Here is a 72,089-nt window from a genome sequence, read left to right as displayed (position 1 = left end):
CATTCATGAAGAATGACAACACCAAATACATATATAAATCTTTTTCAAATGGAAATAAGCATAATATCCTTTGATTCTTGTGTTATTTGATCTATGATCTCTCTTGGGTTTTGTGGATATGCTTGGAGGAAGGTTCTAGAGTTTCAAAACCAAAATGTTGGAAATTAAGAATAAACAGGGTGGAATCTATTTATACAAAAAGAAATATAATATATCATGGTCCATTTACACGGTCCGTATAAGGTTTATCATGAATATAAATGGACCGTAAATCCCACCATGGTTGCACCCTTCTACCGGAATGGTTATACGGACCATTATATGGGCCGAATAACAAGGTCTAAGTAGTCGTACAACCCAACACGTGGATTTCTCGCGTCGATTCGTTCAACCTCCAATCTTTAATGAAAATATGAACTTATATGAATAATTAATCATCTAAAACCTAGTCTTGAATCCCTTTAAGACATTACTAATTAAATATTATGTTAAGAATGATGAACCTTTCCAAAAATGATTTGCATTTGAACGTATGTTGGAACTTAGTTTGGAATGCATGGAATAGACTTCTTAAAGTATCTTGAAGGTTGGGAGATCAAGTAATCTCCTTTATCTCGAGAGACTTCAGGTTGTTTATCTTAAAAAGCTGGTTTGAAAACGGTTGAAATGAATATCGAAATCTCAGCTCTTAAAATTAGAATCCATGGGTGATTCATAGCCGGAGGATTACTTTGCATAGGTTTTGGCATAAAAGCCGAAGTTTTGCGATAAGGGTGGGAACTCTTCGCGCGATTCGCGTTAGAAGTTATGAACTTTTTCATTATTAACTTATTGGGTATGTTGAACCTTGTAAATTTTGTTCGAGCTCCATAATATTTGGAAAGGTATTTCAAAGGCCTACAATTTTTCATGTTTATGAGTTTTTTCAAATTCCTTTTCACTACCCGAAAGGTGCCATAAGTATGTCTCGTACTTAGAACGAATTTGAAGGTTTTAAGAACTTCACTTTTTTGGTTTGTGTTCAAAACGCCGTTTATATATAATGGATTCATGATTGTAGCTAAAATATGAATTTATACTAGTTTCATAAAATTTGTTCAGATATAAAGCTTGGTGTTTAATTCGATATTACCGATATGGGGATGTTTAAGTATGATAAAGAAATCTTGACTATTACGCGGGAATGCTCTATAATAGATTGTGTTGAACTTGAAACTTGATCCTTCATGAATAAATTCGACTATCATGATATGACTTGATGTACCCCATGCCATGGGATGATGACATGATCCTTGATGCTAAATGATTATGATATGACTTGTGATTATGATTCTGCATGATTTGTTTGTGTTTGGCCTAGTTGATTATGAAGGATAGATACTATGGATCCTAGTTTGTGTTTGTCCTAGCCACTCGGGATGAAGGTAGTTACTATGGATACTAGCCCCCGATGTGGTATTTGCCTAGCCATTCGGGAGGAAGAGTGGTCATCGAGAGTTCATAACTTCAATGTGATTTTACCTAGACATTCGGGAGGAAGAGTGGTCATCGATGGTTACATGCTCCGATGTGGTTTTTCCTAGCTATTCGGGAGGAAGGATAGCCTTCGAGGGTGACAACCTCGATGTGGTCCTTCTATGCTGGTTTAGGGAGCCTTAAGTGGTCATCCCTTCATTTCACTTGTTTGGGCCTGTGTTGTCATGTGTTATACTTTGATTAACCTGTGAGTAGCTTGTTTCGTATCTTGTTGCCTGCGAGTGGCTTATGGATAATAGTGAACTTGTTTGCTTGTGAGTGGCTTATTGAAAACAATGAACTCGTTTTCCTGTGAGTGACTTGTTGAAAATGTTGAACTCGAACTCGAAAGACTGGAATTGTACTTAATGACATAATGAGTTGGAACTGAATTATAGACCGATTTATGGTTTCTCTATTGATGGTTGTGAAGTTGTTGGTTTATTCTTATCTTTGGATTTCCAACTGTTTTTCATTGAAATTATATCGCTGATCTTATAGAAATACATATTTTGTTATATTACTTATTGTCCCCCAGACACTCACCGAGTACGTAGTACTCAGGCATACCATTATTTTTTTTTATGGTTGATACGATTCAAATTAGAAAACACGGAATTAAACAACACAATCAAGATAGATAGAAATTAACGGAGAAATATGAGAGAAAGGTTATAATAACAATCAAATATACATTTAACTATTAGAATAAACCAAGGAATGATAGAAACTTGTACTCATACTTGGATTCACTCATCCAAAGTGGTCAACGGGTTCAAATATAAAAGAAAGAGGAATTCCTAAAAATCCTCACAAAGAGCACTTGCTCAAATTTTCATATATTAACATAATCTAACCCTAATAAAATGACATAGTGCAGTATTTATACTAGGTTAAGAATAAAGACTAATAATAATTATTACAAAAATACCCTTAATGAAATAAGGGTCTTCTTTGGCATGTGGGCTTGTGTTTTTAAAAATAGCCCCTTTGCATAAATGTCCTCTTTTTCCATGCTCCAAGTATTCTTACAAGTGGAGTCTTGTACTTCCATTTTAACATCCCTTCAATCCTCAAATCCTCCTTCCATGCATCTTTAAAGTACTTAAAGCAATATTTTGATACAAGGTCGAATCCGCAAGCTTGATAGCCATTTTGGGGTGTATCATTCCCTCTTTTTTTAAAGAAATTCGTCCTCGATTTTTTGTCTAACATGATAAACTCAACAAAACCCAAAAAAGATCCAAGGACTAGCAAGTGTAATCTCCAAGAGGGGTTAGCAATAACAACACAAGCAAGAGAAGCATCAACAAATTTTTCCCACAATGTACTCTTATGATATAACCAAGCATCTAGAAATTCAACAAAGGGCATGTATGACACAAAAGATGCAAATACTTGGCTATCCACATAATGATGAACAAAGGGTAAATAAATAAAACCAACAATCTTAAGAGAAAAAATTGTGAAGTTCGTGTTGGCTATAGTGATCATAAAGAATAATTCTCCCTCTAATTCAAGTGAAGAATCTACTTTCTTACACATGAATGCATTATACTCAAAATTCCACACTCTACACAACACGCCAATCCATGTCCAAGAAGAATGTATAAAAACTACTCCGGGATCAAACACAAAAGTATCCCCCACACAAGACTCAAAAAAATATTGGAACCACATCTAAGCATAAGTCAAGAATCAATGACATGGAATAATCACAAGAAAAGGTTCTATTTTTAAGCTCATGTATGCCATGCCAAACTTCATATGGATTCTTTTTACTCTTTAAGGTAGAAGCTCTAGCATAGTCCATCCCAAAAGTATATTCAAAATCAGGGATACAGTAACTAAGGAAATTGATATTAGAGCTAATATCTCTTAATTCACTACCCTTAACCCTTAAGTGTCCCTCCTTTAAGAATCCTTCTTCACTCTTGAAGGATTTCCTCTCACATGATTTGCTTTCATTAAACATATCATAAGTTAGCTTGCTAACATCCAAACATGTAGAATCTTCAAACAACTCTTCACAACAACACATTCCCATAATCATGCACTTTTCATAATTTAAAACACTATTTTCATCAAGTGAAAATAAGTCAAAAAGAAAGGTTTCACTTAATATAAACTCATCAATGATGCCCACATTTTCAAGCTCACTTTTGGATTCATCAAAATTAAGCACAAGATTAAGATTAGGACAAATCAAAGGAGTATCATGTTCTAAGCAAGTGTTATCTTCTTTCAAAAGACAAACATTTTCATCATGACATGAACCACCACTTGAATCAAGAATGCCATAATTCAAGAGACCACAAGAATCAATCAATTCATTTTTATTGGAGAGTCATACAAAGAGTCACTATCAATGCCAACATTGTAAGAATAATCTTTAGTTGGGCTTCTCAAATAATCAAGCAAATCAAGTTCTTCCTCAACCAAAGGATCATCCTTTTTCAAGAGAGAAAGGTCCACATCAGCAAAGGGATAGGTAGCACAATCTTCATCCAAACCTTGTTCTTAAGGGAATTCGTAAAGTAATAGAACAAAGAATGAATTTTTATCGTGCTATCTAATTTTTATCATGCTATCTTTCTTTTCAAGCAAAGTACTCTTTCTACTCTTGCCAACACATGACATTGCACTTTTATTCTTCAAACTCAACTCAAAGTTACTTGCACAACTAGAGTTCATGCCTTTACAAGATAAGGAATCAAGACAACTTAATTCACTTGCAAAAAGACAATCATCCTCTATCAAGTTAGCAACAAGAATAGTGTTCTATGAGAAAATGTAGCAATAGGATCATGAATTAAACAATTACTCAAGGAAGCACTTTCAAGCTCACTAACGTTCTTAAATTCCACATCACTAGAAATTGCAAACAAGCTCACTAAATAACTTCATTAGCTACACAATTGAGATCAACTAGTGGATGCTCATAACAATCACTTTGGCTCATAATGCAAGAAGATGAATTATCAAGATTACACAAAGACAAGCCACCACTCACATTCAAGGTGTCAACAATATTACCATTCTCATCACAAGTCAACACGTGACAAGACACAAATTGATCTTGCTAGAAGAATCAATTCGGTCATCAAAAGGATCAACTAGAGTATGAGCACTCTTATCACACAATGTTGCACTATCATTCATATCACAAGTGTCAAACTAGATGGACACAAATTAATCTTCTGAAGGTTGATTCGGTCATGAGGATCAACTAGTGTATGAGCACTTTTATTAATAACATTATAAACACTTGAAGTATTAGGGATAGCTATTTTACCTTGATGCTCGAAAAGGATCTTCTTTTTTACCTTGACCTCCCAATTTCAAGTTCAATGCGACCCAATTGAAGAAATGGTCTTGCCTCCATTTTATCTTTCAAGCGTGGGGAAAATTTAGTTCTTTGACGCTCCCCTTCGGATCCTCCAACAATGATTGCTTCCCAAAATTACTACACAAGAACATCACAAATAGGAGAAGAAAAGATTGAAATTGTTAGAGTTAGAAAAAGTGTGTGGCAACTTTCTCACATCATCCATGCACATTCTCTCTTTTTCCTCTCTTAAGTTGCCACTTTTCTCTCCCTTACGCCTCTCTATCTTTTGTCTCTCATCTTTGGGGGAGTTAGGGTGTACTCCAAGAATGCCCTTTGAAGGGTTAGGATGACCCTTCAAATCAATTCCAAGCCTTGGACTTAGAGATCTATCTTTTAACTTCTTTGACATCTTCGTTTGGATTGGTAACAAGACTTAAGCTCGGTCTTGAGTAGTTCTCAAGCCAACACTTGTTCACTAATTTCATGACTTCTTGAACTTGTAGGACTTCTTGATGTGTCATCGTAGTGAGTACTTATAGAAACGACTTGGGAGAATAAGACACATATTTCTCCCTATTAGGCTCCCACAAGCTTACTCCTTTGTGGTTTTTCGATAGGCAATTCCTTAAGAGACGTTCATTAAAAACTGATAGTATGAACCATGAATCTTCTATGCACATCTTTATAAACATATATACGTTTATACCAAGGAGATCCCAAGCAGAGGTCACAAGTGGTCAACGGAAACACGTAATAAGTTGGCGAATTATAAAAGTATTCTCCTTTACTAATATACACATTATCCACCACTTCATTGATCCGTGTCCCATTGAAAAAATTTGAAGTAGACAATTGATAACAACGTAGCCCCAACCTTTTTACAACCACGGGACTAAAAAGATTTTCCGATATGTTTCTTCCATAATATATCCCCTTTAATTTGGTAGTCGATAGCCATCTCAAAAGAATCCCTTCTTTCACATCAATTCCCCTTACATCTTGAGGATTCTCATTCAACTCATCATAACAATATTCATATAATATTCTACTAGTATGAGAGTTCAAGGAATATACTTCAAAGCTTGAGCCATCCATCTCTCCCATATAACTCCTTGCATATGAAGACATTTTAAAACAAAGAAGAGTGGTTAGTATAAAACAAGAACCTCACAATCACACCCTCACCTTTATATGTGGCACTCAATCAATTTCACTCAATTTCCGCTCGTGTATCACTCAAAGGCCGATGGCTTTTGTGACCTCACTCAATTGATCTCACCACTCAAGCCTTTTCACACAAAGAGCCACATCCTCAATCTCAAGAACCACATTTGTCCTTTGAATGAGCTCCAAGTATCAGTCCGGAGTAGAATTTATGTGACACGAAGAATGGACAAACAAAAGCAGACAAACTAGGAAACAATAAAATTCACAACGAAACAAAAAACGAGAAAAGCACGAAAAGAATTAGCACGAAATAAAATAAAAGCACACAAAAGAAACTAGTTTATCACTAAGTATGAACCAACACTTAAAAGTAAACTAGCTAGAATAATTAAGGAAAGAAAGGGGAAACAAATTAAAAAGGCCCCACTTGAAATTGGACAGAAAATTGGCCAACTTAGAAATGCGGCCAGAAGTGGCTATTTATGCAAAATCTGGCAAAATTTGGCTAGTTCTAAAAATCTAAAATTTTAGATTGTATTCATCTTCTTGGTAAAGCTTCTGCTGTAATTTGATGCCAAACCACTCGGAACCTTCATCAAATCGCCCCAAATCTTACATATGAGCTCCTCTCGACGTTATGATTCTTTTTAGGTATTACCCATTCAAATCGGAGTTCGTTTGCGGTAACCCGAAACTTTGAGCTCGAAGCTTCAATAGAGCTCGTCAATGGCGGACTGCTTTTCTTTGAATTTTTCACCTTTCAGTGGTTATTACATTCTCTAGCTTCGACGTCCTTCTCCAACAGGTTCAATCCAAGAAGTGAATCAAAAAACACTAGCTCCAAGTTTTCTGATCTGGTTCGAACCCGATTTCTTAAAAATTTCAACGATGGAGGTTTTCAAAACTTTATCACTTCCAAGCTTCTCTAATCAATCAATAAAATGAGTTTTAGCTCCAATCTATCATGACAAGTCGATTTCAACAACACGTGGGCAACACCCGTATTTCAATCGCGGCTTTCGGACGGTGAAAAAACCAAAGAATCCACATTCAGTTTTTAAATCTCAAAGTTCACTTAGATTCAGCTCAAGTTCATACCTCAAACAACACTCACTGAAAATCACAAAATCAAATATATTTGTACAGCTCTGAGATCAAAACAGTGAAGAAAAAGATGATTTTTTTTCCATATCTGTAGCTTTCGTTTTTTTGAGAGATCTCTTCTATGGATTTTTATATTTACTCAAATATTGAACCAACACATTGTTAACTCCAAATAGCCAAAAGAAACAATGAAAAAAAATTCAAACTCGTAAAGTCGCATGAACAGTGAAACTCGATGAAAATCAAGTGTATCAAACAGACCCTAGTTACACGAAGAACATAGTACTATTTTTTATAAAAAAAAAAAAAGTCAAACCCAAGACTAGATTTGTTTTCACAAATCTATACTCAATTCTGATACCAAATGATACGATTCAAAATAGAAAAACACGGAATTAAACAACACAAGTAGGATAGATAGAAATTAACGGAGAAATATGAGAGAAATGTTATAACTAACAATCAAATATACATTTAACTATTAGAATAAACTAAGGAAGGATAGAAACTTGAACTCATACCTGGATTCACTCATCCAAAGTAGTCAAAGGGTTCAAACATAAAAGAAAGAGGAATTCCTAAAAATCCTCACAAAGAGCACTTGCTCAAATTTTCATACATCAACATAATATAACCCTAATAAAATGACATAGTATAGTATTTATACTAGGTTAAGAATAAAGACTAATAATGATTATTACAAAAATACCCTTAATGAAATAAGGGTCTTCTTAGTCTTCTTTGGCATGTGGGCTTGTGTTTTTAAAAATAGTCCCTTTGCATAAATGTCCTCTTTTTCCATGGTTTAAGTATTCTTATAAGTGGAGTCTTGTACTTCCATTTTAGCATCACTTCAAGCCTCGAATCCTCCTTCAATGCATCTTCAAAGTACTTCAAGCAATATTTTGATACAAAGTCGAATCCGCAAGCTTGATAGTATGTTAGGTAATGAAAAAGAGCTCTGACTATCTTGCTGCGGATTAAGAGTACTTGCCTTTTCGGACTATTAGTGAGCCCACGCACTTTATCGTGGGTTTTCATTGAGTCAAATATTACTTGTTAGTAGCTTGGGAATGTCTTGAGTTAGTTTATTTTTCTTAGAAGCTCCATAGACAAGTGTCATAATGTGGGTAGTTGTGAAGTCATTATTTGACTCATTTTGCATTTCTACGTTTGATGATAACTTATTTATATTAGATTTCCGCTGATTTTATTTGATAATTATGATCATGATTTATTTAGACATTTATGACTTGTTTAATTAAATAATGAAAGATTATAGGAATGAACTTGATGGTTATTGATCTATAAGGTTCTTCTGATGTTGTTCATGACGCCGGGTGCCGGTCACATCTATGGTGATTTTGGGACATGACAATATCATTCATTCAATACAATATACGATTCAGAAATGTTCTCTCTACTCTTATTCTTCTTCTCCACATAGTTCATCATTGAATGATCAATTAGGGTTCATCCCTATTTTTACTCTCGTGTTCAAATAATCACATGGTATCAGAGCACCCTTAGCTGGATTATCTAGTTGAGTGGTTTAGATTCAAATTAAACATTCAATCGATTTCAATTTAAGTCGAATTTTGTTCAATTATCGCAAAAACTGTTTCATTCCTAGTTTGTGTTACTTCACCCACAAATAGAAAAGAGGGGAGAAATTAAAGAACGGGAAAGGAGAAATATGAATCTTCTATCAACAATGGTGTTGGTCAGGGTGTTAATCCTCAAGAAAATACGCAGAATGGAGTCCCAAATATCCCAAATCTTGGTGTAAACAGTTCGCAGAATCAAAATTAAATGCAAGGACAGAGTATTGATTATAATCACCCACTTTACTTGAGTCCAAGTGATATTAGTGGAATTAGCATCATTACTTTCCGACTTACTGGTATTGAAAATTATGCTATATGGAATAATTCTATGAAAATTGCTTTGTTGGGAAGAAATAAAATGGGAATGACGGATGATTCTTTCAAGAAAGAGACATTTAGTAAAGAAATGGGATAGCAATGGAAAGAGTTAACGCAATTGTGTTATCTTGGGTGATGAACTCTGTGTCAAAGAGTCTGTTAGGAAGAGTTGTATTTGGTTCAAGCATTCATGAATTCTGGGAGGATCTTAGAGAAAGATTTGATAGAGTAGATGGCTCAACAACCTTTAATATCCATAAAGAAATTGCAACACTCGGTCAGGATACAGCTTCTGTATCTGCTTTCTATACTAAACTCAAGAATGTTTGGGTTGAGTTTGACACATTGGTCCAGCACCAGGTTGTACATGTGACAAGTCAAAATATTTTGTAGCATTCACGCAAAGCCTGAAACTGTATCAGTTCTTGATGGGGCTTACTGAGTCTTACCAGCAGGCAAGAAGTCAAATATTGTTGATGAATCCTTTACCAACTGTTAATCAAGCATATGCTATGGTAGTTGGGGATGAAAAGCAAAGAGCTATGTCTGCTAATTCTGGAATGCAAGGTGTGAATTCAATATCCTCAGCAAATAGTTTTGAATCAATTGTTATGTACAACAAGACTAGTGGAAACCGGAAGTTCAAGAAAAATTTCTATATGTTCTGTGAATTTTGGAAATGTAAGGGGCATACTAAAGACTCATATAACAAGTTAGTTGGGTATCCTCTTGATTTTAAGTCGAAGAAGAAAATTTTTAGAGGAAATAATAATGTTGCTTATAGTATAGTCACTAAGACTGGTTCAACTAGTGGTTTAGTATACAAACACCAAATCAAATGGGTTGAACACAAATGTGCATATATATATATATATACGCACATTCGTGTCGCAAGCTCACAAGGAAATGGAAAAATTAATCAGGAATTTGAAAATGTTACTGCTCAACTGCAAAACTGCACTTTCACAAAGACTCAGTATGATCAAATTCTGCAGATGTTAGGACATGGCTCCACTGCTGATGGCAAATCAATGGAAAATTCAGCCAATATGGAAGGTATGGCCTTATTAGTTACATAAAATAGTAAAGTCTGATTATAGATACTAGTGCTACAAACAATATGGTGTCCAAGTTGGGGTATGTTGGTTGAGGGATTATGAGAGTTAGTTTTAACTACGATTAAATGTAAACAAGTTGCTAATGCCAAAATGCTTACTCTTGAGTTAAAATCCTATTGGGGTAGGTCGTAGTTTTTAATCCCTTGAGCAAGGATGTCATGACCCAAACTGGAGGGCCATGACGGGCACCTGACCGTACTAGTCAAGTACCACATCGACATACATATATATATATATATATATATACGGTCGGGCCAATAGGGCCATCATACGACTCTCAATAACTTATAAGGAAAATGCATGCATCAACTTAACCACGCACATAAATCGAAAGATTCATTTGTGAAAAAATACCGAGTATCAAACATACTGTATGAACCGACAAGGCTACCATAACCAACTGCGATGACATACGAAATCTCAAGTCTGGACATCATCTGACTGTACATAACTATCTACAAGCCTCTATTGGAAAACGTAACATAACGTGGCCGGGACAGGGCCCCGCCATATCCATACATGTGTGCGTACATATCTATATATACATAAGATCATGTTGATTCCTGGCATCTCCGAAATAACAGAGTGTACCAACTTCATGCGCTGAGCTGACTTCCTAATAGATGGGTCACAACCTTCGTATCATATCATATCTTACTTACATCTGCAATCTTAAAAGAAAAGGCATGAAACGCAAATTCCACTGCTACTGCGAATTAAGTCGTACGGATAGTGTCCGAGTCCGTAAGATACGAAAATAGCATAAACACAAGAATCATAAAAGAAATATGTGACATGAGAGTCAATCTATATATCTGAATGTATCTCGCCAAATCACACCGAATATCCGAAAGTCAACGTATAACTCTATATGTTAGTAAGTTCCTTTCTAGGGCATATGATATGTATCTTTCTTTCAAAACTCATATACACATATCATTATAGTCCGAGGAACGGATAAGCTCGATCCATAAAACAAGACTTCGCGAAATGTGTAGTCCGATCTATATATCATATCATCCCAACGTCCGGGTATCATCATAATCCGAAACCTCCACTCGTAGTGACGTGCAACATCTACGAGCCTTCCGCCCGACTATAGCGTGGCGCGGTGTGAGAAATATTCATATATATATATATATATATATATATATATATATATATATATATATATATATATATATATATATATATATATATATATATATATATATATATATATATATATATATTTTGAAGGTCTCATAAAGATGCCATCCAATCTTTCGGAGTGACGTAGAGCGAATCGTAGCCTCCGAATATTACAATAGATCTAATATCATCAACATCTCTTACTTCTACTGGATCAATGGTCATGAGATCAATTCAAAGAATCATAAGCATGGAACAATATTATTATCGAAGTCCAAAGAAACAGAAGAAAATTTCTAGCTTTTTTATAATGGAATTATTAGCGGGTAACGTTCTTCCTTCGTTCTTTCTCATATGATTCATGCCAAAAGAATATATATAAGGGATAGCCTTAACATACCCGGAAATCTATCTAAACGTCCGCCGCTTCATCTTCAAGTCTGTAGGTCTACAATCAAGACGATAATATCACGATTAAACCATTTACATCTCTCACTATCTAATTTATGTACGAATGGAACTTAACGAAATTTGGGCAGCATTCCCCCTATAATTCTTACTCCAATCCAACTCTACAACATCCCACAATATACACAACATCACCAACAACAATAGCAACATCAAATAGCAATATAAACAAGTAAGAATCTCTCCAAACATCTAATCAAAAATAGCCCACAAGGCAACCATATCAACAACTAGTTTATGCCTTCATAGCACCATTTCCTTCACCTTAAACTAGGAAATTCTCCCATAAAAAACTTAATTAACATGAGTAGAGAATGAATCATACCTTAAGCTCCAGCAAACTCAATGAAGATTTTAGCTCCAAGCTTCTAAAATCAGCCACACACTTAGGCATCAATACTATAATGCTCTCCTAACTAGTTCCTAACTTTTAAGGTGAAAACTTGGTTTAATTCTTAAATTTGTTTAAGACTTTGAAGAGAGCTTTTGATAAATAATTCGTCGTTAGATAAGTTGTGGCGTAAACTAAGTCGAGCCCCCATCTAATATATGAAGAAATGTTTTAGCCAGATGTCTCAAGGGACAATTTCAATATTCGACAAGCATCGATGTGTGATAGTTTATTGTCGTTTCAAGTCTATTAAGGTCCCCGATTTTCGTGTGGCTAGGCATCAACATTTCCGAGATGATCGTCAACATGTTGACGGGGCGTCAAGTTGCACCATTCACTTTTCCATTCGTAGTCGATTCGTTTAAGCTTTAATCCTTCCGATACTTTAGGTCAAATATTGAATTAGGCATCCATATACAAGTTTTATATATATAGCACGTTCCAATGTCTCATTACTTGGAAAACGTTAAAAATCGCCCAAATCAAGGTCTAGTGTGCTTTGCAATTCGATATGTTGAGGGACTTGTTTTCGAGCACAAGTGCTTTATTCTCTTACTTTGTTTTAGCTTTGTTTCATACCTCGTATTGTAGAAACATAAGAAGTTTGTGCGTGTATTTCAAATTCTGAAAGTAATGTTAGGTTTAAATGGCTATTCTAAACTCAAAACCATCTTGAGTAGGTTGTAATAGGTTCTCGAGTATTGAAACCTTACCTTGTGGCTTAAAGAAATTTTTGGGCTCATGCCATTCAAACAAGCTTACTCGTGTCACAAGATAGTTTAAAAAAATTTCGTGGTTTTTAATTCCTTGAGCAAGGAGTTTTCCACGGTAAAAAAAACGTGCCTTCTTTACTTATCCATTGCGTACAGAAGCGGTACTCAACCGGGTCCCTCCATACATTGTTTGGCGGACGCATAACTTACATCAAAACGCAGTAGCTTTGAGTTGATACATGCAGACCTTTGGGGTCCTTACAAATCTGTGCAAGTTGATGGGAATAAATACTTTTTGACTATTGTGAATGATTTTTCAAGAATGACTTAGATTTTCCTGTTAAAGCAGAAGTCAGATGTGTGTGTTTGTTTAAAGCATTTTCTGGTTTTTATAAGAACACAGTTTGATAAAACAATAAAGATTATGAGGTCTAACAATGGTACATAATTTGTAAATGCAGTAACTGATAATATGTTTAAAGAATTGGGAATTCAACATCAAAGATCTTATGCATACACCCTACAACAAAATGGGGTGGTTGAAAGAAAACACAGACATATTTTAAAAGTCACAAGGGCAATCAGATTTTAGGGAAAGATTCCAATAGAGTTTTGGGGCCATTGTGTACTAGCAGCAGTGTATCTTATAAATAGACTTGAAAGTCATGTCATAAACAACCAATGAACTTATGAGAGATTATATCAAAAGAAACCAATGATAAGCCATCTAAGCATAATAGGTGTTTATGTCTTGCTAAGGTGTTATAAAAAAATGACAAACATCTTCCAAGAGGTAAGACATCAATTCATATAGGGTACTAAAAAATACACCAAGGATATATTCTATATGATCTGTCTAACAAAATTTTCTTTGTAAGCAGGGATGTTATATTTAAGGAAACATTGTTTCCATTTTCTGCTTTAAAAACTGATGAGCAACCTCTTTTTCTCAACACTCTTAATGAGTTTCCTAAGGTATATGATCATGAGATTCAATCAGGAAGCTATAAAGGTGCTATATTTTCTGAGCATACCATATCAAATGATTCTTCTCTAGTGCAGTAGGAGACAGTAGAAGGTGATACACAAAATCCACTAAGTGGTTGAACTGATATTGACCAACCAGAACAACAAATGGCTTTTATACCATAAATAACACCCCCCACCACAAATCATACCGACACAACCAACTATTTCACAAACAGAAAGACAAACACCAGTTCAACCACCATCTCAAATACCAATTCAACCAATTGTACCTCAAATTCAATTACCAAGATCAGGTCCAATTGTGATAGTATCCACCAGAAAATCAGAAAGAGGGAAACAACCCCCTATATGGATGAAAGATTTGTTTCATTAAATATAAACAAAGATGTGCAATATCCTCTATGTAACTATATCAGTTATGAAAAACTAGCTCCCAAAATATCAAGCCTGTGTAGCTGCTATATCAAGTCTGACAGAACCAAAAAACTTTGTTGAGGCTAATAAAGATCCAAAGTGGATAGAAGCAATGCAATTTGAAATTCAGGCACTTAAAAGCAATAATACTTGGGAAGTTGTTGATTTGCCAGCTAGGAAAGTACCAATTGGATGCATGTGGATTTACAAAATAAAATACAAAGCATGAGGAGAAGTTGAGAAATTCAAAGCAAGGCTTGTAGCAAAGGGGTATAGCCAAAAGGAGGGTATAAATTATAAAGGAACATTTTCACTAGATGATTACAGTGAGGACAATTCTGACTTTAGCAGTATCCCAGAATTGGTTCATACACCAAAAGGATGTGTATAATGCATTCTTACAAAGGGATTTACTTGATGAAATTTATATGTCCATGCCACAAGGATTTGGCAATCAGGCGGAGAAGGTGTGTAAGCTTGTCAAATCCCTCTATGGTTTGAAGCAAGCTCCAAAACAGTGGAATACTAAACTCACTTAAAGCATTGGTCAATATGGAATTCAAGCAAAGTCAACGTGACTATTCATTATTCATAAGGAAAATAGTTGATGGTATTGTCATTGTGTTGGTGTATGTTGATGATATGCCGCATTACTGGAAGTAGTCTAACACTAATTGAAGAAACAAAGTTTGCATTGAAGAAAGCATTTAAAATGAAAGATCTGGGAGAGTTAAAATATTTTCTAGGAATAGAGTTTGTAAGATCAAAAAGTGGGATTGTTATGCATCAAAGAAAATATGCCTTAGAGCTTATTTCAGAAGTTGGGGTGTCTATGAAAGAAACCAATAGGAACTCCCATTGATATTAATGTTAAACTCACCTCAAAGAGTTATGATTTTCAGAATTCAAAAACTACAGATGGCGTAAAGCGGTGTGATCCACTAACGGACAAGCAGCTTATCAGAGAATTATTCGGAAGTTACTGCACCTAACAATGACTAGGCCTGACACTACTTTTGGAGTTCAAACATTAGGTCGATTCTATAGGAGCCTAAAACATCTCATATGAATGTAGCTATCACAATTGTGAAATAAAGCCAAGCACAACCAAGGCAAGGAATTCTTTTGTCAAGTAATGCTAACATCACTGTCAATGCCTACTGTGATGCAGATTGGGCGTCATGCCCTCTTACAAGGAAATTAGTAACAAGATTTCTAATAAAGATGGATGACACTCTAGTATCTTGGAAAACAAAAAAACAAACCACTGTTTCCAGGAGCTCAGCAGAGGGTGGGTATAGAAGCCTTGCAACAATAATTTCTAAGATTACATGGTTAATGGGATTACTTAAAGATGTGGAAGCTGAGGTTACTCTACCAGTTAAGATCTATAGTAACAGTAAGGCAGCAATACAAATAGCTGCGAATCTAGTCTATCATGAGAGAACAAAATACATTAAAATTGATTGTCATTTCATAAGAGAAAATATACAACAAGGACTGATTTCAACTCAGTATGTTTCAACTAATGAGCAACCTGCTGATGTTCTCACAAAAGGACTAAGTAAAGTTCAGCATATGTACTTATTGTCCAAGCTAGGTATATTAAACATTTTCTCTCCACCTAGCTTGAAAGGGAGTGTTGATGTATAAAGAATATAGAGGCAAGGGCAGTTTAGTAATCCTGCACTATGCAGTTAGTTAGTTAAGCCTTCAACTGATTAGTTAAGTTAGTTATAGTTAGTTGGTCATTAGAAACTAACTGTCCGTGTGTATAAGAAGATATACACATTGTATATCATTCATTCAATACAATACACAATTCAGAAATGTTCTCTCTACTCTTATTCTTCTTCTCCCATAGTTCATCATTGAATGATCAATTAGGGTTCATCCCTATTTTTACTTTCGTGTTCAAATAATCACAAATTCAAAATCTTATATGATATCGATTGAAGCAGTATAAAAATAATATAAATTTCTTTGGAAATACTTATACAAAGAGTTATGTGACTAGTATCTTCAACAAGCTATGAATATAGATTGAGCCAAATTAAAGAATAAAAAAGAGAACAAGCTACGAACTAAGAAATGGGCTTAGAGAAGAATTAGTGGCTCAACGAGCTTAATTGAGAGACATAGAGGAAAGTCAAACATCTTAATAGGTTGAATCTAGAGAAATATACTCAAAATAATAGAGACGAAACTGTTGTAATAATGGATTCTCCAAAATTTAGCTCTATTAGCATGTGAAAGAATCAACGCATACAATTCAAAGTATAAGGACTGATAAACTCATCTGAATATCTTTATACAACGGATGTGAGACGTATATTCTCTTAACACTATACACATTCACACATTTCTAACTCCGGACATGATATCTACACTAATATAAATGCACTTGTTAGCGGATACTTGATAAACTTGAGGGTCAGTTGTTAAGGAAGTAGTTTACACGAGAACTGTAATAGATCGATTGTTATGTACGAGTTGCAATACCAAAGTCAAACTTAGCTTAATCAATTTGGCATATTTAGAAGTCTAATTTTAGCCTATGAAACGTCAACCTAAAACTATTAACATTCCTCACCGTGCAGTATCTTGATTTTTTAACTAAAGAACTGTTTATATTTATTAAAACAAGATGACTCACTTTAGGGCATTTTGTCATTTTAAGTATTCTTATCCAAGTACTGTTCACTTAAAATAATTTATACTGAGTAAATTTCAAATATGTTATATAGTATTTTCTTATACATAAGCAAAAATCGTACCGATTATTGTGTAGTATGCAGAGTTTTCATGTCAACAATCAAATACTATAAATTAGTAATGTGAAATTTTATTCGACTACTAATTTTTTTCTCATGCGATAAATCAGACAATACCAAAAAGAGAAAATAACAGTTAGGTTTAACAAAGCATGGGACCTAATTGAATATTACTATCGGGTAGGAATGTTAGAGTTGGTTTAGAACTAATAACTTCATTGTAAACTTTAGGTTCCCATCCTTTATTTTTCTGATGTAACTCTTTTAGTTTGACTGTCGAATGAAATTTGTTGTCGTAACAGAAATAACTTTATTCTAAACTGACGTAAACCGGTTGAAATTAATGTGATAAAGGGAGAAATAAAGTGTGACTTTATGAATATTTTCACATTATCCTTTGAGGCCAAAATGGATGAAGCCATTAGTTAGTTGCTTAGGACACGAATACGACCTTTCCCTATGTCTTGCATCACCCCGACCTTTCCCTATGTCTTGCATCACCCCCTGTCCCTTTAGTTAATTTCTACTAATATAAATGGGCTTTTGATCCTTTGCAACTATTCCTTCTTACTCATTCTTTTATCTTATCTAATTACTAGTGGCGCTTTCCCGTGCTAAGCACGGGCCCAATGATCTAACCGTAAAACAAAATTTTTATGGATCATATACTTTCTTAATTTTTAATTTATGCGAATCTATTTCTAAAAAAAATTAACTTTAACCGTTTCTCTTGCCTATAATAAGAAACTTTTATAGCCGTTCAAGTTATAAAGTATTTAAAATTACAAGTTTCAAAAGTTATATGCCTATACAAATGTTACTGAGTTGATTCCTCTCTATTATATTTATCTCCAATTTTCTCAATGCTTGGATGATTGACACTTTTGTTTTAAATTTTAAAGGCTTATATTAAATTGACTTAAACAAACATTCTAACCATAGTTAAGGATTTATCTTAAAAAATTACTCTTCAGGATAACCTTAACTTAAAAAAAAAATAGGAATACATTAATATCATTATTTTCAATTATAATTTTTGACATCTAGATATAAAATTTCTTAATGAAATGAGATCTTGTACGTTAATAATATGATACATTTTTTTCCTATTAATCATAAAGACGACATTATCTCCCAAATTTCTTTTGGCAATTTACCTCTGTAAATTAAAATCATAATATAGTATTACTTATTTGAAGGTTTCTTACTAATTTTATAAGCTTAATTTATCGAAAAGTCCCTGTGGTTTATGAGCAAAAGAAACAAAAGGATGGTTTTAGATGTCAATAAAGAATTTATTTTATAAACAATTTGATAGTGGGATAAAATCATCTGCCCATTCAACCAAAGTTGAATGGTGCTCCTTACGTGTTACATGCTTGCACGATATAAGAATATTAATCAGAAGGTAAGTTAAAAAGAGGCAGAGAAGATGATAAAGTCGGGAAAGTAATAAAAAATAATATAAACTGAAAGTACAATAAAACGGAAATAATGCCGTTAATGGTGGCCAAGATTTGTGGTAGTTGAGATTTTCTTACCAAAGTTAGCAAGTACTTCTTAAGATAAGTCCTCAAATATGGTTAGAATGTTATCTAAGTCAACTTAATCTAACCCTTTGGAGTTTGAAACAGACAAGTGTCACTCATCTAAGCATGCACTTCAGAAAATGAAAAGAAAATATATTGGAAAGGAGCTAAATTCAAATGATATGACATGTTTAAGATCACAAATTTTTTTTTTAAAATATTTCTTTCTTAGACACTGCACATCTGCACCTATTCTTTAGAGGAGTATCTAGAGGATAATCTTTCAAAATTTTCTTGATGCTCAATTTGACCTTCTCCAAACGCATGAATTGTGATACATACCACTATCTCTAAACTAAAATCAATTATTGGTTAATCTATTGTTTGGCAAATGTATTATGAAATCGATGAAGTTAAGTTATTAACTAAAGATAACAATTAAAATAGATGAGATTATATCATGATGTCCGCAATTGTTCTTCCAAATTAAATCATGCAGACATATTCAAAATTTTAAAAAAGTTTGAATTAATTATCTTACTTTAAACTTTTTTTCTTTTCTTTTCCAAAATAGCATACAAGAAACGTCAAAATATTACATGTTATACGCAGTATTGTATTACAAATTTAATAAAGTTATAGATGAATAAACATAACATAGAATTTAAACAAAAAAGTTTAAACTTTTGATAATCCAAAGAAATGTTTGCAGATGTCCTAAAAATGATATACTCCTATTAGAAATCGAAGAAACAATTTTTCCGTACTTTAAGACTGCCTATTTTCTCGGAAAATGCATTTTAAGGAATGACTTTTCCCCCATTTTCTTAGTCGATCCATCTTAGAAGCGTAGGATACTTTATGCGGAAGAATTATTATAAATTTTCTAAAAAATATTACTTTATGATTCTCGAAACATTTTAAATATAGAAATCACAACTCTTATTTATTTCATGTAGTCTCTAAACACGGGTTCAACTGTTATCTATGCTTTCTTCTCTGGACTATAGCAATATTATAATTTCGTTAAAGATACTTCTTAAATATAGATATGTGTACGTAGCGGAAATTCAGGATTTAAAGTTTATGTATTCCTATTAATCTTAAGTTAATCTGTAATAATAACTGACTTCTCAATCAAATGCTTATAACTACTTGGTAAATTTTTGAATACATACATATATACAAGATATGGATAGAGGCTATTGGATTTCAGTAAATTCGTAATGAGCAGATGAAAAGTAAGACATGCAGCAAACTTGTGAAGGCGTAAAAATGGTTTTACACTTTTAAAATTGTAATTCTAAAATTATTCATTATGAAATTATGTTATGTTTAGAGCAAGGATGCTTTATGAACAAAATTCAAGCCTTGTTGGGCCTATGCAACCAAACACTTAAAAAGAAAGCATGATGTGGAAATTGCCAAGTGTCAGTCCTTCTGATTGCACGTCAGCTCCTACAATGGAGTACCTGTCAGCTTATGATATAAAAAGGGATGTACTATGTACTATGATTTTATTTACGAAATTATACAAAGGGATTGGAAAATAAAATGGACAACCAAGGGCAAAATCTAACCAGCAAAAATAGGGGTGTACGTGGGAGCCACTGCAATAGACATCACAAAATTATAAAAAGTAGAAAAGAGCCCATGTAAAATTAATAGCGATGCAGTTGGTTTTTCCGTCAGTTGACAAAAAGATACAATTGTTGAAAGCTCAATTTACAACCATCCTTAGCAACAACTTTAGCTAATTCCCCAATTAGCCTCATGCCAGGCAGGCATGTTGACCCTCAGCTGCCTGGTTATTCCCACTTATATATTAGTAGTAGATAAAACCTCCTCTAATATTTTGCTTCGTCTTTTATTTGTAGTTGTGACACGACATATCACAGTTTTATGTAATATTACAATAATCAATTTTATAAGTGATCACTTCCAAATTTAAAGAAACACTGAAATCAACAAAAATGGGCAAATCAATTTTACGTTATACATCCTATACGTTACGTCACAAACTATTATTTTTTCGACGGAATGAGATAATGAAATAAGGCATCATGATAGGGATTTAGTAGCTCAGTTGGTTGGCTACCTAAACTTTACCTTGTTGGTGAATGTTCGAATCCTCACGTTGTAATTCACTCCCTATTTCTCCTTCCCCTACCCCTATGTAATTAAAAAAAAGATATGTTACCTTCATTTCTTAAAAAAAAGAAAAAAAAAGAAATAAGGCATCATGGGACACTAAATAGAAAATTATATTAAGCCAGGCATTGAATTGTATTGACATGGTACATTGTACACTCAGAGACAAATTCTATTCAGCGAATAGATATGAAACACTATAATTGGATTGTATTTAATAACTAATAAAGTATTTAGTGTTCATGAAAGTTGTAAAATAAAGATTATCCATTATATCCAAAAAGAACTCGAAGACTAAAGAAAAGAGAGTTTCATCTACAAGAAACTGATAGAATTGTTTTAATTTATTTTCTTAATAATAATATTTTACTCAATATTGATTTTCTTTATAGGTGTCAGCTCCATGTTTTGACTTGTTGCACACTTCTAAAGTGATATATGGTCCACCAAGCGTTGTAATTAATAAAGGGGAATTGACATGTATATACCACTGGTAGTAACTGTTGTCAAGGTTTTAATCAAAGATGGGCTCCATGTTTTTTTTTTTTTCTTTCAATTTCAGTTGATGATGACTCAATTATTTTTTTGTGAATGAAATAAATTATTTGAATATATTAATATTAAGAAAAGTACATATATAAGATATACATATACTTATATATATATGGTATAAGAAATGTAATATATATAAGTATATATACTTATATACCTATATATAATATATATGTATATAATATATATTCATATATATGTATATATAATATATATACTAAATAGATGATAACTTAATATATATAATATATTATATATCTATATAATAATATATATTAGTATATTTAATATATATACTATATATATGTATATATAGTACTTTATATATATATATACTTATATATAGGTATAACTTAATATATATACTATATATAATATATACTATATATACTATATATACTTAATATATATACTAAATATAAAATAATATATATACTATATATATACTTATATATATAGTATATATATATATACTTATAATATAATTAATTACTTATAAGGATTACCTTAATAAAATAGGATCTTAATTATTAATTGACACCTCATCCCATAAAACTTGAACCATTTAGATTTAATTTTCCTGATCATGGAAATATCTTCAAAGTCTTCCATCACATATTAATTATTCTTGCCTAATTTTTTTTTCTCTCTCTTCCATGATTAGGAAAATTAACTCAATTAAATTCATATTTGTATATATTTAATATAATAAACAATATATGCCTAATATATACAATAATGTATGTGGTCATATATATATATAAAATACTTTTTATTTACTATACATAAGAAATTATTTTATATATAGTATATAATGGGTAATATACATAAAAATAATATTATATATAGTATATATCTTTAAAATATACGTAATATATAAGTACAAGAATATATATACTTGTTCAAGGAATTGTATAATGTATATCATATGAACAATAGTATACTATTTTATCGATTAAAATGTTAGTTGAGTATATTAGGATGTTTAGAAGAGTAATTAATGTGTTCTGATATGTATTTAATTTGGTTATCACTAATATAGGAAACTCCTTATTATTAGCCTTTTCTTCATAGCAACATATTTTTATTTATGGTATAAAATCATAAATATACCTTAAATATAGCGTATAAATTGTAGATCATGTAATTTAGTTAATAGTTGTTGATTACAAAATATTCTACTTATTTACTTGTATTTATGTAACTTTCCCTAATTTTAACCCAAAAATATTGACAGCATTAACCAACTCTCAATTCCACTGGACTGGTCTTTAATTTTTGTCTTTCAAAATTCAACTCATGCCTATAGAGGCATAAGTTCTTTAAGGATCTTGTTTCCTAAAATATAACTTGAATATTATGATGCTTAATTTATGACACCTTTATATCCGGTAGTAACTGTTGTTCCGATTTCAATTTGAACTTGATGAAAAATTAAAGATCAATCCATTTGACGAAAAAAATTAAAGTCCAACACCAAATAGGGCCAAAATTGCAAATGACCGGTTGGTTTTCCTGGGTTAGTCATGTGCCGATCGAGCCCAATATACTAAAGGTCCATTTTTCATGTAAACTAAGCAGAGTATCTGCAGAGGCCCAATCAGATCCAACATATACAACCCAATGGGTCATTTGCACTTTTGATCCTATTTTGTTCTGGTCTTTTATATTTGTATATATATATATATATATAAAATACTTTTATTTTTAATATTTTATATATCTAACAATTTATAAGTTGAATAAATTACAATTCGTAATATATGCTTTATATATATTTTCAGTAAATTTCAATAGTATACTATTTTTCGATTAAAATGTTAGAGAATATATTAGGATGTTTGAGTAAAGAACGGCTCTATTTAAGGCAATAATTTTTTTTTTTCAAATTAAATGGTAATTTGTATTAATACAAAATATTTTCCATGATTCCTAACGCTAAAATATTGACAATTGGAATAACCAACTTATGAGGTTCTTTAAGTCCATAACATTAACGTGAAAGGCAAAAATTGTCAAATTAAAATCACCAAATCAATTCAAAAGTTTTTGAATTCAAAAAAACTCAACAAAATCACTCCATTCAAAAGTTGTAGTGTGCATATATACAATGGAATATAATGAAATACAGTGAAATACAAGAAACGCAAATCACTGGAGAGTAAAATCAGGCCCTATTTATGGAACAATTTTTTAAAAAAAAAAAAAAATCTGGGATTCAATTTAAAACATCCCATAAATCACGCATAACGGCTATTCTTTTTTTTAAAAAAACGGGATTAATAAACAAATGATTCACGAATACCTCTCAACTTTTATCATAATCAAAACTTTTTTGAATTCAAAAACCACTAAAGATCTAAAACTTCCAAATACAAAAAAAAAATATTGGAATACAATAAAATATGGTTGATTGTTTAAGAAATATAAAGTTGTAGTATGCGTATATACAATGGAATATAATGAAATATATTAGAATTGTTTCATAAATTAGAAATACAAAATGCAGAAATACATTGAAATACAGCGAGATACAAAATCGTGAAAACAAAGTGGAGAAAAAATAGGCAGTATATTTGGAACATTCACTATATTTACTCAAAAAAAAAAAAAAGATATATATATTGAAATACAGCAAAGTAATACTTTGAAAATTAAATATACTGTTTGTTAATACACTGAAATATACTGAAACATTTTATCAAACACTAGGTGGGCATGAAAATCCACAACTCTCATCAATAGTGTTTCTATACCAATAATTTATTCTCTTGCTCCTAGATGGTGCTACACCACCTAAGGAACTATTAACACTGTAATAAAACATGTTTCAGCTCTCCTTTTTCTCTTATTCGACATCTCTATTTCCTTGGTCATCCAAAAAAGAAATCCATTAACAACATTGTTTCTCCATGACCTTCATGTTTTTTCTCTTTCCCTTCACTAATTTCATCAACACTCTCAATATGAGTCATATACCCACTTAAATTTTTTTTGTTAGTTTCTCAAATCTTCATAACGAGAAACTAATATGAGAATTGAAGATGTGATAGAAACTGATTTGAATAATGAGGAAATATGGGAGAGTGAAAAACGGATATGAGAATTGAAGATGTGATAGAAACTGATTTGAATAATGGAAGAATTTGAGAGAATTGGGGAGTTAATTGTTGTATATTTAGGAAGAGAGATAAACATGTAGTGTGTATGTAGGGATATGGGGGCAACACAGTTAATTAGTAAAAAGTGGGATAGCTATGAATTGTAAAATTTGAATAATATAGTTACTAAACTTAAATATTAGAAAGGATAGTTACTATCCATAAATAAGTCTTAGGGGTAGCTACATCAAGTAAATTTTCCTTTATATTTTGGAATTATTGCAGCCCAATATTCATAACTAATCTAGTTTATTGAAATCTTTTTTTGCATGGATTGTCCTTCATTTGGGGTGGTCTTTAATTTTTGTCCTTCAAATTGGTGGTCTTTAAGTTTCGTCCTTCGCCTAATATCCTAAAATTATGGGTTCGAACTCCAGTTCAGTAAAAGCAAAAATAAAAATCGCAAGGTAGAATTTCGCGAGCCTCAAGCAGAATTTGGGCCTTAAGATAGAATTTACATACCATGCAAATTCTGTCTGAAGGACAAAATTTAAAGACCACCATTTTGAGGTATAAAAATTAAAAACCACCCCCAACGAAGGGAAATTGCCCTAACGAAATCCTGCAAATTGCCCTAACGAAATTAGCCCAACAATCCACTTCTACCCTAAATACCCATTCGCCTATCTAGCCTGCAGCCTAAGACCACTTCCGGTTCATCTATTAAATTTTTTCTCTGACAATGGGTACAAATTTGTTTTCAAACGGTAGCTCTTGTTTTCGGGTTCAATAGAACCAAATGTTGGATTTGTTGGATTATTAAATTTTTTCAATGCTTGGGTTTTAGTAAAGACGGCAAAAAGAGTTTTACCTTAAATTTACTTCTTAAAACTTGTCATAACACAACATGCCTTCTTCTTCTTATAGCAACTTAGGCGTCTTCCTGCACAATCAAAAGGTCTTTTTTCTTAAAAAAATTGTTGAATTCAATTTTTAGATATTGGTTTCAATTTAGTGTTTTGGACATTATTATGAGAAAGAATTGATGGTCTTGGACCAGTTCTAGCGGCTGAGCAAAATGAGTTCTTCTGCAATTGGGTTGTAGGAAAACAGAGAAAGAAACTAACAACGTTTTCTTTGATTTTAGGAGCAATAAACCACAGTCATCGGGTTTCAGAGATATGTTTTAGAGAGCAGTTTGGGTACTTCGAAGTGAAGAGTGGACTCAAATTGGGGGTTTAAATTCATTATCTATACACTGTAAATTGATTTGGTTTCATGTGTTTATACAAAGTATATACATTATATATACAAAGTATATTAATATAAATATATAGCTATACTTTGTATACACTATAATTTGTGTTGGTTTCATATGTTTATACAAAGCATATACATTATGTATGCAAAGTATACTAATGTATATATATATATGTCTATATAGTACATATACATTATCTATACACCGATGATACAGTAGTGGGCTAGATTGACTGCAAACTAGATGTATAAGCAGTATATATAAATTATTTCCCCAAATATTCTCCTCTCACGACTAATAACTTTTTTACGGAGCATAAATTTATATTTTCGTATCCTAATATTCCATAAATTATGCCAGATTCTTTAACGAACTTATGCCTCGCTAAACATAAGTTCGATGGAGAAAATTAAAGAGCAACCCAGCTGAAGGGCAAAAATTAAAGACCAGCCCATTTGAAGGGAAACCGTGCAATTTCTTCCAACCCAACCTGTTGAAGAAGAATGTATTCGTTAAATGTTTAGCTTGACGCAGTTGTTAACTTGTTATAAAGATAGCTAATTTCACAAATCATTTGAAGTTTAAAAAGAAAAGAAAAAACATCACTGGATTCATAAACATAATCTGAAAAAGACACTTCGTCAAGTATATAATTTGCTAAAACGATTTTTCATTCAACGGAGTAAATTTTGATCTCACTACAACTTTTCTTTTCCTATTCCACGATCAAGGGGGTCGAGACTCATTCGGCTCCTCCATAAGTGAATCTGATATTTCATCCGTTCCAATTTATATGATAATATTTGTTTTTAATTAGTTTAATAAAGAATGGTAACTTTCTCAATTTTGAAATAATTGAATTTAAATTTTCTAATTTATCCTTAACGAAAAGTTTTTATAGTCACACAAATGTCATGAAATATTTAAGACCACAAGATTCAGAAGTCTTATAACCATATAAATGATATGCCTCATTCCCGAATACAAATTTCAAAAGTCTTTTTTTCTTTCTTAAATTCATATATATCCAAACATTATTACATGATTTTATAAAACGAAAGGAGTATATATGTATTATTTAGAAACTAGTTTACTTCCCTTTCTAGTTTCTACTAATACTAATCTCTGTTTTCTAAAGATCGTGTAGATGTATTGACTAACGAAAAGACAAACAGAAATCTATTTATATAGTTAGTGGTGCACACAAATTAAAAAATTCAATATCATTACCAAACACATACTAAAAAATTTAAATGATTCATTGACAGACGCTAACATGTGATCATACAATAGCTTTATTTTTTATTGCTTTAATGGTCCTACGAGAATCAAGATGACGAAACTTCTTAACTGGCTTGTTACGTACTAAACGTTTGTCAGTTATATGTTCCAGAGTAAGTAGGAAGGAACTCTTTTTTAATACTTAATACTATAAAAAGCTAAGATACAAATATTGAGGCACATGGTACAAGTAAGGAAAACACACATTGTTTTCACAAGATGGAAAAGCGAATTTGTCACATAACATATTCTTGGACTCTACTACTTTTGCAACAACGTAACATATGATGCCTAAATATAACTTGTAACAGAAGTAGTAATGTATTAAGTTATTTGGCCACCGCCCATCTGAATAATTGAATAATTATCTTATCTAAACATTCTCCAATATAAAAAGAAAACGAGTCTAATTTCTTAGCATTAGTGATGTAAAAAAATATTTATACAACCAAATCATTTAAAAGGTGATTGCAGCCTGCAGGTAACTTCACTTAATCAGCATTGGTTGGCATCATATAATAAAAGTAGTAAGTAATGTGTGCTATAACTAGACAAAATAACTCCAATGGTATAAAAAATATTTACACCGTCACTGTCAGTTACGATTTATATATTTTAGGAGATAACAGTAGTGCCATAGTGTTTTTTTCACTTACCCTAATTTGGTTGATTAATAATATAAATGTCTTTCAAGAAAAAGAAGAAATGAAAGAGCGTTTCTTGGGATGGTGCGATTTGTATATTATTGGAGTGCAATTACTCCTAAGTTCTAGATGATCAATAGATATTGATAACTACCCTATTATTAATTTAATTTTTTTACTTAATCATGTTAAACTAATGTGATATAATGTAAATATATGGTGCGATAAATTTTTACCGTGATATACAAAGTGTAAGCCTATTTATCTTTAAAAAACATCTAATGATTATAGAATATTCCACCTATTGTATTAAGAGTATGCGTGGATGCTCATATTCTTTGTGATACTTCAATAAAGGTACATATTCTATCCCATTCTCACCTTCACTGAATCTTCAAGGAGAAATTTAAAATTTGTTGCTCGAAACATCATATTTTAGTATGTGATTGATTTTCATCCTGGCATTAGAGTTTTTAATTTTTTTTTTCTTTTGGAAGCAAAAGAGAGAAATAGGATGCTGATATGGATGCCAAGTAGGCAAAAAGTCGAATACCTAAGCAGAAATCCGATAAACACTAATAAACTCATCAGCAGTGATCACCAAATTGAACCCTCCACACAACTCCCACAATTTACTATTTTTTAATTTCAAAAACATGTAGAGTTATTGTCCTACTTGTCTTTATATGAGCAAGCCGCGTGTCTTTGACATATTAATTCTTCGCGTAGAGGAAGGCATATATTAGACCAGATATATTGCATGCAACGTAAAGTAGTAAAGTTGCTTAACCAAAGTTAGGGGAGCATTCTTGAAGCTACGTAACAGTTTTCTAACCATAACAATATTTCCTTAAATTTCTGTAACCTAATGTCATATGTTTCATGTTCGGCTGGTTTGGTGCAACTTACTTTATTTATACTCGGCTCTAAACGATGCGTTACTGCACATTATTATGAAGATATCGGTATCTCTTTATATGATTTTTCTTAAAAAAATAGAGTTTAAGTTATATACATCAATATAAAAAATTATTACACCCTGAGGTTAACATTTACCTGTAGTAGCACTAGCAGGTAATTTGTCTTATATCTAAAATTACATAACTTATGCGTAAACACCATTTGGTAACTTGATAAAATTAGATTAAAAAAATCTTAAACTGACCATGTATATAACTTAAGCTCTTCCTTAAAAAAAATTATTCATTAACATGTTGTGATTAGCAAAAGGAGCAGGTCATCTTAATACCGATAGATAAAATTACTAGGAGCTAAACCTGCCTAGTATTAAAGGTGAAGTGAAAAAGTACAATGTAGATAAACTAGACATAAGACTTGTCATTACAATCTCCAATCCTCAAATACAAACAATAATAACGGATCATTACAAATTTGCAATAAAACCCTCCCAAAATTACATATAGTATATATGGTTTGAATTGTCCCCACATTCATAAGTTGCTTAATTAACTCAATTTTGTTATGCATGTACCAAATATACAGTTTTAAAGTCGTCCGAAAGTTGTTTCTCGCATAGATATTTCTTTATATGTAAAATATATATATATACTTTTGTTACATAAATCATGCCAAAAGAAGCCAAAAAGGTATAACAACCACCAATTGGATCATATCATCATCTGGAAAAAATAAAGCTGTTTCTAAGAAGCCACGTCCTCTCAACCTCCATATAATTAGCCTATAACCTAGCAAACATATTGCACAAGTTTCCATCCATTCAGATGAAAATGAATGCATATCACAAAAGGGGGTAACGTAAGATATAATCCTTAAAACTGTCTTTCTTTGTAAGTGGGCTTTATATATAAAGGGTGGTTAATTCACTGTTCAAGCAAGAACTAAGACAACCTCGGACTTGGCATTTTTTTGGTAGCTTTCTCTCTTATTTCCTAATTGCTTATAAGGTTTTAGAAAGAAACACTTGCTTGGGTCTCACAATTTATTGATTATTTCATTATGTCCATGCATCGAAGCAACTAATTGCTACGGTTTAATTTCTAGCTAGCTTGAAGGATTGAAGATGATGGCAGGAGATAGAACTTGTACTACTATCAAAGGTTGGTGATTTAGTTTACTTGGATGAACAATAATTTCTATCCATTGATGCGTACGTATATGATTAGGAATCCAAAATCCATTCATCTCTGTATTCGAATATTTACTACGAACGGGGAATTTTTTTAATTCTTTAATTTTTGTTGTTGTGAAAGATGATAAACTCTAATTATAAGCTATTGAAACAGATTATGGTCTTTGTGAAAGCAAACAGGATTTTGAGTATATGAACCTTTTATTTGGGGTTTTTCATCGAGATAAATAGAAATAAGATCCATATTCTAGATTTCTAGTCATATATGTAGGTCTTCTTAATTCTTATGTGCCTTCACTGTGTAAAGGAAGATGATAATACTCACTTTTATGCTTTCAGTTAAATCTTTCAGAAGCTATAATTCCTTCTATGCCTCATAAGAATCGTAATTATGAATTTCTCCAATTTCATGTGTTAAATTTGCACAAGATTCACTATTCTTACCCCGAACAAATATTTGTCTGTATTTCTTCTTCATTTTGTTTTCTTATTACTATTACAAATCAAGTTTAACTTCTATATAGGTGTAAAGAAAATATGCAATATCAAGTCACTTAAATGATAGATACTATGCATAATAAGTGGAACATGTTAATAAATACAAAATAATACAAACAACTTGTTACACCAAGTTAAATCATGTTATTCAATACGTGTGAAAATTATTGAATATAAGTTAAATCCTTGTCAAAATTAAATACTCATGTTATATGCGTGTGAAAAATTACTAACTATTTTCTATTTACTTGTATTTCTCTTGTTAAATCTTGATCTTCAATAATATGGAGCTATTTCGTGTTCCAGATAAGAAGAAAATGACGAGAAATGCAGAAAGAGGTCTAAATGTGAACGAAGAGTACTTTGGAGCATTAAGAACAAAATCTTATGGTGATTTCTTTACAAAAGCTCAATTACTAGTAAATGAACCATCCTCTCCTAATTCTCAATTATATCACAATACATTCTCAGAAATTCTCCTTGAGCCAGGCCAAGACAAAGTAACATCCATTCTTGAATCAGCTATTTTTCCAGCCAAAAAATATGATCTCAAATCCCTTCTTTCAAATTACTTCAATCTAAGTGCAGAAGCATCAAAATTCTGCAGCCACATTCTGAAAAGCATTAACCAAGTCCAATCTGACTATGGTTTTGTCGAACAAGTCCTTGACTCGATCGATAATTGTTCCGATATTGACCAATTTGGTTACCTAGTCCTCGAGCTTCGATCTTTTATCATCCACAACAACCCCTTCTCCAACATCAAAAAACAAGATTTCACACGAATTAACGATGAATATTCGTCGGTGTTGCAACGTTTGAAGTACAAGAAGAAAAGGGTTGCTAGGAAAATCAAATTGATTAAATGTGTCAATAAGACTTCCGGGGTATGTGTAACAGCAGCTTGTGGACTAGTTGCTGTGGCAGCTTTAGTACTAGCAGCACATACTCTTGCTGCAATCGTCATCGGGCCAGCGATTTTAAGCGTACCTATAAAGCCATTAAGGAAAAAAATTATGAGTTTTCAATTCTTGAAATGTGGATTTTTAACGAAAGTTGGAGATCAACTTGATGTTGCAGCAAAAGGTACGTATATTTTGAACAGGGATTTTGACACGATGAGTAGGCTCGTGGCCCGACTTCATGATGAAATTGACCATAACAAGGCAATGATTCAATTGTGTTTGGATAAAAGGGAAGATAGGTTTTCATTGGAAGTGTTGAAGGAGTTGAAGAAGAGTAACATTGGGTTCAAGAAACAAGTTGAGGAGCTTGAAGAACATGTTTATTTATGTCTTTTGACGATTAATCGTGCTAGAGCTTTGGTAATTACGGAAATTGCAAAATCATGTGGGAATAAAAGTCAAGGTAGTAGCCAGTAAGATGGTTGTGCTGCATAGGATGATGATGATATTATTCTTTGATTTAATTCGTAAATACATATAAGTTAGGGAAAGTTTCATAAATGACTAACTTGGAAGGCCTTATTTATGCATTTTAGCTACATTTTACCTATTTACGTGACGTAGCAAACGTATAGCAAAACTCAACACTTGTTACTTATTGTATTCGTATTTCTTTGTATTCATGAATACGATTATTTTGATGTATTCAATTTAAATATATTCAAACTTGTATTCATTGGCTACTTTTATATTGTATTCACTTTATTATATTTAATCGGTTGTATACAAAACACGTAATTTTGCACTAAAAAAGTTAACGAATACACTCAAAAAGCTGAATACAAAAAAAATAAAATTCACTCTATTCATTTGTATACACTTCAAAATTCAATGTATTCATTTGTATACAAGAAATAAAATTAACGAATATACTCGAAATACGAATACAAGAAATAAAAATACATTTAAACACTAAATTGTATGCTAAAAAATTAAGAATACCAACAATTGTATGCTAAAAAATTAATGAATACATTGAAAAAGAAACACGATTTTTCGGATACGACATAGAAATCGATCGGAAAAAAGCCACCGTACGGCCAAACTCGACAAAGCAACATTTGTCGACGGTGAAGATCTCGTGTATATCCGATCGGATTTGGCCAAGATCTGATGGACGAGTCAAAGTTCGCGGAGAAGGATGGAAGGCCAATCATTGAAGATCGATGTATATCCATCGGATCCCGGTCGGATCTTGATCGAATCTAACCATCGAAGTTCGCCGGAGAAGGATGAAAGGCGATCGGTGAAGATCGATGTACATCCGATCAGATCCCAAGATATGACCGGATACCCCGTCACAAAATCGGGGAGAAAGGTCATGGTGGCCGGCGGCAGAGCATTGGGGCGGAGATGGGAGAGAGAGAGAGATGGAAGGGTTGGATTGGAAGTGAATAACGTGATGATGGGGTATTCTACTTTGTATATATATAGCTATAAGTTGTATTTAACATATTATTATTAGCTATGGGATGTAATTATTTTAAAACTATAGCTATTTAACATATATAAATATGTAGTAGGTTAGTTATCTTATGTAGAATTCCCTATAAGTTATTCATGTAAATAACTTCTTGGATGAAAAAAGAGACGTTTCTAGTTTAGGCTTTGATGAGCTATATATTTCATTCTTTTGCATGGAATGTCCTTCAAAGGCACTACTCTTTAATTTTTACACCTCAAATTGTTCATCTTTAATTTTTACCTTTCACCTAAAAATTTATGGGTTTCGGGTTTGAATTCCCGTTCAGTAAAAAAAAAATTTTTAAAAAATTGCAAGGCAGAGTTTTAAATTGGGCAATTCGAGGGGAAAAGGTGGTCTTTAATTTTTGTCCCTCAAATTGGTGGTCTTTAATTTTTGATCTTCACCTAATACATGAGCTTTGGGGTTCGAACCCGGATTAGTCAAAAAAAAAAATTGCGAGGCAGAGTTTTATAGCAAACTTAGGCCTATTCGGGCCAAAGTTAGGCTTGCAGGTGGAATTTTACCTGCTTTAGGCATAATTCTGCCTTGCGAATCCAAGTTCTACCTGGCGAAATTTTTTAAAATTTTTGACTGAGCGGGGGTTCGAACCAGGAACCTAGGAGTCTTAAGCGAAGGGCAAAAATTAAAGACCAATAACTTGAGGGGAAAAAATTAAAGACTAGTGCATTTGAAGGGCACTCCACAAAAAAATGTTTTGGATTCACCAGGCAGAGTTTTGGATTAGAGTATGCCCGAATAGGTCTAATTTTAGGCAAAAGTTAGGCATTAAAGTAGAGGTTTGCCTTAAGGCCTTTGCCTTGATTTTGGGTAAAAGTTTGCCTTAAGACAAACCTCTGCCTTAAGACCTAACTTTTGCCCGAATAGGCCTAGTTTTGCTACAAACTTCTACCTTGCAATTTTTTTTTTTTGATTGAGCCAGGGTTTGAACTCAAAACCTCGTGGTATTAGGTGAAGGATAAAAATTAAAGACCAATAATTTGAGGGCCAAAAATTAAATACTAATGCCTTTGAAGGACAGTCGTGCAAATGACCCATACATTTTTGTTGAGCTCACCGATTCTTCATAGTTATAGGGGCTTCCGGTCCATTAGAAGCATTATTGCTACGGGTCATTCACACAAAGGTCCTTGTTCGGGGGTGGTCTTTAATTTTTGGCCCTCAAATTGCTGGTCTTTAATTCTTTCCTTTCAGCACTTTAAGTGGCCGAAAATATCCCTGACATTCTAGGTTCGAACTCCAGCAGAGTATAAAATTAAAAAAATTCGCAAGGTAGAATTTCGTAGCAAACTAGGCCTATCCGGGCAAAAAATTAAGCCTTGAGGCCTAACTTCTGTAGAATGTTAGCAGAATAAAAAAAATAATAATAAGGCATAGTTTCTATATAGTAGCTATGCCTTAAGGCATAGTTTCTATATACGAGTTATGCCTTAAAGCATAAATTTACTCCTTATCCGGCATAACTTTTACTTTAGGCATAACTTAGAACTACAGAAGTTAGGAACTACACCATAACTAAGTTAGGCCTTATAAGGCTAAATTTTCACGAAACCTTACCTTGCGAAATTGTATTTTTTTTTTACTAAGTCGGGTTCAAATCCAGAACCACAAAATATTTTCGGTCACTTTTTTAAGCGAATGGCAAAAAATTAAAGACCAGCAATTCGAGGGACAAAAACTAAACCAGCGTGTTTGAAGGGCAATCCGCGCAAAAATTGTATTGCTAGTGTCTTGATATGTTGATATGCCAAGGTTCAAAGATATAAGCCTTTAATTTGCCTCTTCTAGGATTTTTTTTTTTTTTTTTTTTAAAACACAACCCAGTGTACAAAGTATTCCGCGTTAGTCGGGTTGGGGGAGATATATACTATAAATTAATGATATTGTACTTACAGGTAACATATTTTGAAGATTATGATTTATGTGTCTGTTGGGTATGGAAAAATATTTTCTAATTTTCTCATGTTCGGCTGGTCAAAATTTTTTAAAAATATTCCCTCTACTAAAATAATAAGTTCCTTAAAGATGAGTAAAATGACTTTCTAGTGGAAGTAGAGAAAATAAGTTCTGCAAGTATCATTCCACATTGATTGTGTCCTTTTGACCCTCCAACGCATCTCATCTTCACCCTCACCTTTGATGAGTCTCCATCCCTACCACCCCATACCCATACCCCTACCCCCACCCCGCACCTCCCATAATATTTGTCTAAATTATATACAAATGCTTTTAAGTTAATATTTTTTTGTTTAGCACCAAACACTGAAATTAAATAAGTAAAAAACCACTTAAAACATTTTCAAAAATTCGTTAGTCTTAGAACACACCCCATATTGCAACTGTTCTTAATATTTTGATTTTAGCTTGGCAGTGGAGGTTATATGGCAAAAGGTTATATCGCAAGTACTGTCATTTGATGTGATGGGATGATAATTTTTCTTTTAGTGTGAAAATTCCCAAGTTTGTAAAAGGCCAAACCTATCGACAAACATGATCATCCAAAGCAACTTCTTTCCTGAACACTTTTAAAGTGGCCACTTGTTCATTTAGACAACGGTGTGTGTTCTATTCCACTTAGACAACTTTTGCGATTATCGGAGCAAAACCAACCCGATCGTCTCTACGTGAATTAAGTGGCCAATCAAATTATGCCAGCTCATTTAAATTGTACCAACTCATTGTGCCAACTCATTTTAATTGTAAATTCACTAATTTGTAAATTCGTGAAATTTTGACCATTAAAATTGGGGCTTTTGGGCTGGTTGGATGTGCAATGAGGGCGCGCCCCCTTTGGTGTTGATTTTGCTCGATAACGGTGCAAAAAGTGTCTAAGTGAAATAGGAATGACCAATTCGAAGTGTTTAAATGGAACAAGGGTCACTTTAGGTGCTCAAGTGAAAGAAGTGGACGACCACATGTGTTTGTCGATGGATTTGGCCTTTGTAAAACAAAAACAAGTAGTACTACTGATTATTAATTGCAACAGCCATATTCATCATATTATTGCTATCCAAGTATCCACATGGAACAAAGCATTCATCATATTATTGCTAACATGGTCAAATGGTTCGGTACTGCCATACAAGGGGACTACGACTTGAGATAATTTGGATGAAAGAGTTGTTGGGTTTTAAAGTATGGTGTGAATGGAAAAATAAGGGGAAATGAAAGTTTGATTTTTTTTTTTTTATATACAGGAACTCTGAAATAAGTCCTTAATTGATTAAAGAGTGAAATTTTTTGTGCATGTACAGAGAAACACTTCTTCTAACTCTTAAAAAGTTGAGAAGAAAGCAAGCCTCGTGACGTCGTTGTTGCCGCTTGACTTCGGTCACCCATTCGAATGCACCTTTTCAAATCTCATTCATTCATGGCTATAAATACAGAGGCATCGCCTCAGTTTTCCGCTTCTATTTTTCGCATTCTTCTTCTGCATATTTTCTCACAAACAAAATATAGTCTTTATGTGGTTCGTTACTGTCTTCAAGTTCTATGAAATTATTGCGTTTGAGGTACCACTACTCCTGCAAAGGTATATCCATTTTGTCCTGGAGGAAATAATCCAACACCTCATGAGATATTGTGAGGAGAATAAATTTCTTAAGAACACATAATGAGTTCTATGGACTCGAAATATTTAATGAATGTTTTTGTATCTTCTTGTTTAACTATTTCTAGTTTATTTCGCAAAGAAGCAGGAATATATGAAGCTGGTAGATAGCAAGGATGATGAAGAGAAGCGGACGAACAGGGAAAAGTATAAGATGGCGAGAAAGGAGGCGAAGTTGGCAGTTTCGGCAGCTAAAACGGCAGCCTTTGAATGCCTTTATGTAGAACTAGAGGACAGAGATGGGGACACGAAGCTATTTAAGTTCTCCAAGGCGAGAGAGAGGAAGGCACGCGACTTGGATCAAGTGAAGTGCATCAAGGACGAGGATGTCCAAGTGTTAGTACAGGAAGCCCGTATTAGACAGAGATGGCAGTCATACTTTCATGAACTCTTGAACGAAGGAGCGAACAGAGACATTGTGTTGGGAGACTTGGAGCACTCTGATAGGCGTCGCGACTTTGGTTATTGAGATAAAGGTTGAGGAGGATTAAGGGAGGCCATTCGTAGATGCGCAGGGGAAGAGCGACCGGACTTGACGAGATTCCTGGAGAATTTTGGAAGAATGCAGGCCGGGTAGGCTTGGAGTGGCTGACTAGATTGTTTAATGTCATTTTCAAGACAGCGAAGATGCCAGAAGAATGAAGATGAAGTACAATGATTCCCGTGTACAAGAACAAGGGAGACATTCAAAGCTGCAACAACTATAGAGGTATCAAGCTGCTAAGTCACATTATGAAAGTGTGAGAAAGGGTGGTGGAAATGAGGGTGAGGAGAGCTGTGTCTATTTCAAAGAACCAGTTTGGATTCATGCCGGGACGCTCGACTACGAAGCCATTCATATTGTAAGGAGATTGGTGGAGAAGATAGGAAGCGGAAGAGGGACTTGCGCGTGGTATTCATTGACTGAAGAGCTGCGACAAGGTGCAAAGTCTGGTGGAGATGCTTGGAGGCTAAAGGTGTACACGTGGTGTACATTAGAGCGATAAAGGACATGTATGATGGAGCTAAGAAGGTAAGGACGGTAGGAGGGGACTCGGAAGCAACCCCGTTCGATGGGGTGCGTCGAGGGACGACTCTTCTGCGCGTTTCTATTCGCCTTGGTGATGGATGAATTGACGCGACAAATACAAGGTGAGGTGCCTTGGTGTATGTTGTTCGCAGAGATGACATAGTCTTGATTAACGAGACTGTGACGGAGTTAACGATAAGGCTGAAGGGCTGGAGGCAGAGACGTTGGAGTCTAAAGTTAATTGAGTAGGACGAGAGCGGAGATACTTGAGTGCGGGTTCGGTGGCGTACGCGTGAGGTTGATGAGGAAGTAAGGCTTGGTACCCGAGGACCGTTTCAAAAGAAAGGAAGTTTCAAGTATCTTGGGTCTATTATACGAGGAGATGGGGATATCGACGATGATGTTTCACATCGTATTGGTGCGGGGTGAATGAAATGGAGACTCGCCTACGTGAGTCTTTGTGTGATAAGAAAGTGCCTCCAAAACTTAAGCGAAGTTCTACAAAGTGGTGGTTAGACCAAACTTTATTGTATGGAGCGGAGTGTTGGCCGGTCGAAAATGTCACGTTCGGAAGATGAAAGTCGCGGAAATGCGAATCTTCGGTGGATGTGTGGACACACTAGGAGGGATAGAATTAGGAATGAAGATATCAGAGACAAGGTGGGAGTGGCGTCGGTGGAGGACAAGATGCGGGAAGCGAGGCCGAGATGGTTTGGGCGTGTGAAGAGAAGAGACACGGATGCACGAGTGCGAGGAGGTGTGAGAGGTTGGTATGGATGGTTTCGGGAGAGGTAAGGGAGGCCGAAGAAGTATTGGGAGAGGTGATTAGACGGGGATATGGCACGGTTTCAGCTCACGAGGACATGACCTTAGATAGGAGGTTGTGGAGGACTTAGATTAGGATAGAAGGTGGCTTACCCTTCACCATAGTAGTTGCGGCTTTGCTCATTTGTTTATTGCCTTTTGGTTTATGCATTTGATTCTTGCTTATATTTGTTAGAGTTGTACTTTGATTATTTTATTTACCTATAGTAGTTAATCTTTTCTTTCCAGATCGTTCTACCATGACTTTCACGCTTTTTGGTATTCGTGTTATCATATTGTTTTCGATATCTTCCCTATCACCTTTTGTCTTGTTTTCTCTTGTCTTCCTCACTTTTCCTCTCTTGGTAATGATGTCTTTCGGAAGCAATTAACGCCTCTCTTTCAATTGGGGATTAGATCTAACGTTCTCCTTCCCCGATGGTGGGGGATTATCTTCGGGCTTCTTGTTGTTGTTGTTGTTGTTGTTGTTGATTTACTGTTTTAGGCACAATCTAATAACAAGGGTCAAAACTCGTCTTTATTTAAATATTTATTTAAAAAAAAAAAAACTTTTGTTAAACGTAGAAAAGAACCGGCTACATGGTGATAAAAAAACCCTTTATCAGAAAGGCTTATGGTGAGAATGGATACAACTAGTGAGTAATTACTTCTACCATGATGAAATGTTAGCCAACAATTGTTAGAACTATTGTTTACGGTGCCCACTTGCTTTTAAATTTGTGTATTCTAAATAGTTAACTCGTACGCCTAAAATCACAAATAGCTAATTAACGTTCTATAACATCTATATCGAAATATATTCTTAACAGAATACAGCGAAAAAAAGCTTATAGAGCATATAGTATTACATTTGATTTTAATATTTTCTGTAAAAATTGATTTGCAATCGATCTGGTTGTCTAATTTGTAAGTAAACCATACTGCACCCAAATTTCCCTAGCCCCATAGATCACATGCACTTCATACTTTCTCCTGCAATCGTGTTAAAGCAAAATGAAAAAAGCATCAAAGACATTAAAAAGGCCAGATAATAATCCATCAACAGCTCATAATGACTACATTTTATCTGTACAAAAGAAAAGATAAAAAAAAGATTAAATCTTACCGGAAAAATTGCTCCCCGAGTACATGCCCTACACATTCTTTTGTCCATTTGTCTCCTCTTTTTCAGCAAACACTACAAAAAAGTTTAAAAAAGACTTTCTTGGAATACCATTGGCTGACTAATAAGGGTGTGTTTGGTATGATGGAAGATGTTTTATGTTTTCCTACCAAAAATGTTTTCCTCAAAATAGAAGAGGATTTTTTCTTAAAAATTTTGAGGAAAAATATATTCCGAATCAATAAAAACACACCAATGCATTCATAACTCACCCTCGCATTACCCATCCACCCCCACCCCACTTACCCCATACTCCACCCTCGCCCACCCTACCTATCCAACTACCCTACCCTCAGCCCCAACCCTATACCCTAGGGCCTAACCCCCTGCCTGCCCCACCTCCCACCCTTCCTACGCCCAACATCAGAAGTTGCACTCAGAATTCAAAAACCTCGTATAGTTTGCTTTGAATATGAATGCTCTTAAAATGACATTTTTCAAAATGAATAGGAAAATAACTTATTTTTCAAGAAAATATTATCTTGCAAAACATTTTGTGTAAAACACTATCCGTCATACCAAACACACCCTAAATTTCAAATAGATAACGCTTTTCCAAAATAAGAAAAACAAAAACTGAAAATCTAACCCTCTAACCTTTTGGCCATTGACCAAAAACAGAGCCTTATACTTAGGATATTCTGTCATCAACTAATCATACTCCTACTAAGATATAGTAATATTCAGATTTTCACAATCCTTATGGCTTTCAAGATTCTGACAACTGCCAGCTAGCTACTGAAAGGTCCAAAATATAAATGTGAATATAATTAATTGAATTCCATAAAATCGCTGTCAAACATGCGTGTTATAATTGGTTTACTACTAAAAACAATTCTCTTTTTTTTTTTTAACCAGCTTATAATTGTTTTATTTACTTACTATACTAGTACTGGTAATAAAAACGTTTCCTTTTCCACTTTTTTTTACCTTTCTTTACATTAGAATTAAGAAAAGAATAGAGAACTCAAAAGACTTTTTTCATCAGCTTTCAAGAATTGAAATTTTAGGATGCTTAATCAAGTGTTCTTCTACAACCTTTTTTCAATAAAACCATACTCCATCTTTTTTTAGCTTCCCTCCAAAAGGTTTTCATCCATAATTGCTGGTAATTTTTGTCCCTAGTTGTTAATTTCAAAGTTCTAATAAGTCATAAGAGGAGAAGTAAAAGTACTAAGATGTTCTTTTCTTGGAAATTTTATGTTAGACACCTGGTAGTTGAGTATTCATTTTCTTTAATTCTTGAATCATCAAAAGAATTTGCCAGATTCCAGTCTTTTTAGCAAAAAAGTATCTTTCCTTTTCACTTTTTAATTTATCTGTTGTTGGTTGGTAGTTTTTTCTAGTTCTCTGTAGATAATAAATAGGGCATGTATTGTGTGAGTTTCCTGTAGCTATTTATTACTAGTACTATTGTTGCCTGTTGAATTTTGTATTGATATTAAACTTGGCATAACAAACATTCTAGGCATGCTGTTGACTGTTTGGTTGTGTTTTTTTTCTTTTCTGATTGGTCTTTGCAGATGACAGATTAGTACTATTTCACATTGACTATCTAAGTGCTTGTGGTGTAATTTGGAAAATTACAGCCTTAAACCTTGTGGAATTCTTCAGTTCCTAGCATCAAGATTTGTTTTTTCATTGTGGGGTTGTTGAATTTTGCTGAATCTTGAGTTCTGGAGTTCATTTGAATTTGAGTTGTCTTGTGTTGGATTGAAATTTCAGTGGTTCTGGAGTTCATCAGATGAAATGGATAATAATGGGCCTAATGGCATTACTAAAACCTGCAAAGATTTAGAAGATTCAACAAATGATGTTGGTTTATCCATTGAGTCGGATAAAAAAGAGTTGACCGGAGTAGAGGATCAGAGGACGAGTAATTTAGAAGTACCTAGTAATGCTGATGAACGGTCTGATGCTGGTTTTTCCGATGAATTAGATGGATGGAGGACAAGTTCTTCGTCTCATTCGGATGATTGTTTGACTCCAGTAATGAAAAATCAGAGAACACATCCACTGCAGTCTCCTTTAGTTTTGGAGAGTCCCGAGTCAAATGATCAGAGTACTAATGCTCCACTTCGTCCTCGGAGAGGTTAGTGCTTTTCAGCTTCCTAAGCTTTTCTCGTTATGTTTGATAAAATAATGAGCTTGAGAAAACCTGCAATCAAGATTCTTCCTTGTGCATTTAGTTTAGTCTTCTCTTAGACTAATAAATTTAGAATAGGAGTCATGGTCCTTGGCAAAATGTCATTGGCAAGGATGTAAATGAAAGTTAGAGGGGAAAAGTATGAGCGAACGCCAAGTGACTGGGATATTAGGACTTAAGAATGATCCTGTGGGCTTTTTTCTTTTTCTTTTCTTTTTGGTCTTTTGTTTCGTAATGCTGTTCACCAGGGGTGTAATTTGGTATTTTCTTGATGTCCCTTGAGTAGTTTCTGTTTTCTGTATTTTAAGTAATGACGACCTTTCCATATGTATCTTTCATCATTTCCCAATGGATAGTTGTTGAAAATCTTGAATTAAACATATTTTTTGCAACTTTCGCATGACAAGTTTGTTTTAAATGGTGTGATTAAAAACCTGCTAGACTTTTACATTCTTTTCCCTCATTAATAATCTCTGCTCAATGTGAAAATGTTTAGATTGATTATTGATGGTCATGATAACCAAGCCTATATAAAAGAAAGTACTAGTCACTGCCTTATTTCTCAGCTTTGTGCCATCTAAGGGAGAAACATGGTCATTGATGGTCATGATGACCAATGTCCATCAAGCTCATATTTATAGATAACGAAAGTGAACGTCCTTTTGTGAACCTCTCATGGCATAGTATTCCTTTATTTTTCCTTACTTCTTTCGTTTTGATAAGTACCCTCGTGGCATAATGAGTTGTTAAGCATCATTTATATCTACCTAGCATTACACACCAAGCTGGGGTGTTGTATTCCCTTCATGTGCGAAAGTAGTGAAATTCTTTCTTGATAGATGCATAAGCTTAGGTGATCTTTGATGACATCCCTAGGGTTCCAGAAGTATCAGGAAGCTGCAATATGCTCGCCAATCTCATGAAGGTGTATTAGAAAGTTAATTTAATCTCAGTTGTCTGTTATTCTCTGTGGGATGAGTATGCTAATATTATTCTTGTTTGATTGATAGTAAAATTATTATTTGTGTTGTATCTTTATTCTATCTGATAAAAAATGAAACCATATTTGTGTACTGATTCTACTTGGGATGGCAAAATGGTCTAGGAAACTTTCTTATTTATGATGTTAAGCATCATTGTTGTCCTCTAGCTAACAATTTGATAAATGGAACTAATTATTTGCTGTCCACCAAAACTAGGGCTGGTTCATCTTCTTTATTAAGCCTTCTCATTACTTCTCGTCATCTATGTCAACCTACTAGAAGGAGTTCAAAATAATCCTATCTAGATAACCATGTAAGCTTAGTTGCGAATCTCTGACTATTAAGGCTTTTCCTATATTACTCAGCAAGTATTGTAGATTTTCCTGTCGTTGACCTAAAATAAATAAATAGAAGTGTTCTGGCTCCAAGTTTTTAAGTTTTCTTTAAGATGGTCACAAATTCAAAAATGAGCCGGTTGGTTGATGCTTGAGGATGCAACTCAAAGTGGTAGCCTGACCTGACGAGAAGAGTGCCAGAAATCGTCGCTTGGACTCAAACAAAATGTGTCAGCCTTGTCCAACAAGGTAGTTGGTACTCAAAAGGGATCGATTGCAATGAAACAATGGAAGGAAAACTTGTTCCAAATGGACTCTGAAAGGGTTTGAAGGGGTTAATAGACTAAATTAGTTTCTCCAACTAACAAGGGACTAGTTTATAGGTTGGGTCCTCGTGAGTAGTCTATAGGATTGGTTTCAAAGTAGGTAAAAGTTCCGAGTTTAAGTGTCACTAGAATCCATCAACAAAATATTTTGTGTGCTTGGCCTAGAGAAGAAACATATCTCCGCATGTGAGGGTGCGTGTTATAGACCTAAACTAAATAAATAAAATGTCCCATGTTTGACATGTTAAGCTTTTAGATGAGGTGGTCATGTAATTCAACACCTTTTTTTCATCCTACTCTTTATGTGATGCGTATTGATACTTTAGGTGCATTAGAATTGTGTTTGGTGCTCTAGCCCACTTTTATCGGATAGAAAAGGCTGCCATCTTCTTGAACATATCTTTTATTGCAAAAGAGTCTAGTGAATGAGAGAATTGTCCTCCACGCAGGCCAAACAATGACTGTTGTTGATCTCAAATTTTGATTTTCAATATCAAACTAGACTGTCTCCATTCTTACCACTAACTAAAAAGGTGTCATTCGATCTCCGAAGTGTTTTTCCTTCCACCGCAGCTCCCTCACTTCATCAGGCCTTCCTTTAAAGGTTGGGAAGCATTCCCTTGTCTGAACCTGGTTGGCTTTCTTTCCAGCCTTAGTAAAATAGAGAGCGGTTTGCTTTGAACATAGGAGCGATTGAAAAAGGATAGTCTTGCGTGTAAGCACAACAAGAAATTGAGGCAAACCTTCAAATTACCTATCTAAGATTAGATGGAATGCCGATTGAAGTTCTGCCTTTTCTCTGTATTAATATATGGGCAGATAAACTCTGCAAGCGCAACCTGACTTGGCTAGCTCGAAACAGTCACTGGGTCCCACCTGTGACCTTAATTTAAAAAAAAAATAAAAAAAAAATTGGCTACCTCTATGGCAAGTTTCACCCCTTCCATAAAAAATATAACTTCCAAAAATAAAACAGAAATAGAACTTCCTCTCAAAAGGAAATGAGCAGTAGGACAAAGAAAAACCAATGCGTCAAAGAAATTAATGACAAACGAAAAGCATCATTTTCGGAGGACAGATTTTGACAAACAAAGATGTCAAACCAAGCTACTAATAAATGGAACCATGATTTAACATCAATGTTTGGAAAAAAATTGTAAACATGAAAAATATCAAATATCCAAAAGCCTCCAGAGTGCTAACTCTAACTTCTTCTTCTCCATACAAGAGGGCAAAATGTTTTTGACTAGCTCACAGTTTTTTTGTGCTTCCCTCAAAGCCAAGGGAATAAACTTTCTAATAGGTTGGTTCTCACATCATCTCCACTTTCCTCCCTCTAAACCAAAAGCTATCTCCTGTATCACAATTAGGATATTCTGCCAGTATGCTGTCACGTTGACAATGATTTCATGTCTAGAGTGGCAAAATACTCATGAATGAAACTTCAGAACCTCTGAGTATTGTTTTTTGAATATTTGGTAATTAGCATATTTTATTGGGTCATCTATAAGCAATTGAAGCAGATCACTTATCTAGCTGCAAGTGATTCTTCGCTTTTTCTTTTCCGTACTGGCTTTAAGAGAGCTTAGACATTTATACCTCTGTTGAAGGGGATAACGCTGACCGTGTGGTTTACTGGTTTAAATGTTTTTCTTTCTCATACAAGGCATTTGCATTTTTTGGTTCAACTTGTAGGTTTGGAGCACTCTATTACTGCACCTGTGACTATTCACAGAAGTCTTTTCCTTGAAGGACAGGATATGGCATTTGCAAGATCTTTGACTGAGAGGAGGGATAGTCCAAGACATAATCTAATATTGGATAGACTTTCTGAACGTGAAAAGGTAAATTTTGGACAAGTTATTAATGTCTCCAGCTTTGAAGCGCCTATGTTCTGATAACCAATTGTGCAGTGCTTGCCTGTGACTTTATATAATAGTCAATATGGCGGAAAAGTTGATAGAATTTCTAGTCTTACAATATGCATGTCAATGTCTTGGAAGTTGTTGCAACTTGTTAGAGTTTAATCTTGTGTCCTTTAAAGTAGTTTTAGCTGGACTTTGTTTTATTTGATTGTAAACTTGAAGCATGGAAAGCTCCTTTTATGTTGGAGAGTGATAAGGAGTAGAAAAAGCTGATATGGGAAGTGAAAAGTGAAGGAACGGTGACATGCTTGTTATCTGAATACATATGATTTAGCTAAACCAGTAAAAAATCCTAGAATGATGCTTAGACCATGTGAAGCTGGCAATTATATTGACTAAGTACTTACTTAAACTTACTGATACAAATTTGGCCATTTGTTTTTTGAGCTAGTTTCTTGCTTTTATCTGATGGAGTTGATATGTATGTTGTAGAGCTCTGCTGAGTCAAGTTGCAATTTAATTAGTGGCTGAAAGAAAAATCACCCTCTTTAATAAAGACAAATTTTTGTGCACACAATCATCTGTCCTGATTCGCTTCTTCATATAATAGGTTGTCCACGTCCATAGAGCAACTAATTGTACAGCCTAAGAAATCTTACTATCTCCCTATGTAAGTAAGGAGGCACAGGATTGCCACTCTGCAGCTCCTCTGAAAGAGCTACCACGAATTACCTACATAATTATGTGGTCTTTTTTTTTTATTTTTTACTTAATGCATTTGGAAAATGGTATACTTTCCCATCTTCTTGCTGTTAAGTGGCTGCTCCTTGTTATTCATTTACAATTTTCTCATATTTCCTTCTGTTCTTAATGTCGCCAGCAAAAGCTCATTGTGGAGATGGTAAGGATACAAAGGGATGGAACTGTGGAGGTTGACCTTACTAAGAGTACACCTGTAACTTCTGAATTGTTGGAGCTACGATCCGTTGAAGGACCCATCACTACTGTAGACAGGATTATCACGGATTTTAATAAGTCAGTTCCAAAGTTGAAAATTGCGGTGCTTGTTGTTGGAACCAGGGGAGATGTTCAACCATTTTTGGCTATGGCCAAGAGACTTAAGGCATGTTGGGACTTCTAGATTTTCATGTTTATATCTGCTATGGCCAAGAGACTTAAGGCATGTTGGGACTTCTAGATTTTCATGTTTATATCTGGACTAGTCATATGTGCTCTATGTCTTTTGCTTCTTGACCATCTATGCTTGCCCTAATGATTATATGACTGCATTCTATGCTTCAGCTTTCTTACCAGATATAACCTAGGGATCCTGCAGTACCCAAATTTCAGTTTTGAGTGACACTTTGTTGAAGAGGTCTGTTAGACGGACTTCTGAGTCCTATTTTACTGGACTTAGTTTCTCCACTTTTCAAGTCTTTTTAGTCACCAACTTTTAAACCAATTGAGATTTCATTTGATTGTATGTTGATGGAGATAATTTTTGGAGTTGAACTTGAACCTATATGGTTGAAGCAAGTACTAGAACAAAGGTCACTTTGACCTTGCAATTAATATGCGGAAGGGAAAATTTTGTCTGCCAGAGAGTTCACAACTTTTGCTGCTTGACTGGTAAAACATTCTAAATACGGTCTTTCCAGTGTTGATACCATCGGATTCGATTTCTTTTCCTGTGTAAGGTTAGATTAGCTTTATTTCTTGGTTTGGCCTCTTCTGGTGCACAATGATTTATTTGCTTATTATTTAATATTCGCAACATTTTTGTGGTCAATATTGGTTTTACTTGTGAAATAATTGATTAAATTTCAAGTATAGATTTCACGTTTCCATCTTTCGAGTAGTAGTTTATGTACGGTCTTTTTTTTTTTTTTTGGCTCACTGGCTGTAGAATTTTGTTGGTTTTTTCGCACCTTAATATTTTTTTATTTTGGTTGAGAAATTGTTCGTTTGTTGAGTTAATAATTTGTTCAGTTTCTAATCAGTTCTATGCATTGACAGGCTTTTGGTCATCGTGTCAGGCTGGCAACTCATTCTAACTTCAGCGATTTTGTCAAATCAGCAGGCATGGACTTCTACCCATTGGGTGGTGATCCTCGGATATTGGCAGGATGTAAGAGGTCTTTGGCATGCTTCTTTGTTTTTCTCTTTCTTGTTTTTGTCTATGCTATGAGTGCTCTGCTATGGGTATGTATGAGGTATGGGTGGGTAAGAATCCGGTATGGGTAAACATAGTTTCATGCAAATTTTGTGTGTGTTTCGAAACATATAAAGTTCCCGCACCTGTTTCACACTCGTCTGACTCAAGTACATTAAAGTAAATGAAGAATTCATGTAGCATAGATTTGGGCTCATGCCGGTGTAATAGTATTTCCATGTGCTTGGCCTAGAGAAGAAATATATCTCCGCATGTCAGGATGAATACTATAGACCTAAACTAAATAAATAAAAGTGTCCATCTCTAACATGTTAATGCGGTGGTCCTTAGTATTTCATGACAACTAGGATGGTGGTATATTGATTTTGGGAGCTTTCTCCTTGCTAGCGATATGAAGAGTGCTCCTTATCCTTGCTATCCTGTTAAGAAGATGGATTTTGGGCGTAAATCGACCTCAAAAACTAGCTCATGAGTTCGAATTGCCCAAGATCATATAAGGAGACGACATCCTATGTGTCCAACCAATGTAGGACACTCTAACCCACCTTCTTCCCACACACCCAGGACTAATCGAAGCATACATATCATAACATAGGGCCCTACATTAGGTAACACAACCATGATGATGGATCTGGCACTGGTACCAATAAGAAGATGGAATTAGGCCTAACTCAACCTCAAAAGTTAGCTCATGAGGTAAGGGTTGCCCAAGTCATAAGGACACTATAGCCACAGTCCCAACCAATGTAGAACACTAACATATCCTATGAGCAACCGTGTTTAGATCAAGCTTCTCCTTTTCTTTTATTTAGTTAATGCACGTTTGGAAATTTCTCTTGAAATTTTAGTAATTTTTCAACATACGCAGCAGTCAAGTTTGTATTGGATTCTAGTATGAAATAAGTGGCTCGTTCACATACTCGTACAAGTAGAAGAGAAGCTTGTGACATGGTAATATAGAATTTCTTTTTGCTGATAAAATCGATTAATATGGACTAAGTTTCTATGTTCTGTGGAATTGCAGATATGGCCAGGAACAAAGGTCTCATTCCTTCTGGACCAGGAGAGATATCTGTACAGCGAAAGCAGATAAAGGCTATAATTGAATCTCTTCTTCCGGCTTGCACTGAGCCAGATACTGAAACTGGTGAACCTTTCAGAGCACAAGCGATTATTGCAAATCCTCCTGCATATGGTGAGTTCTAAAAGGATCTCTGCACTCACCACTCATTACACATTTTTGATATCTGGAGATCTGATTCACGTTCGGTCCGTGATTTATCACATGGAGTTGTAATTTCATTGCATGTTCTCTGAAGGAAACATTTCTATGTCTTCTCTTTGGGGTTTTTTTTTTTTTTTTTTGGGGGGGGGGGGGTCATTTTTTCATACAGATGTTTGATCAAAATCTGCCATCGCAGGCAACATATGTTTGACTAAATTAGAAAGATGTATTAGCCAGTAACTAGGATACATTTCTCCCAGTAGAATAATCTAAGTGGAGGAGTGAATGCAACTTGACTGTTGAGGGATGAAGTCTCTTAGTCGTGTTGCGGAATTTATCTTAGAAAGGATTAACATGAAGTCAGCAAATATGAAATTTAAATAAACATATTAGCATGTACGAAAGAGAGGGATGGGTCACTGTAAGCTCCGGACACAATAATCTCAAAGATAACTTTTAATCCTAATCAGGTTCGAATCGCTTGAAATTTCTTTGGCCTAATAACTCTGTTTACTTACTATGAGTTTAATCTTGTGACACTGCTAATGTGGTGACTAGAAGCTATCTGGATTTGACCTTGTGAGGTGATCATTCTGAAAAGCTACTCCACCGCCTTAGTGAGTCTGACTGTTCAGATGTTACATATTTAAATGCACTGCCTTGACATTGCTCCTCTGCTTTTTTCCAGTCAAGAGTAGTGCGTGCTCTTGTCTGTATATTGACTTGTTATCATCTCTAGATATTGACCTATGTCAAGAAGTTGGGTTATTGGCCTGTATAGAAATCCACCTGGTTGTATTTTCTGTATCAAATTCACTACCTGTGTTAAACTGCTTCTAACAATTAAAAGTCCTTACAAACTAAAAAACTTAATTAACCTCCTTTCAGTGATCCCAAATTGTTATACCCTGCATCTTTATATTGGGAAAAGTCATTAGCTGAGCCTCAGGAGGTGTGTATTGGTGTGTATTCTGCACTGCTTTGGCAAGTTGCATATTGGTTTGAGAGTTCATTTGTTTGTTATTATTTAGAAATTACAGCACAAGGAGTTTACAAATTCCATTATTTTGGAAAATCATTGAAAACTAAGAGTTTAGGAGAAAGAAGACTTTAATCTGGAGCTTGAAGACTTTAATCTAGAGCTTATGCTCTGTAAATAAATGTCAAATAAAATGGTTTTCCTCTATGGTCCAACAAACAAAATTCATTTTTATGCTTTCCTGGACTTGAAAGACTCCTTGTATCATAGATAGTTCTAGTCCATCGTTGTAGCGATTTCAGCGACATCTTGGTGCTATTTTGGTTAATAACATTTACTTATCAAAATTAGTCAACTGGATAGTATTTAGTCCAAGTCAACTTATAAGCATTATTATATTTTTCTGAACACCCTTTGTGACAGGACATGCACACGTTGCTGAAGCTCTTGGGGTACCCCTCCACATCTTCTTCACAATGCCCTGGACGTAAGTTCTGATTGACACTTTCTCCATTATATTGAAAATTTCATTTTGAAAAGTGGAGGCACCTGCAATTGTTGTCTTGAGCAATGTGCAACCTTGCAAAGTGCATTCCTCCTGTAAGTCATTGATGAAACAAAATGCCGCTATCAGAATTCTATTTTTTTTTAATATCCTCTTTGAGAAAAGCCAATACATTCTGCGCTATGTGTATGTTTTTTAGATATGATGTTGAACAGGCCATTCTAAGGTGGCGTTTGATACCTTAGTTGGCCTTTTGGCTAAGATCTGGTACTTGGACCACTGGCCCACATGATCGTTTGGTTCAAGAAATTGAAAAACAGTTTTTGCAAAATTCTCCAAGTCACAAGAGCTGCGTTGAAACACAGTTTTTGCTGAAATTTGAATTTTTTTTGTTGCAAAAAATGCTTTTCTATAGTTCGAACCAAACACCTAGGTTTGTGATATACAAAGATTAGATGCAAGTGCCCACTTTCCGGAGCTGTTGGTTCTTAATTAGGAAGTTTTATAGATCAATTGGAATTATGCACATAGAATATAATGTGAGTCAGTTGCTGAGTTCAATGTCATTCTTCATCAAATTCTCCCATTTTAATTTCAACAAGATACCTTCTCACACTTTGTTAATAGACAGGCCAACTTATGAATTTCCTCACCCGTTGGCTCGTGTACCTCAAGCTGCTGCGTACTGGGTATGTTATCAGTTTCTTCTCCTGAAAAATATTTTGCCATTAATGCTTCTGATTCCTGTTAAAACTCTATATTCTTTTCTGCACAATCCAGCTTTCCTACATAGTTGTGGATTTACTGATCTGGTGGGGCATAAGAAGTTACATCAACGAGTTTAGGAAAAAGAAGCTAAACCTTCCTCCTATCGCCTACTTCAGTACGTACCACGGGTCAATTTCTCACTTCCCAACTGGCTACATCTGGAGTCCACATGTTGTGCCAAAGCCTAAAGGTATATATCATCTCCTCAATGGTATCTGGATGCTGGTTTTTGTATTGGTCCATTTCCACTTCATTGTTGAAGCAAAACTAATCACTTATAAATGTCAAAATGAATTGTTTTCAATTTCTTGTGGAGTTCTGTCTTTTCAAGTTCTACTTCAACCATTGGCTTAGCAATAATGTGTGCTCATACTTTCGATCTACTTGATTTATCATAAAAATTATTGATAAAATTTCATTAATTTGCAGATTGGGGCCCTTTGGTTGATGTTGTTGGCTATTGTTTCTTAAACCTTGGGAGCAACTACCAACCTTCAGAAGAATTTGTCAAGTGGATCCAAAATGGGTCTAAACCTGTATATATTGGGTTTGGGAGCATGGTAAGGTTTTCTAATATAAATTTCCAGAAGTCTTAGAAGTATCAGACAATCCTTTATTCCCACTCAGCCACTCTTGCAACATATCTTGAGTCTGATTCCTTTCTGAATGATCCAATTCGTACTTGATAAACTTGCATCACTAGTGGATGTGGACCAGCTTCTATGAATCTAACTGTATATTTGTCAAACCAACTTTAATTGTTAAAAAGATCTGTAAGGTGGCTGTGCTTCGGGTCAATGAAGATCTAAGCAATCTGATATATTAAATCACTTTGATATCCTACTTCACTTTTGTTTTGAAGACATCCAATTTGTTGATTCCTTTTGTTCTGTTTGTAGCCTCTTGAAGATTCCAAGAAAACTACAGATATAATTTTGGAGGCACTGAAGAATACTGGGCAGAGGGGAATTCTTGATCGAGGTTGGGGAGATCTTGGTACTAGTAAGTTCTCTAACTTTGCAATTTTTGTTCATCGTATTACATTCTGCATGTTTGACTGACCATAAAATTGATCATATGTAGGCTGCAAAATGAAATTCAATCCTTTGAAGAAAGAAAAAGATATAGGCATCAACTCTCCTAATTTATTGCGTATATCATATTGAAGATTTAGTGCTCGACTAAGCATTCACTGGAACGGTTAAGACCTGGATAAACCTCAAAAATACCATTAGAAGAACCTTGGGGGAGATGGTCTGTTAAATAAAATTCTATATAAGCTATATAACTGGCATAATAGGTCTCCCTTAGCTTCCCCTTCAGCCTTCCCCCAAATCCCAACATACAACCTAAAAACCAATTCCAAGGCCAATTATTTCCTCGAGAAGCAGAGAGAAATTTGAGGGCCTAGGATGGTGGTATGGAGTTGGAGTTGGGATCACAACAACATAAACATTAAGTGGATAGACCAAGAGAACAGTTTATTGGACAATATATTACTGGATGGAAGCCACATACACAAGTGTACTGTTGTAGTATTTGTAAATAATGTTGATTCTCCATTCATTTGTAATTGGTTTGCATGTGGGAATGTTCTAACACCAAGAAACATCTTCTCTTGCTTATTTATTTTGTTTCTCTTATTCTGTTCCAGTTCAAGAGATTCCTGAAAATGTTTTCCTTCTCGCGGAGTGCCCTCATGATTGGCTTTTTCCTCAATGCTCAGCTGTGGTGAGTACCATTGCTTTACAATTTACTCCGCTACCTACTCATGTTATATATCGTTTGAATGCTTTTCTGCATAGCAGACTGGGGATATGGGACCGGTTCTGATAAACTGATGGTTGATGTTTGGTTATTAGGGATTTTACACTCACTAGTATAACTGACCTTCTAAGCTCCAGTCTTCTCGATGTCTGGATTGTGATAATAAATTGAAAAATGTTATCTTCTGATGTGCTCGTGGGAAATACCTGCTTGCAGGTTCATCACGGTGGCGCTGGAACCACAGCCGCGGGACTACGTGCTGGGGTAATGCTCTTTCTCGATCTCATATCAGTAGAATTATTCTAAATGGCTAGTCATAGATGTCTATCAGATTTTGCTCTTTAAGTTGTATTGAATTGAATGCTCATATGTTCTTATGCCATATCTTTTTAATCCAGTGTCCAACAACTATAGTACCATTCTTTGGCGATCAATTCTTTTGGGGCGATAGAATTTATGAAAAGGGACTGGGACCTGCTCCAATTCCTATATCACAGCTTAGTGTGGAAGGACTCTCTGATGCGATAACATTTATGCTCCAGTCTGATGTAAGTGTCTATGCATCTCCTTACCTAATGGCATACTCCAAAACTACCTATCTCTGTCACTGCAGAACACAAGCGTGTTTTGGAAAAGCTCGTTACAGCCTCTGCTGGTTATGATTTTTCTTATATCTACGTGGAATCTGATGGAGAAATTGCTTATATAGGTGAAATCCCGAGTAATGGAACTAGCTGTATTATTAGAGAACGAAGATGGTGTTGCAGGTGCAGTTGATGCTTTCCACCAGCATTTGCCTTCAGAAATACCGTTGCCAACCCCACCACCTGAGGAAAACGATGGTCCAAATCCGTTGCAGTGGCTTTTTACAAGGATTGGAAAAATCTGTTGCCTGTCTTGTGGGACTGCATTATAGAATAGTATAGTTTATGTTATTTCATATTTTATTTATTAATTGTTTGTATGGGTTCAGCATATCGTTCATTTTTTTTTTCAGGGTCCTCTTCTCTAGGCTTGAAAAGAAATAAGGCAAGTTACATGGTTGAGCTTTATATATTTATTAGGTTTTTCATAGTGATGCTTGTAATTATCACCATGCGCTTGATTTCAGAGGGAAATGTTCTCTTTTTGTCCCCTCCCCCCTCTTTTTTTTTTTTTGGGGTAATAGATAGAAGATTCGTTGGTTGGTATGTGTATGTACTATAATTTAAGCTTATATCAGTTGGTTATTTTCAGTATTGATCATTAATATGTGGTAATTTTCTTGGTTGAAGATCAATCGTATTTACTTTCTATAATAATAAGTCAAGTCAATAATAATCAAAGTATAGGAGTGGAAGCCACTTGACTGTATGGACAAGAATGTTTGATGTGATCTGTTTAAAATGTCTTACGTTTTATGTTTATATATGAGGCTTTGTTGTAGTTGTGAGTCTTTTGGTTGCCAAAAAAATTGATGGAATGTGATCGAAAAATATGGAGTTGGTGTTTGCCTCTCTTTACAGCCGCTTTGATCATCCAGTAGTAATCAAGTTTATTTCACTCTAGGATAAGTAAAGCCTTTTAAAGTGGCACTTAAGAGGATATTTCTCTCTCTAGACTCTTATCTTTCTGTGGGCGCACGTTAAGTGGTTCAACTATTGTGCGCCACCGCCGGCATGGCTAAGGGTCGGAAAAAGAAGGCGGTGAACAAGATCCAACTCTCGGATCCTCCACTGGCCATGGCGAATCCTAGAGCCAGAAGAGCTGGGAACGAAGTTGAGAAGATGGGTCAGTTACATGGAAGTGAAATAATAATAGGGGAAAATGATCCTACTAGTCGAATCCAGGCAGATCTGGTGAAGATGGGCGCTACTTTTACTCCACCAAATACCCTACTCTCCTCCGTCAACGCAAATAGAGGGGTGTTGAGTGCTAAGGTAGCTTTAAGGACAGACCCACACATGGTGCAATCAATGGAACGAGGTGCTGAGGCTCCAAAGGGGAATCAACAAACCCCTAATCCTAACGCTGGAAAACAGAATGCTGCGAAGAGCAATGCTTCACAAGCTACGAAGCAAACCCGGAACCACCTAGCGGCCAAATGGAGCAGTTCCCTCAATTGGGTGTGCAAAGACAATCGACCCTACCTCCTAAACCAGTAGAGAGGAAGAATTGGGCAAATTTGTTCACAGGAAACAAGCTGACCTCTAAAGGTTTGTCCCTTCAATTTATTGCACCTGTGTTGAAGGATGGTGTGAAGTTGGTGAAACTGGATCGAGTAGAGGTGGAAAAGGAGACTATGTTATGGAAGGATGCAATGATATTGTATGTGGTAGGAGATTCACCTACGATTGGTGATGTGTCTAGATTCCTAGGACAGTGGAGTTTTAAGACGAAACCTGTGATATACTACCACAATGATGGCTATTTTGTCATCAAATTCTTGTGTGCTTCTGATAGAGATCAAGTGATGGTGTCAGGTCCTCATATGATGAATAGCAAGCCAGTGATAGTAAAACCATGGTGTCCTGATTTCAATTTTAGCAAGGAGATTCTGAGAACAATCCCTCTATGGGTGATGTTTCCTAGTCTCCCATTGAATTGTTGGAGTTTGGATTCCCTGAGCAGAATCTCGAGTGGGCTGGGTACTCCTCTATGTGCTGATGATTGCACATCTCGAATGGAGAGAATCTCGTATGTTAGAGTGCTAATTGAAATGGATATTACTGTGCCCCTTCCTAATATCAAGGTAATGGATCCCAGTGGTGTCATATTTGATCAGTGTGTTGACTATGAATGGAGGCCTCAATATTGTCCAACTTGTTGTCAAATTGGGCATGTTTATAAGATTAATCCTCCAAAACAAATCCCAAAGCAGAGCAAACCTAAGCAAGTCAAACAGGACCCAAGGAAGATGAAGCAGTCCTGGGTCAACAAAGACATGAATGGGCAGGTACCAGAACAACAGCCACATGAACCTAATATAGAGGAGGGAAGAGTATGTCAGGTTACAGAAAATGAAGGGTGGAATCAGGTGTAAGGAAAATCAAAAGGGAAACTTCCTGTTACCAACCCCCAGGAAGAGGACCAGGCTGATGAAAATTGTTTTAGTCCACTACAAGAAACTACTTTCCAATAGTTTTTCCAAGCTGCCCTGGACCTAGTTGAAAGAGGACAAAGCAGCAGACATGGAGGTGGCAAGCCACCTGACCCTAAAACAACCTCCAAATGAAAGTAGCCTCCTGGAATGTGAGGGGCTTTAATAAGCAGTTCAAGCATAAGGAACTGCCAAAGGTAATAAAGAAGGAGAAGATAGTAGTTTTGGCTATTACAGAGCATAGGGTAACTAAACAAAAAACACAAAGTATAGTTAAAAAAGTATTCCCCCATTGGAGTTGGTGGGGAAACTATGATTCCACTAACAGGGAGAGGATATGGGTGGTATGGGACCACACAAAAGTGGACTTGTCTGTTCTAAGTGCAAATCCTCAAGCTATTCATTGTTCTATCCAGAAGAAAAATGATACTCTTGGCTTTATGTTTACTGCAGTATATGGTCTCCATACTATTCAAGACAGGAAAGATATGTGGAGGGACATTGAAGGGCTGGAACCTACGGTCCAACTCCCTTGGCTAATAATGGGTGACTTTAATGCTGTTCTTAGCCATGATGATAGGTTGGGTAGTCAGATACAGGAGATTGAAGTCAGAGATTTTGGAGAGATGTTGGCAACTATTGGCTTAACAGTGCTCAGAACAGTAGGCAGGTTTTATACTCGGACAAATTCTCATGTTCATAGCAGAATAGACAGAGTCCTTGTCAACCCTGCCTGGCTGAATGAATGGCCACACCTGGAAGCTGAAGCAAAGGATTCACACTTCTCTGATCATTCTTTGATGACTGTCACTATTGAAGAGCCACAAATCAAGCATGCTAGACCGTTCAGGTTCCTGAATCATTTGAGTTCCCATAAAGATTTTATGACCATTGTGGAAGAAGTGTGGGCACAACCAGTACATACTACTTATATGGTTAAGGTATGGAATAAGCTAAAAAAGATGAAGGAAACTATGAAACAGTTAAACAAAGAAGAGTACTCAAAAGTGGAACAAAGGATACATGACACTAGGAATCAATTACAGGTGATCCAAGAGCAGCTGAGAGATTGCTACCATAACCAAGTTATGTATGCGCAAGAGAGGGGCCTCAAACAGGACCTTGAAAAATGGGTTCTGGTGGAAGAAAGTATACTCCGACAAAAATCCAGGGTACAATGGCTAAAGCTGGGCGACACTAACTCTGCCTTTTTTCATGCCAGTATCCAAAGTAGAATTGCTCAAAATCATATAACCAGGCTGGTGTCAGAGCAGGGAGAGGCCATTCGAACAGTGGAGGGTATTGAGAAGGAAATAACTGATTTCTATTGAGTCATGCTCACTTTCCAACAACTACTGAGCCTTTTTATTCGTCATGACTCTCAAAACCTGTCAACAACTTGTTTTGCATATTACTCCTTCTTGAATCATGTCGCTTTTGATGTGCTGGCCAGACTTTGCTTCATGCAATTGAAAAAGCTGGTAGCACGTTTTGAAATCCTTTCTCACTTGTCTTGACATAAACTGACTCAAAGAGACAAAACAGAAAAACCAAAAAAAATAACAATATAAAGATAGAAAGGAAAAGAGTTTTAACAAATATGTCTCCTACGAGAAAGAAAGGAAAGATAAATTTATCTAAGTGTAGTACTAGTTCCAATGATCATGACATGCATTTTGGATTCATCGGCTGAATATTTCCATCCAACCATCTGTCATCTCTTGTCAACCCTTTGACTTTGAGGCTGAGGTTTTGTGCTTCAACCAATCGAATCAAGATCATGGCCCTCATTCGGTTTGTAACGCCCTCAAGGGTTTTCGCCAACAAGCCTCTCTCATTTTCCTTTCTCTCAACTCACCATCGCCCTACGATGCTCGGGAGGGTTTTCACCAATGGATGCTCATACGACATCTCTTTACAATGGATGACTCAAGTTCATTGGAGCGAACTTGATTTTTGACTTCTCTTGATATTGACCCACTTCAAATCACTTGGGATGAACATTTTGTTATACACTAATATCATTCTCATGATTCCCAAAGTGATGGCCTTAGTTTCATTCAAGCCAGACTTCAGCTTACTCTCAAAATGTTTCAGCACTTTACCATTTCCTCACATGTTTTTCACCATTTTCAATCTTTTAGATGCATTTATTTCGTGATCAAACTCGCCTTCAAGATCTGGCTAATAATTCCGCATGCATGTCATCTCACTAGAACCAGCCTGAAAAGAATTGTACAAAAGAAAAACTAAAGAAAATATACTAGGAAATGACAAAACAAAAATTCTTTTTTAATTAAACAAAATGATAGAATAGTTTTGGACATTAAAACAAGCAAATAAAATCTGGATTATAACCCTAGAATAACAGAAGAAATATCAAAATAAACTACCTGGACTCCTTCCCGAGGAGAGGAGTGACTTCCCAATTGCAAAACTGTCATCTTAGCTAGTAAATTGCACATAAGCATTACTTGAACCATTATCAGTTTTAATCAAATTATTCTCAGCAAGCAAGTTTTGGTCCCTTTAATCAATTCATCCTTATCAACTTCTGGAACTAAACCTGATAACCCGGGAAGTTTTGCAGATGCATCCCTTCTCTGTTGCCTCTCTTTCTTGTATTCCGGCGTAGGTCAAAAGTTGGAGCTGGTATGAGGTTGGAATGCTTGTGGGGGAGGGTAAGAAATTCTACAATGATGGTGAGTATCAACTATATTGCTCGGACTCTCCAAATATGTTACAGCACCTGTAGCAAATCCTCTAAAATGCACTGTTTTTGGAGAATCCCATACACGCACCTTGACATTTTTAGAGAATCCGAGTAACATGTAGAGTAGTATATAAATACCAACAGCGAAAATTTGGAGCACTTTTTGAAACTTTTGGGGTAAGAAACTTTTGGGTTTGGCTAAGTTTTGACGTGGGATCTTCATAGATCATTAAGGTAATGGTTACAAACCTAACTATGAGTTATCTACATGATTAAAACTAGTTTTAACCTTCATAGCCCTAGAATTTGGATTGGAAACTGATGAACTTCAAAAACTCTAGGATTTGGAATGGAAACTCATGTATTACACATATTCGAAAAATATGATTTTTCACGAAGAAAGGGGTGTATCAAAGGATTTAGCTATAAGCTCGCAGTCGGGGGGCAAACTATATTTATTAATTAAATTGGCAAAGTATATATTTATTAAGCCATTTTAATTAGAAAAAAGACAGTGTTTTCCATCGGTTGATGAGAAAGTACTTGTAGGGAATATGGGGTCTTACTTATAAGTGATCGAAGACTAACTTTTGGATTGTTTTTCTAAAATACATTTTGGTTTGGTTTGTGAAATATAACTGTATTCAATACAAATGCTATCATTTAATTTTTTTTGGAAAATTACGCTTTTGTCTATTGTTTAAAGTACTTATGCAATGTAGCTCATACTCTGTGTATAAACTCTGATTTAGCCCATATTTGTGTTATAAACACCTTTTATACACTTTATACAGGGTTGATACATTCCGTATACTCCCCACCTTCCCCCACCCCAAGGTATAATGTTGTAAAGGTTGGGGGGGGGGGGATGGATAATGCAGCTATTAGGCCAAATGGATTAATCATTCTAAACTTCTATATCTAACCAAATTTCGGTGCAAATACAGTGGAGCAAGCATTTTTGTGTAACATTGTCAAATCCTATATTTACATAGTTTAATAATCCAATGGAAATCATAAACTTACTCTTTTATTGGTCGAACAATTAAAATGTTTCAAATTGGTCCTTATTCTTTGAGGTATTGTCCCTTTTGACTCAATAGATCTCAGGAATTTCCCACCAAAAAAACTCCATAGAGAGTTATACGTATTTCATGTGAGGGAATATTTTGAAGTATATAGTATAAGCTAAACATGGGCTTTTTGGTTGAACAGAGAAAAATTATATATAGTTAGTATGTATTATTACAAATTTCAGGCCACACCATGTTGTTCTTTCATCGAGCAGCCATAAAAAATTACTCAACTAACCAAGGATAGTTCGGGAACTTGATCAAGTGTGTTGGCATAAAGAAGTAAAATTCTCATTACCTCTGTCTTCATGTTAGGCAATTTGCTTCTACTTAGTCGTACATTTTTTACTCGTCTTCGCATGAAGAGATGATCATGAAATATTGCTGGTCTAGAAAAAAAAAAAAAGGATAAATGTTTTGAAAAGTAAAAGCACAAGTCATTTGTCAATTGGATGTAACACAAAAGAGCTCATTCAATACATCATCACATCGCACAATTTTTTGACCTTAATAACTTTAAAGTCACAGTCTACATACTTAAATTATTTTAAAATAACAAATAAAATGAAATAACTTTTATGAAATTGACACCTCATTACTTAGTTAGATAGCATCGATGAAATTAACCTTTCATTTTATAGACCTGAAACTGCTCCTTTTACTTCTATCACTTTTTGTCTTTTCGAATATTCAGCAAAATAAGATATTTTATTCCTATAAATATGGCTACAATTTACAGTTTCCTCCTGCATTTTAATATAATTTTTTGTACATTTTTATATCTCTCCATCGTGATTCCATGTAATAGCTTATATTGGCAGGTGCACCATAAACTCCACATTTGAAATACAAGTCTCCAGGCCCTTGATCTTTGGTCTCAAATACTTGTTTTTCATTAATAAAAACAGTAGCTTTGCCTCCATCCACGTCATGAATCAAATTAACCTTAAACCATTTGTCGTAGAGATTAGTAGCAACTATTTGGCCACTATAGTATCTCATGTCCCCATCATAAATTCTTAGTATTATTGTTGTTGCATCATGTGATGCTCCATGAATTTGTAGAATTGTTGCCCTTGATGTCCCATTTGGCACAAATGCACAACCCTCAAATTGCCATATAACTGACGAATAATCAAGTCCCTGCATGCAAATTTAAGCTTGTTATACGAATAATAATTGATGCATTGATTATTATTTACTGTGTACGTATAAACAATAACCAAAATATATATCATGGTCCGCTATTAGGATCAAGGCTTGTCGTTAAAGTCCATTTTCGACTACAGCGCTGTTCAAGTGGAATAATGGTCTTTGGATTTCAAAGTTGTTTTCTGTTAATGCAACTTCTGTAAAACCTTCTGTAGGTTCAGCAAAACTGACTAAAAAGAAGCTGGAACTCAATATGAGAAAGAATGTCATAAAAAAGAAGAACGTATTTCTCAACAATTTCATTTTTTCCCTTTTGTTTTCTACATTATAATTATTGCTTCGTGAGAAGAAATCTTTTTTAGAAAAATAAAAATGCGTGTGATTATTTAAGGTTATCTTTAATTTAAACATATGAAATTTTTAACTTTAGAGATTACAAATTTTACAATATGATTACTGATTAGGTATAAGTTTCGAGATGTTGAACTTGGATTCCTGCGCACTTAATTTGCTTTACCAAATCTCATTGTTTAGCATACAATCTCTTTTATGTAGTTCCCTATCAAAATAAAGTACAACATCACCGGATTATGCTCTCTCTTACTTAAACGATCGAGAAAAAAGATTCTTTTTTAATTTATTAATTTTCTTCACACTTTGCACTTTAACGTATTTTTAATGCACCCTATCCTCTATTTTTTTATGATTTACACCCTAACCTAATCATTTCTTGTAAAAACCATAAAACAGTTCATTTTATGAAGGACAAGAAAATATTTTCACCCTTGCTTGTGATATTTGTTTTATTTCTCACTTTCAGGAATAAATAAATAAAAATCCATTGATACAAGCTATGGAATACTACTCTTGTTCTTTACTTGTCCTTCAATTTTACAGTTGATTATATTCAAGATCATGAAATTAGAGAATTCCAAGCTATACATGTTTATCTCAATCATGGGAGTATTTCTCTTTTACTTTCATAGAATAAACAAATCTAGAACTTCCAAATCTATGATTGACAAGTTCCTCACTGTTTGCTACTTTACAGAGGATGCATCACGCATCCAGTAATGTTTTCCTCACTGTTTGCTACTTTACAGAGGATGCATCACGCATCCAGTAATGTTGAAATGAGTAAATCAAGGAGTAGTTCACTAGTACGGACGAGCATATGTGTCTCCAATTATTTAATTTAGATATGAAGCACCAAAACAAAACTTGTATAGTATATATAATAAATAGAATCTGGTTTTAACAAAACCATTATGCGAAAAGAAGCACAAGTACAGAGCTATTTTCATAGTTTAGGATAAGCTGTCAACTTTTAAATGGTGGTTGTTTTCGATTGTCGATTCTCTAAAGGTGGATCAGAAAACAATGATTTTCCTATAAGCAACCTAGCCAATTATTATCTAATCTAACTTTCATTGCAACGTCATATATGACTCTAATCCTCTAACGAATCATCCATTCTAGTCCCTCCTCCAATACTCTTATGAATTATATGTATTTCCTATTATGTCCCTCATAAAATGAACTGTTATATGGTTTTGCCAAAAAATGACATTTTAAAATAAAAAATTAAAGGATAGGGTGCAAGTCAAAAAAAAGTGCATACATTAAGGGTGCAAAATGCAAGGAACTCTTTTTTTTCTCATCTTTTGAGCCCAAACGAATTCGTCACTTCTGCAAATTAATGTTAAGAAGATAAGATTACAATAACCAAAATATAATCATGGTCCGTTTCAAATTTAAAGTCCTCGACTCTAAAAACCTAATTATATGTAACGTGATTGGAAGGGACATATAATTTCGGGAATACATTATAATTTTGCAGTCTCATAAGTGCAATAATAGTTACTTAATTATCGTAGTGGTCATTCAACATAAATTTGGAAATATTGCATTTGGATTTATACACACTTTACTTTACATAATCCAATTATTTATTATCCCGTGAATTCTTTTTGCTTGTCTTTCAAGTTAAAATTTTTCACCCGTGACCAAATAAAAAAAGATTACCAACTCCTTTTTCTCTAAAATAAGAGAAAAAATCTGTCTTTTCTCCATTTATGATGTTCTACAACCTCAAGTCCACAGCTCGCAGAAAACGCCTATAACATAAATATGAGAGCATGCATGATGCAAGAATCGTATTAAAAAAAGAATTTAAAAAAAAAAAAGAGAATGAAAATAAAAGAGCTTATGTTGCATCTCCGAGTTTCATAACTATTTATGTCAACTGGTGTTGCGTCTGCCGCATCGGTTAAGGAACGGAGAATTTGATCTCTTTATATGTCTCATTTCTTGAGCTAGATTATATTTTTTCCGCATTATCAAGACTTAAAGACAGGTTCTAATTATGATTTGATATATAGTTTCCACTTTTCATATTCATAAAATATTTATCACATTGTGTCTTGGATAAGATGGTAAAATATAGTTTATCAATTGTGGCAAAAGTTTACTATATAACTATTACCTTGAAAGGTTGGAACTTGTGGTCATGGATCCGTCTAAAATTACTATAAATGATTTAGCATATGGTTGTGATTGTATAGTATCCCTTTCTTGTTCTTAATTCCTCCTTATTGTCACTGTCCTTAGGTAAATATCAAAATTTATCATTTATTTTTAACAAATTTAGCGGTTAAAGATTATTAGCGCTTGAAGGTTTGAGCGTTTGATCTTTGGCAAAACTTGTAAAATAACTCATGTAGTCATGTAATTGTAACGAACCGTCCAGTCGTTATTTAATATTTTGCGAAACCATGCCCAATTTAAGTCTAGGGTCATATTTAATGGGCTTCATAATATGTTTTAAGGGTTAGGAGTGGGAAAAATCAATTTCAGAGGGGTTTAGAAAATATCAGGCCAGAAATTAAAAAGCGGACCGCTATAGCGGTCGGTGGACCGCCATAGCGCGCGCGATACGGCCTAAGGACCGCGCGGCGGTACGCCATAGCGGCCTCGAGGACCGTCGCGAGAGGTCCACGTGAAAACAAAGGACCCAAAAATGAGTACTTAGTCTATTTCTCTCCTTTTTCAAACATAAGACTCCTAAGGGTCGCTCTTGGGGTTCCTCGTGAAAGAAAAACCATGTCCCCCAAGAAAAAGAAAACCCTTCCAATCCCCTTTTCCACCGTTCCCTACGAAAGATACCCGCTCATGGATTCGGATGGAGGTTAAGAAGACAAGAAATTGTTGAAGGATCATATATCTGTTCGCCAAAGAGGTAGGTTACGGTTTACTTTAGTTAGACTTTGATTAGCTAATCGTATATACGTTAGAGTTGATGGGGGAATGCATGCTTAGGTCCTCGGGCACCGGAGTTTGGAGAGATGTACTTGTAATATGATTAGAATAGGGCATAGTCAGGACTATGATAATAAGAATTTAGCCTAAAAGAAAGTGATGTGGTCGCCACGGAGATACCTTGTAATTATTTAATGCTACCCTAGGAGAGGGAAGTAAATTCCGTGTGTATGTATTATTGTCGATTGTTCATGCGGTTATTTCCTTGAAATTAGGAGGTCGTATTAATTGAATATTATATGAAGTTGTTTTGCATTGCGCCCATCAAGGGCTGGGATTATGATTGATTTGTCAGGTAGTTTTGTGCATTGCAACCGTCATGTTCAGGTGGAATTACAGGTAAATAGGCAAGGCATGAGTGTCGTATGGTGTTATCCGGCCTTGTGGCCGTGGGATCAAGTATTTGGATTACATATGTGTTTATGAATTAGTGTGGCCCGCGACCAAGGTTCTTTACGGAGCGGAGGTTGTGCTCGGGTCCGAGGAGTATTCCGGAACGAGTGGTACATGGACACAATGGGTCCCCTGCAGGTCATGGCTACTGAGCAAAGACATCAGATAGCATGTATGTATAGTGTGTCGGGTCTTGCATCCCATTGCATCCCCATAATTGATTGTTATGTATTGTGTATTTCTGTCGTTTACATTGTCCATTAAACCGTGTGTGTTTTGAGAGCCTGGCGGGGGAGGGGTTACACAAGGTAAGCGTAGTGGTGGTCGTAGATAGTGATTTAATTCCCTAGATACACCGTAACATAGTAGTAAGGTGAATAGGTGGACTCTTTAAACAATAAGTGTAAAGGTATAGTATGCGACAAATGTGGGCACGAGAGTTAACAGGTGGGAATTTAGTAGAATACCCCGTGGTTGGGGAAAATAAAAGAAGCAAGCATCGGGACTAAAGAAGTAAAGGGGGCGGTAATGGTAATGGTCTTTATCTAGAATCTGGAGGTTCATTGACTTATCTGCTTAATCTATTAACTTTATATTGTGTTACTTGAACTAATCTTAGTCGACCTATGATGCTTACCAGTACGTGTGGTGTACTGATACTACTCTTGCTACGCCCTTTTTGGGAGTAAATGTGTTGCAGGTTTTAGTTGAAGTTTCGTCGCATGGGTCTATCGGATAATTCTCCTCTAGCCTCGTCTATCTCACTCCCGGCAGAGGCTGTGTCTTTTATCTTGTCTTCTTGTATTGTAGGAGCTCTTGTACCTGTCTAGACTAGATTCGGGGGTTTATTTCATATATATATTTTTTATATATTGAAACAAGTCTGTAATAAATGTTTACGTTTAATTGTATTAATTTTGAGGGCAATATTCGCATGCTTTTTAAGTGTTGGGTTTATATTGGTAATCACCTACTAGCTCATCATATGGTAGGTGCCCGCACGACCCGTGGTTTGGGTCGTGACAGTTGGTATCAGAGCCCTAAGTTACTAGTCTCACGAGTACAAGAGCAAATGTCTAGTTGGACTTTTGATACTTTAGTTATTGAGAAATATTGTTTTAGTTCATGATATTCGCTTAAATATATTTCGACTTTCAGCTAATGCAAGTGTAAACTTTCATCCTTTCATGGCAGGTAGTAATTTACTTGATTCAATACTTACAATTTATTTGCTTTGTCGAAATTTATTAGGGGACACGACCCCCCCCCCCCCCCGCTCCACACCCATCCCTCATGTCTATTTTTACCGTTCTTATTTGACTTGACACACTCCTTAAAGAGCAATAAATAAAATAACAATTTTGCTATATCTCTCCTAATTATTATAAATCCTTTAAATAATTGAAATCAATCAAATATAATTTAAAAGTTGTTCAGCAACTAACAATTTTTTAAAATTTTCAACCCAATAATTAATAATAAGGATAAAATTCATGTGAAATATTAAATTATCTCTTGATTTTTCAAACTAGACAAGTAAAAGTGGACATTTATTTTTAGTATACTATACAAGTAAAAATGGACGGAGGGAGTATTAAAAGTTCAAAAAATCTATTTACTCACTCCATCCCATATTACTTATTCACTTTTCCCTTTTCACGCCTCTTAAAAAAATCATAAATAAAAGTTATATTTTTACTATGGTATCCTTATCTCTCCAATAAATTGCATCCTAATCAATATTAATTATTTTTAAGAACATTTAATATTAAAGTTAAGATGGAAAAAATTTAATTAATCATGATTTTATAAATTGGCAAGTATTTTGGGACGAATATATTTAATAATGTGGATGGGTAATATAAGACGGAGGGATAATTTGCAAATAGCTAAAGGGTCCAAAGTTGTTAACTTTCCGTAATTTCGAGATCTGATTAATGCGTCTACTTGCCATTTGCAGTTTTCTCCAACTTCTTAATTGCATAGCTTCATTAAATTAAGGGGAAACTACATAAATGACAAAGTTCTAGGCTTAACTCAAGCCACATAGCATATGTTTCATCAATTACATTTGGTAGCAACAATCAGCAATAAAACGCGTGTATACAAATTTTGTTTTTTCACTGTATACATGAATACAACGTTGTATTCATGTATACAGCGAGTTAAAATTTGCCAAAAATTAACAAACACCATATTTTTCGGTATGTATACAACAAATACAGGCGTATACAACATAGATACACCAAAAGTATTAACAAAAACCGGCGAAAAACACTGTATACAACATATGTACACCAAAAAAAAAAATGAAGACACTCAAAGTATTGAATACAAAAAATAAAATTGATTGTATTCATTTGAATACAGACATTAATTCACTCTATTCATTTGTATACAAAAAGATATTTTTCGAAAAACACGAAAAATATTATACACCATGTATGTATACACCGAATGTATACACAGATCTGAAAAAAAAACTTCCGAAAAATATGTATACATTGTATGTATACACTGTATGTATACACAGATCTGGAAAAAAAACTTTCGGTCAAAAATTCCGATCAGATCTGTGTACACCTTCTTTTCTCCGTTATCATCACCGTCACCTTCAGATCTGAAAAAATCTTCACTGAAAGGAAAGTAAGCTCCAGTTGGTCAGGTGTTCTTTGTGGTTCGCCGAAGAAGTAAGCCCGGCGACTTCTCCGCGATGGTCGCTATTATTCTTGTTGGCGGTGAAGAGAGAGGAGAAGAATGGCTGTGGTTGGTGTTGTTGCTGTGGTGAGAAGAATGGCTGTGGTTTAGTAGCTGTGGTTCGCCGGAGAAGTAAGCTCCGGCGACTTCTCCGGCGATGGCTGCAGCCATGGCGGCGGAACAATGGGGGAGAGGGGAGAGAGAGATGGGAGGGTTGGGTTGGAAGTGAATAGTGTGATGGGTATTCTATTTTGTGTGTATATATACATAGTTACTAAATGTCATTAATATACAAATGTTTGCTATGAGAAGTAATTAAGTTAAACTATAGCTACTAAATGTCAATACCCACTATATGTTTGTTATGTCATGTAGTTATCCTTAAATTAATGAAAATGCATGCATGATGATATACTCTAAAATCTAAATCACGGCTATAAGTACGCAAATTAACTTGTAAATAATTCTACTTCTAGACAATAACTTGTGAAAAATGTATTACTCCGCAGTCCGCACATTTTGAGATGTATTCATAGAAAAAAAAAGTAATGGTTGGATTGTTAGATATGCAACAAATATACACATTTAATTGCGCCAAGTATGGCAATTTTATTTCTCATCTCCTCTATACAAGAGAAAAAAAGTTTTTGTTTCTTTTTATAGCTCTCTTTTACATCAACAATATAGGAAATATAATAGTCAATATAATTTACCTACCTATCAAAATATTGCTACTCCATACACATACAATTGCTTTAAAGTCTGTAACAAGACAAGATACTACTTCCTATTTTGGTTCTCATGTCAATATATATATGATGAAAATCTAGAATTTAATGCACTTGCTTGGTTTTCAAAGAAATATCTTTTTTTTTCTAACAAAAGAAAAAAAGAAGAAGAAGGAAAATCATAAGTTTAATATTGAATATTGATTGATACTCACTCTGTCCTAGTTATCATTTTACTAGACACAGAGTTTAAGAAATTAAGAATTTTTTTTGAAGTTTTTAATCCAAAACAGATTTTATATATTTATGTAACTTAAAAAAAAATAAAAAAAGACATCTATTTGTGACATACTAAATCGGAAAATGTGCCCATAAATTGGGACAAAGAGAGAGTACAAGGTTTCACTTTCACCTACGGTGATTATACCAAAAGACTACACTACAGTAAGCGAAAAAAAAATACAAAATTAATAACACAATAAACTATGACGATATAGTAAATTAGAAAAGCAAGAAAATGGGAAAGCTTCAAACTTTATTCCGTCAGCAAGACTCATCACTTCACTAAACTACCAAAAAAAATGAAGCGGTCACCGGCGATCTTGAAAAACCGGCGAGTTTGCGGTGGTTTAGGAATTGCAGCAATAGCTTACATAGGAGTTGACTATCTCCGTTTTATATCTCCAACATGGCATGACCGTTTACAACCAGCATTATGGACCATATTGGCAATCGCTGCAATTATTCGTGTCCCATTTTACAAACACTGGTCATTAGAGCTTCGTTCAGCTATACCATTTATATTTGCAATGATATTTATGCTGTCTGCTCTTCTCTTTGAAATGGTTTCTGTTCGCTCTGTTACTGCCGTTCTTGGTCTTGATTGGAACAAGTATGTATATTGTTACTCAAAGTAGTGTTCTTTTTTGGATTTGTTTCTGTATTTGCAAGTTTTGGAAAATTTGTGTGTTTTGGGTAAATAGGGTTCAGATTTGATGAGAAAAATGAGTTGGGGTTGAGTGCTTTTTTATCTATCTGCTCTTCTTTTTGAAATGTGTTCTGTTCGCTCTGTTACTGACGTTCTTGGTCTTGATTGGAACAATAGTGTTATTTAAAGTTGTGTCCTTTTTTGGATTTGTTTCTATATTTGGAAGTTTTTGGATCAAATTTGTGTATTTTGAGTAAATGGGGATCAGATTTGATAGGAAAACTGAGTTGGGGCTGAGTGCTTGATTGGAACAAGTATGTATATTGCTTAAAGTAGTGTCCTTTTTATGAGTTTTTGGATTGTTTCTATATTTGGAAGTTCTTTGCAAATTTGTGTACTCTGGGTATATGGGTTGCATATTTGATGAGAAAACTGACTTGGGGTTGTGTGTGTTTTTGAGCTTGTTAACAGTTGCCTTTGCTGGTAAAAGAATGGTCAGTTTGAGTTTGTATTGTGAAAAATGGAAATGCTTATTTCTTGTTTGCATCCAAAATGTGTGATCTAATTTGGGTTTTCATCAATTTCTCTATAGATTCGGTTTTGAGATCTTTCTTTGGAGATTGCGAATATCCGTAAATGGAAGTGAGGGACTTCATTAATTTTGGTAGGGAAAAAACAAGGTTGGGATTACTATACTGGGATTAAGCTGATAGTGTCAGTATTCATCATATTTATTGGACAAAAAGAAAAGGGAATAGAAATCTCATCTACCCTGGAGACAGAATTAATAGTGGTGAACTTTTATTCACGTTTGTTTGCTTAAGTACATTGGCATGGTAGTCCTTTGATCTCAAGATATAAAAAGTAATGAAAATCTTAAGTGGATTAGTTTGTGGTCGTGTTATGTATTGTGCATGTGAATTTTGGTATTTTGTGTATAATTCTTTCTTGTGATTAACTAAATCGTCTACGTTATCATAATTAACTAAATCCTCGCACTCTACTGCCAGGTGATCCAAATAACACAGGAATCATGGCATTGTTGTTTTTTAGATACATCTTCCGGAAATTACAAAAGCTTTTGCTGTTTTAGTTTGTACCATATGGACCGGATTGTTAGAATTTGGGGAATGGAAGACTTTTTTTTATTGTTGGAATTGGTGACTCTCCTGACTAAATTCAAGAAGTTTAGAAGGAGCTTGGAAACTAAGAGAAGAAGCATCTAGAGTACTGAGAATACAGAGCCAAATCATACATACACATACGGTAACTTATCAAAAAAAATATATGTAAGCATTCACAGGCTTATTCTGGTCGGGTGGACGACCAGTTTATTAATTTGTATATCAGACATTTTTGGGGAGTGTTTTTGTATTTAGGTGTATTTAGTACCTACAAAGCTCTAGTTTGGTGCATTTTTAAGAACAAAATTTATTTGTTACTTATACAAAAATGTGCCCAAATAAAGCTAAATTGTTAGGGAGGAGTCATACAACTGAGAAAGTTCAACTAGTTTGGATTGTGGCTTAGTTGATTGATTGACTTGTTAAAAAAGTGATATTTTTTAGCTTTCCCCAAAGCTTCTATACTGAGACACTATCAAGCAAAATAAAAAGAGATAGCTAGTATGGTCATAGTCAAAAAGAGAACCAATTATGCTGTATTTAAAGTCATAACAGAACCTGTGTTGCATACCTTGGTTAGCTTGGATCGGTTAGGTGTGATATTTCTTGGGATTCTAGATGTACTAATGCCGTTTAGTTATGTAAGGATACATGGTCTAGATTCTAGTGAGGTACAACATGGTTTCTTGATAGCATAAAGGAAACTCCATCTTGCATCAATCACAATAAATGAACTTTGCCTCCAGTATCACAACTTTATTAGAACAGTTTGACATTAATTTTCTTATCTGTTTTTGTTTTTGAAAAATATGTCTATCATTGAGGCACAATCTGATGTAATTAATGTGAAATGGTGAAAGCCTTCTTGGAACATGGATAAATTACTTTTTTCAACAAGTGTTACGAATATCTGTAGACACGACCAGAATACCCTGAAGTGATTATGTAAGAGCCTTTTCTTCAAGCTCTAATGCTCTATCAATCATGGCATGCAACCTTGTTTTTCCTCCTCGAAGATTGACAGTTATAGAAGAGAGGACGCATACTTGGTCTCAATTTACAATGTTTGGCTTGTGGCAAGAAAAGAAAAAAAAACAATTGTATCTTTTTCCCTTTGATAAGCAAAAAATAGCAATTATAACCTTGTTCCATTATCATTGGTCTCTCTTTCCTAAATGACCATCTATAGCATTTACAATTTCTCTTTCCTTGCAAATTTTTGACAGTGATACATCACCTCTTCCTGATGTTGGTCAGTGGTTGCTGTTGTCGCTGAATGAGAAACTACCTCAAACAGTGGTTAATATATTGAGAGCTCGTATAATTGGATTACATCATTTTCTGATGCTGTTTATCATGCTTGCTTTCTCTGTACTCTTTGAATCGGTTGAAGCTCCTGGTCTTGGGCTTGGTGCAAGATACATGTTCACAATGGGAATTGGAAGGCTCCTTCGGGCCATAACTTTTATCTCCACAATTCTACCATCTGCTCGACCATGGTGTGCATCTGCTAGATTCCTTGTTCCTCAGCATCCTCATCCTTGGGCTCAGAAATATTATGTACCATACTCCGAAGACTCAAATGCCATACGGAACATCATTAACAGGGACATAGCATATGGTATTTCTCCGTTCCAATCCTCCCTTCTGTCCCGAGATTTCTTACTCTGTTCTTCTTTACTAACTGCCAGTCAGATTGGTCCAAAGTTGAAAAGCTTTATACATCCGTTCAACAAGAAATGCTCCCACCGATCATGAAAGCTCATAAAGCCAGCTTCTCGTAGCTCTTTGATATTGTTGGTTGAATTCTACTACATTGTCTGTTGTTGATCTTTGATTTCTATATTCGCTTTTGCTTTCAGCTGATCCTGGGGAATATGATGCTGAGTTTCGACCAGATTGGGGTTCAATGAGCTTTTTGATTGATTTCCTTCGGCCTACAGCTCCTGAGGGATCATCTGCTTGGTATCATCTGCTCAAGAAAGCATCAGGGGGTTGCAATGACCTTATATATAGCGGCCACATGCTTGTTGCTGTGCTGACAGCTATGGCATGGACGGTATATATGCCCTCTATCATTCCCTAAATTTGAAGTCTAAATTCCTGTGACCATTGACCAACCAATCGTATCTGGCTTAAAACTTGATAAACAAATGCAGGAAGCCTATGGTGGCTATAGCTCAGCACTCATCTGGATTTTTGTGATTCATAGTGCTCAAAGAGAAATACGAGAACGCCATCATTACAGTGTAGACGTTGTTGTGGCCATCTATGTGGGCATAATGCTTTGGAAGATGACAGGTCTTTTCTGGCCAATGAAGGATCAGTCAAAGGATACGAGGCTTCGTAGGCTCGAGAAGATTCAGGGTAGACTAACGCGAGCAGCAAAGGACGATAATATAGAGGAAATAAGAGAACTCCTTAAGGAGGTGGAAGTCAGCAACAAAGTTAGGGAAAATTCCAAAAGCAAAGCAATGTGGCTCTTTTCAGGTGGAACCATTATTTTTACTCTTTGTGTGGTTTTTCTTGCCTTCACATTGACCAGCGACGGGTGAGACAGCCAACTTTCAACTCCCACGAAATGTTCTAC

At 34.8% G+C, this 72,089-nt stretch overlaps 3 protein-coding genes across 3 annotated transcripts in view; all 3 read left to right on the top strand.

Moving 5' to 3' along the window:
* The first annotated feature begins 30,452 nt into the window (after positions 1-30,452).
* LOC132034909 (UPF0496 protein At1g20180-like) lies at positions 30,453-31,550 on the top strand. The gene has a single exon (XM_059425245.1). It carries the CDS (start codon positions 30,453-30,455, stop codon positions 31,548-31,550), a length of 1,098 nt encoding a protein of 365 aa, XP_059281228.1.
* A 9,396-nt stretch (positions 31,551-40,946) lies between these two features.
* LOC132033891 (sterol 3-beta-glucosyltransferase UGT80B1) lies at positions 40,947-53,484 on the top strand. Its single transcript, XM_059424030.1, has 14 exons — positions 40,947-41,314; positions 44,708-44,856; positions 45,758-46,000; positions 46,894-47,005; positions 48,075-48,245; positions 49,678-49,741; positions 50,391-50,448; positions 50,540-50,717; positions 50,957-51,087; positions 51,427-51,529; positions 52,182-52,258; positions 52,511-52,558; positions 52,693-52,842; positions 53,004-53,484. The coding sequence occupies exons 1-14, from the start codon at positions 40,972-40,974 to the stop codon at positions 53,208-53,210; spliced, it is 2,034 nt and encodes a 677-aa protein (XP_059280013.1). The 5' UTR covers positions 40,947-40,971; the 3' UTR covers positions 53,211-53,484.
* A 14,454-nt stretch (positions 53,485-67,938) lies between these two features.
* Positions 67,939-72,089, top strand: part of LOC132033890 (protein PHLOEM UNLOADING MODULATOR) — a 4,446-nt gene continuing 295 nt past the window's right edge. Inside the window, exons 1-4 of the mRNA XM_059424029.1 lie at positions 67,939-68,339; positions 70,726-71,120; positions 71,362-71,558; positions 71,659-72,089. The exon at positions 71,659-72,089 is cut by the window's right edge and continues 295 nt beyond it. Of these exons, the coding sequence (XP_059280012.1) occupies positions 68,029-68,339; positions 70,726-71,120; positions 71,362-71,558; positions 71,659-72,054 (1,299 nt within the window). The 5' untranslated portion in view covers positions 67,939-68,028 and the 3' untranslated portion in view covers positions 72,055-72,089. The remainder of the gene's footprint in view (positions 68,340-70,725; positions 71,121-71,361; positions 71,559-71,658) is intronic.

Source organism: Lycium ferocissimum, chromosome 10 (genome assembly GCF_029784015.1).
Source record: "Lycium ferocissimum isolate CSIRO_LF1 chromosome 10, AGI_CSIRO_Lferr_CH_V1, whole genome shotgun sequence".
Classification (NCBI taxonomy): domain Eukaryota; kingdom Viridiplantae; phylum Streptophyta; class Magnoliopsida; order Solanales; family Solanaceae; genus Lycium; species Lycium ferocissimum.
Note: the sequence above shows the minus strand (reverse complement) of the source record. Positions and strands in the feature narration are given on the sequence as shown.

Coding starts and splice junctions, on each gene's coding strand:
- LOC132034909 (XM_059425245.1), top strand. CDS start 30,453: ATGGAGCTATTTCGTGTTCCAGATAAGAAGAAAATGACGAGAAATGCA.
- LOC132033891 (XM_059424030.1), top strand. CDS start 40,972: ATGGATAATAATGGGCCTAATGGCATTACTAAAACCTGCAAAGATTTA. Junction 48,246..49,677: donor TGCAAATCCTCCTGCATATG/GTGAGTTCTAAA, acceptor CCTTTGTGACAG/GACATGCACACGTTGCTGAA. Junction 49,742..50,390: donor TTCTTCACAATGCCCTGGAC/GTAAGTTCTGAT, acceptor GTTAATAGACAG/GCCAACTTATGAATTTCCTC.